The sequence below is a fragment of the Schistocerca cancellata genome, chromosome 10, assembly GCF_023864275.1.
Source record: "Schistocerca cancellata isolate TAMUIC-IGC-003103 chromosome 10, iqSchCanc2.1, whole genome shotgun sequence".
NCBI lineage: Eukaryota > Metazoa > Arthropoda > Insecta > Orthoptera > Acrididae > Schistocerca > Schistocerca cancellata.
Window position 1 is genome coordinate 96,568,008 of NC_064635.1, and position 72,089 is coordinate 96,640,096.

Genomic DNA, 72,089 nt, shown 5'->3' on the forward strand with positions numbered 1-72,089 from the left:
CGTTGTGGCACTTCTGTGTGCTCTCGGGGGCGCTATACGATATTAGGTAGGTGTACCACTTTCTTTCGCTCTTGAGTGTATTATGTAACATAATAATTTAGAAATATAATGGGGATGAGACAGAAAACTACGATGTTACGCTAGGACGCCGGCCGTTGTGGCCGAGCGGTTCTAGGCGCTTCAGTCCGGAACCGCGCTGCTGCTACAATCGCAGGTTCGAATCCTGCCTCGGGCATGGATGTGTGCGATGTCCTTAGGTTAAGTTAGGTTCTAAGTCTAGGGGACTGATGACCTCAGATGTTAAGTCCCATAGTGCGTAGAGCCATTTGAACCATTTGATGTTACGCTAGGTATTAGATCTGCAACTTTGCTACCGCCGTTTTGCAATAGACGGCAGTGGCGGCAAGTTGGGTTCGGGTGGTTGGTCATAGGTGTAATACAATAAGCTTAGGCATCTGTAAACATAATGCCATAAAATATCAGTCGATTTGTGATTGCATCATAAGGTTATTCTCGATTAAGTACGTCAATTTACGTGCCAATTTCTCGCCATTTGCGGGAAGTTTTAATTTTCTGCTTTAACATGAAGAAATATGCGGCTGTGGGTCGTAAAATGCTGGGTAAGACTAATGGTGATGGAACTATCAGTGGAAGAACGTGCAGAGAATGTTTTCAACGCCTTAAGAACAGTGATTTTGATGTCCAAGGCCAGCATGACGGTGGAAGACAGAACGTTTTCGTAGCTACTGAAACAGACGAAGACAGTCACAGGACATCATTATCGAGAGCAATTGATGCGTTCGAGCCCAGAACTGAAACACAAACGGCCACAATACAGCGATAGACACGTAAAGGTAATTTTTCAGTAGGTCGTGCACGACCCCATGTCGCAAAACCCGTCAAAATATACACGGAAACGTTGAAATGATAAGTCCTGTCCCTCCCGCCGTATTCTCCATACATTGCTGTCTTAGACCTTTTTCGGTCAGTGACATACAGTCTGGCTGACCAGCACTTCCGATCATATGAACAAGTGCAAAATTGAATCTATTCATGAATCCCCACAAAACACGCCCAGTTCTTCCGCCACGGGATTCGTATGCTATCCGAAAGATGGGAGAATGTAGTGGCCAGCGATGGGCAATACCATGAATCATAAATTTGTTGCACGGTTTTCACAATAAAGCCCCGAACTTCGAGAAAAAACTGCGGAAGCAAAGTTGTAGATCTAGTAGATACACTGATTTTGAAGGACAGATGGAAGCTGAATCTGGTGGTCGGTGTTCGAGCAGACAAGATGTTCGTCTCCAGAGCAACATGGAGAGTCCAGTCAAAGTGAGTACAAACAGTCTCCTCCCAAACAGTCGAGGCCCAGTGTTTTAGAAGATACTGATGACAGCGTACTAGAGAACATTCATAAAGGCTGTTGAATCGTAGTTCTAAATTCCTATAGCCAACTAATGAGGCACTACAAGTCGTTTAAAAGTAAATCAAATTGCAGATTATTTTTAAATTATGCGTCTAGCAAAAGGCGAGCAGGAGATCGTTTCAAAGGAAACTAACTGTCACTATTACAAACCGTAAAATAGCACGTAATATCCAAATTTGATAGAGCAAGATGGTATGCACCTACAATATTGGCATCTGCAAATGTGGGCACTAGAAGCGTCTAAAATGATTGGCTTGGACAATTTCAAAGCTTCAGTTTGTTTTGTCGTCAGCCTTAAAGCTGAATATGGCAATTGATCAGGCATTTTACTACCTTTGGCACCCGCGAGGACATAGAACACAATAATAGCATACGTCAGAAGTCACAACAGTCTATAGAGGCAGTGATCACGTTTCTGACAGAGCAGGGTGTAGAGAAAGGAAATGTTTGGAATGATGACCCGAGTCGATTCCAGTACGAAAGATCTTCATCATCAGCACTGCCTCATAGAGGAGGGGAAACTGCAGCTAGTTAGTTGCAGTCTGTGCGTAACTCTGCCCACAACTACACAATTGGAGTGATAGAAAAACTGACAGACAAGGCGTACATCTGCTTTCAGGAGGGATAAGCCAATTTGCCCGAATGTTTCAAACAAACTTCAAACAACCTGCCCATGAAACATTCATGTGGCGGCAGGCAAAATTGGGAAAATGAATAAAGAACACAGTAAATGTTTTCTAACTTCATTCCTTAGCGACCATGCCACAAGTGAAAAGAGCCTGTTGTTATGTGATTCCTGGTCGGATACAAGTTTTACGAACAAACGTGTTACGCTGAAGATACTGCCACCGAAAACAATAAAATATTGCCAACCCTGACGTTTACTTCTTTTGCCAATATGAGTTCTATATCAGGAGGACTGCTGATTTTGTAACGCTACAACGCGCCAAACCACAAGTGAAAATACATGATCGTTATTTCATAATCAAACTTTACTCTCTGATTTACAGTCCATTTTTTTGCAGCAAAGAATTCGCAATACGTTTGGCGAAAGGTAGCTAATGACATTGACATACCCGTATCATGATTTGAAAATGTAATTAGTGTGGCTCTTGCTATCGGACTATTTGCTTGCGAAATTGACCTCAAATGTAAAAAAAGTGGCTTTAGTGAGTTGTGGACATTGTTCTCTTCCACTCCATCGAAATTCCACCTATGCACCACGAGGACTAATATAAGCATTATCAGGTGTGTAGGATATGTGTGTTTCGTGCTATTATAATTACTTTAAGCAAAGATCTTAAAGACAGCGACAGTTTGTAATGGTACTTGAATTACGTAACCAATACGGCACCTCAACTCAACCTCTCGATACCAGCAATATTCTACTGTGTTTCTGTAAAATAGTTAACATATTTCTGTGACAACATTCAGATTCGATTTCATTAATGTAGAGGTACTTCGATACATCGATATGTATATATTGCAATGGTATTATTCTTATGTGTATTCTTTCTTTTGTCACCTCGATCACTGACGTACTTGTAACTCTGATTTTTGGGCGCGTAACGGTTATTAGAGAGTCAAGTTTTGGTCGTCATGTTAAAAAGACGCAATTTGTAGTCAGTTTATGAAATGTGAACTTTAACAGTGAGGAAGATATTTTCAAGTATGTTTTATATTGTGAAGTGTTGTTTTGGAACGAGTTACGTGATATTGCAACAAAAGTAATAAAAAGAGAAGTGTAACTTAAATTCGGAGTGCTGATTACTTTGTTACATCACCATTGTCCTAACTTGCAAAAGTTTAATCCTCAAGAATGGTTTATGAAACACATTTATAAAACTTTTGAATATCGCAGAATAACACCTAGGCGTCTATGCATCCGAGCTTGGAATCATCACTACCTAGATTTTCGACGATTGATCCATGAGTTCACAACGAGACCAGCGTGGGAAACACGAAAAGATGGGTGCCTAGTTTATCGATTATTTCAAGAAATGACTTTATTAACTGTGCTCTAATGACACCTGCCACATAATATAACTTTGTTGTTGCCCGAAAATGCAATATTTAGCAGCGTGAGCAACACTACAATCATAATTAATTTTTGACCTTTGTTATGGTAGAGTTGTTAGAAGTTGCAACGTAAAGTTAAAGCAATAAACATCCCTCGGTCACAAAATGAAGCCTTTTTAAACTAGGTTTCGGCCACTTCTAAGAATGCCTTCATCAGAAATAAAACATTGAAACCGGCCTGTAACATAAGTACAAAGTTCTAGGGAAAAAAATGTTTTTTACAAGTGTAAATACTGACTAGCAGTATAAAAAGAAAAGGCATAGTACTTACATGTCACGTATAACTATCAAGCGATAAAGCTTTAGTCACAGAATTTTAAAATAGGAAACATAGAAGGCAACCAACTGTGCGCTGGTCACAGCTGTCGAGCTGCAGTAGCATCAGACTTGGGCGCCCGCCTGGTGAACATTACACCAAAAGTGCCATTAGGAGCCGCAAATACAAACAGGCTACTTAACAGTCACAATATAGACAGGCGAATATTGTGATGAACATTACCTGATAGATGAAGTAAGAGGCAATACTTTATCTGTCAGCAGCAGACATGGTAACAATTTGTCTACATAATAGCTTACAAGTACTGTTCAAAGGCTGAAATCGCCATTACAGAATTACAAAGGGATCTGAGTAACTCAGCGAGTAGAAATAACGGTATAATATGGAATGTAGATAATATCAACCATTTAATGAACAAGAAATTATAAATCGTCTTAGACAAAACATTTCGGTAACTGCACGAAGGAACACGAAATCAAATATCAAGCAACGGCTTCATACCGTTGAAGAAGCTTCTATTACGTAGTTGTAGCTGCTCATGAAGAAGGAGGCCATCATTTCGAGAAAGATGTTTAACAATTTTCATTAACTCTCTGAAAGTAAAGCTCTCCAACCGTTTCTCAGCTACAGCGATAGGCATTCTCTCTTATTTCAGATATGTCGATGATATTTTAGTCATCTACAAAGGAGTTTTTGATGGCATTAACCGTATTTTCAATCTCTTCAAAGAACTTGAACGAGAAAATATCCTTCACCAGCGAATTCGAAAACGAGGCCCTTCAGTTGAATTTTCTTGACTTCACGCTTACGGTAGAAGAAAATAAAATCTCAGTTAATATTTTTCGTAAAGAAACATATACCGATCGGATCGTACCTGCGTCTTCTATGCACCCACAATCTGATAAGAACGCTTTCTTTGACCCGGCTATTCACGGAGCTGCTTCTGTTCTATTGTCGAAGGAAAAATTCGAGGAAGGAATTAATTTAATCAAAACGATAGCAGTTAATAACGAATACGAACCTGCCATAGTGAATAGCATTCTTAAAAAGAAAACTGTTAAAAGAGTTACTACACTCGGCACCTCTATCATTGAGTCCAGTCTAAAGAAGAAGTTTTTCTCTATTCCTTTCTTGGGGTCCATCTTCTGTCAGATACAACGCCTTCTTCGTAATAAATACAACTGTAATGTTGCCTTTTCAACCAATAATAATTTGAAAAAAATGTGTTCATAATTTAAAATCGACCCGTTCCCCTTTGAAAGACTCTGGTGTCTATAAAATTCTTTGCGACACCTGCTCTTCTTACTACGTAGGACAGACAAGACGTGCTTTTACAGTCAGATACAAATATCTTTAAAGAATAAATGGTACTAGCACTCAGAATTAGTCTTTTGCCGACCACCTTCTGATTACAGGTCACTCGCCTAAACATTCTGCACACTGAGAAGAAAGGCGTAGATTAAATGTTCTCGAAGAATTATAAAGTTTTTAAACATTTTTCTCGAAATGGCCTCCTTCTTAATGAGCAGCTACAACTACGTAATAGAAGCTTCTTCAACGGTATAAAGCCGTTGCTTGATATTTGATTTCGTGTTCCTTCGTGCAGTTACCGAAATATTTTTTCTAAGTTGATCTTTAATTTCTTGTTCATTAAATGGTTTATATTATCTACATTCCATATTACATCGTTATTTCTACTCGTTGAGTTATTCAGATCCCTTTGTAATTGTTATGGCTTTTTCAGGCTTTAAACTGTACTTCTAAGCTATTATGTAGACAAATTGTTACCACGTCTGCTGCTGACAGATAAAATATTGCCTCTTACTTCATATATTAAATAATGCTCATCACAATATTCGCCTGTCTATATTTCGAATGTTAAGAAGCCTGTTTGTATTTGCGGCTACTAGATGGCACTTTTGGCGTAATGTTCACCTGCCTGGCGCCTAAGTATGATGCTACTGCAGCTCGATAGGTGTGAGCAGCCTACAGTGGGTTGCCTTCTACGTTTTCTATTTTAGAAATCTGTGACTAAAGCTTTATCGCTTAATATTTACTTTATACGTGACATGTAAATACTGTGCCTTTTCTTTTTATACTGCTAGTCAGTACTTAAACATATAAAAAAAAGATGTTTTCCCTAAAACTTTGCGCTCATGTTATAGGCCAGTTTCAATGTTTTATTTCTGATGAAGGCACTCTTAGAAGTGGCCGAAACCTAGGTCAAATAATTTTGCGACCGAGCGCTGTTTATTGGTTTAATTTTAAGCAGAGGGTTTTTTGCACCGTTGATTGGAATATGTAATGATACACTGACATCATTGAGTAATGCATAATTTTCCTCGTCTAGTACTAATATCTTGTTACTTTGTTTCTCTCTGTTAAGATGTCACCCGTGGCAGAAACACAGACCAGTCTCTTTTTACGATCGAGTGTTATTCTGTGGTTTTTGCGAGCTTCCGTTCTGGCTTGCCTAAAGGACGGTGCGGTCTTTGATCGCGTGAGTCTGCCAGTTATCCGCTCCGCAATGAAATAAGTCTGCTGACCTCTGTAGCGGGGTGTGTTATCGCCTCGCGAGAGATTACAGGTCTTCCTGCTTGACACGGAGTCACCTCGTCGCAGCTGCGAGTCGCGGGTCAGGGTCTGCACCCGCGTTCCTACGCAACACCCGTCGGTGAGGTTTTGTTTACTTTCTGACGCACACCAGCCGGCGGGCAGCGTATAAATGGACAGAGCTGCCGTTCCCTGGACTGTCGCCGCCGCCACACCGCCAAGATGTTTCTGCCACGGGGTGTTCTCTCTGCGTTCGGTCTCGCCATCTTGTTTCACGCACAAGTAAGTACCTCCCAATGTCTTCCTTCGTTCCTTAGCAGGAAATTCGAGGATCACTGTAAAAGTGATGAGCGCTCGTTTCTCCATACAATTTTATCAAGACAATGAAAAAAAAATTTACAAGATACTTGATGCCTAACAAACGGGTCCTCATGGAATCGCATAATCAAATTTACTTCCTATAGAATTAGATTAGTGCCCATACATCTATTTTCTAATGCAGTATGCAGCAGATCTCAAATGAATAAATACACTACTGGCCATTAAAATTGCTACACCAAGAAGAAATGCAGGTGATAAAGGGGTATTCACTGGACAAAAATATTATACTAGAACTGACATGTGATTAGATTTTCACACAATTTGGGTGCGTAGATCCTGAGAAATCAGTACCCAGAACAACCACCTCTGGCCGTAATAACGGCCTTGATACGCCTGGGCATTGAGTCAAACAGAGCTCGGATGGCGCGTACAGGTACAGCTGCCCATGCAGCTTCAACACGATACCACAGTTCATTCAGCACGGCGTTCCGAATTCCGCTCCTGAACCCACCTATTCCATATTCTGCTAACAGTCATTGGATCTCGACCAACGCGAGCAGCAATGTCGCGATACGATAAACTGCAATCACGATAGGCTACAATCCGACCTTTATCAAAGTCTGAAACGTGATGGTACGCATTTCTCCTCCTTACACCAGGCATCACAACAACGTTTCACTAGGCAACGCCGGTCAACTGCTGTTTGTGTATGAGAAATCGGTTGAAAACTGTCCTCATGTCAGCACATTGTAGGTGTCGCCACCGGGTCCAACCTTGTGTGAATGCTCTGAAAAGCTAATCATTTGCACATCACAGCATCTTCTTCCTGTCGGTTAAATTTCGCATGTGTAGCATGTCATCTTCGTGGTGTAGCAATTTTAATGGCCAGTAGTGAAGAAAAAAGGAAGTAAAATGAAAGTACGGAAAAGTCGGAATTGAAGATTAAAAGATTTCCTATCACTGCTAAGTATCCAGCAACCAAAATTGGCGAATGGTTTCTTGATCAGAAATAAAGAAATACGTGTTTTAGCAATTGTGGAAATTTAACTCCTATGGAGATAAATGGAACCGTCGTGTGACTAGGGCCTCCCGTGGGGTAGACCGGTCGCCTGGTGCAAGTCTTTTGAGTTGACACCGGTTCGGCGATTTGCACGTCGATGGGGATTAGATGACGATGATAGAAACAACACAACACCCAGTCCCTGAGCGGACCAAGTCTCCGACACAGGCGGGAATCGAACCCAGGCCCCTTGGTATGACAGTCCGCTGCTCTGACCACCAAGCTAACGGGGCGGATGTCGTATGGAGGTCTAACTGTGAATGAAATCTTTCTTGAAAATAAATCATTATTAAAGAAGTACTAGAGCAATTTAAATCAATGAAAATTGGAGTTTGACTTGCAAGCTAGAACTAAAAAATAAGTGTTTCTGTCTATTTCGAAGTTCAACCCCTAAGCTTTTATGGAAATAAAACGTGTGAATATGAAAACATTTTCAAAGCTAAAGCTGTGAAAATTTGTATTGCGCTTGTCAGTTACAAATAAAAAAAATGTTTTTCAGAGTTTTTTTTTGGAAATACAACCTCTGACACAGTGATGTATGCACTCCGTCTTCCGGTCACAAGTGGCCCATCTGGACCATCTGACCGCCGTGTCATCCTCAGTGGAGGATGTGGATAGGAGAGGCGTGGGTCAGCACACCGCTCTCCCGGTCGTTATGATGGTTTTCTTTGACCGGAGTCGCTACTATTCGGTCGAGTAGCTCCTCAATTGGCATCACGAGGCTGAGTGCATCCCGAAAAATGGCAACAGTGCATGGGGGCTGGATGGTCACCCATCCAAGTGCCAGCCACGCCCGACAGCGCTTAACTTCGGTGATCTCACGGGATTCCGTGTATCCACTGCGGAAAGGCCGTTGCCGACATAGTGATATAGGGAATGAAATTTATATGAAAGTATTTCGTCATATAAAAAATTTTCTTTTAATTTAAATTTATGAAAATCGGTTTGTGACTTGTAAGAAAACGTATGTTAGGGGATGAGACTTTCTATGCAACTGCCACCACGAGAACTCATAAGGCAAGTTTAACAAGGAGCTCCGGCTCCAGCTACCAGAACCGCTTTTTGGTCAGAAGTACATCCGGAAAAGACTCTGCTTCAATGGCCTTAATTAGCGTGGAAAGTTTAGGTGATGTTGCGTTTCGTGAAAAACATAATTCCATTAAATAAAAAAAAAAAAAAAGTGTTGAGACCATACAGTCTACATAAGCAAGGCAGCGAGTGGTAAGCTAGTTTACTATGAAATGGAAATTCCAACCAAAGATATTGTGTCATAATTGTCTAAATGAAGCCGCATGGAGTGGCCGCGTGGTTTGAGGCGCCGTGTCACGGTTTACACAGCCCCTCCCGCCGGAGGTTCGAGACCTCCATCGGGCATGGGTGTGTGTGTGTGTGTGTGTGTGTGTGTGTGTGTGTGTGTGTGTGTGTGTGTTGTTCATAGCATAAGTTAGTTTAAGTAGTGTGTAAGTCTAGGGACTAATGACCTCAGCAGTTTGGTCCCTTAGAAATTCACACACATTTGAACATTTTTGTCTAAATGAAAATAAAATGTTTTTGTTTCCACTCACCAATCGCATGAAAATGAACTACAATTTGCAGAGAGATAAGAAACGATATATCCTGAAAAATGTAGGTACATAGAGAAATAAGAAAAGTATTTTTCTATTTGATCTTACACATTTTGGTAAGGAATTTTAATTTGTTTTAACGACTTTCATTTTCATACAGTTAATAACTGAAATTGACAAAATGTTTTGTTTATTAAAAATGATTCAAGAATATGAAGAAATCGCATTACGTAACAATTTGATCTGCTTTACAGTATGGTGTATTTTGGTCGAAGATCATTCTCCAGCACGAACTCCTACGAACAGTCTAACATTCTGCGTGGTGTCTGTTTGTTCTAAGTCATGTCTCCCTACTACTTTCGCGCAACGACGCTCTGATCGTGTTTTTTAGGGAATTGACTAGTTTGAACCTGGGACCTGTTGCTGGTAAGGAGACGCCAGACCACACATGACATGTAGAGTTCAGAAGAGTTCAGTGAGACTAGCGATGATATAATCAAATACGTAATGATTTCAGCGTCAGCTCCACTGCACTCCCTGTAAAAGAATCTTAATACTAACTAAATTTAATGGAAGGGGTTCAAGGCTTTCCTATTTTTAGTTAGCTGGTAAAACAACGTCGAAAAAGCAGTTAAGTTTACCATTGGAAATTTTATTCTACTCACAAAACATTGTTTATAAATTGCACTACTGATAAAAGGAAATATTTTAATACAGGATGATAAAAAGCAACTGCATTCAACAAAAATTTGATCGAATATTCCCTGAATGGGTTTCCAAGTTCTACAATGGATCGAAGGATGACCTATGCCATATCACATCTATAATCCACACTCCTGGAAATGGAAAAAAGAACACATTGACACCGGTGTGTCAGACCCACCATACTTGCTCCGGACACTGCGAGAGGGCTGTACAAGCAATGATCACACGCACGGCACAGCGGACACACCAGGAACCGCGGTGTTGGCCGTCGAATGGCGCTAGCTGCGCAGCATTTGTGCACCGCCGCCGTCAGTGTCAGCCAGTTTGCCGTGGCATACGGAGCTCCATCGCAGTCTTTAACACTGGTAGCATGCCGCGACAGCGTGGACGTGAACCGTATGTGCAGTTGACGGACTTTGAGCGAGGGCATATAGTGGGCATGCGGGAGGCCGAGTGGACGTACCGCCGAATTGCTCAACACGTGGGGCGTGAGGTCTCCACAGTACATCGACGTTGTCGCCAGTGGTCGGCGGAAGGTGCACGTGCCCGTCGACCTGGGACCGGACCGCAGCGACGCACGGATGCACGCCAAGACCGTAGGATCCTACGCAGTGCCGTAGGGGACCGCACCGCCACTTCCCAGCGAATTAGGGACACTGTTGCTCCTGGGGTATCGGCGAGGACCATTCGCAACCGTCTCCATGAAGCTGGGCTACGGTCCCGCACACCGTTAGGCCGTCTTCCGCTCACGCCCCAACATCGTGCAGCCCGCCTCCAGTGGTGTCGCGACAGGCGTGAATGGAGGGACGAATGGAGACGTGTCGTCTTCAGCGATGAGAGTCGCTTCTGCCTTGGTGCCAATGATGGTCGTATGCGTGTTTGGCGCCGTGCAGGTGAGCGCCACAATCAGGACTGCATACGACCGAGGCACACAGGGCCAACACCCGGCATCATGGTGTGGGGAGCGATCTCCTACACTGGCCGTACACCACTGGTGATCGTCGAGGGGACACTGAATAGTGCACGGTACATCCAAACCGTCATCGAACCCATCGTTCTATCATTCCTAGACCGGCAAGGGAACTTGCTGTTCCAACAGGACAATGCACGTCCGCATGTATCCCGTGCCACCCAACGTGCTCTAGAAGGTGTAAGTCAACGACCCTGGCCAGCAAGATCTCCGGATCTGTGCCCCATTGAGCATGTTTGGGACTGGATGAAGCGTAGTCTCACGCGGTCTGCACGTCCAGCACGAACGCTGGTCCAACTGAGGCGCCAGGTGGAAATGGCATGGCAAGCCGTTCCACAGGACTACATCCAGCATCTCTACGATCGTCTCCATGGGAGAATAGCAGCCTGCATTGCTGCGAAAGGTGGATATACACTGTACTAGTGCCGACATTGTGCATGCTCTGTTGCCTGTGTCTATGTGCCTGTGGTTCTGTCAGTGTGATCATGTGATGTATCTGACCCCAGGAATGTGTCAATAAAGTTTCCCCTTCCTGGGACAATGAATTCACGGTGTTCTTATTTCAATTTCCAGGATTGTATGTTTGAGTTAAGTTTCATAAAAGAGAAAACTATCAAAACGGTCTACAGTGACCCTCACTTATCTTTAATTACTTATTTAACTTGTCGTAAATTACAGTGGCTGATGTGGCTTCTCAATAATTATATAACAGAAAAATCATCGGGTTTCAGATTTTAACTTCTAATAGCAAATGTGAATACCATGAACTTTAATTGACGATCGACACTAGTATTACGCAAAATGGGGATGTAACAGATGAGACTTCTGCAGTTCTGAGTGAAGCCTTATGAATCTTATGCGGCATCGCGTGTGTTCATTACCTTGTCGTTGGTTAGGCAGCGTCAGGGTGCGGCGGGCGGCGCAGCTCCACACACCTCCCCGTCTCGGAAGCAACTCTCTCTAACTTCTCCTTACTACAATTTACTGAAGTTGGTTTAAGAAAAGCTATCTGGCTGTGTTTTCAACTGACCAATCAGGGTCTCAATGTTAACCTTAAGCTCCGCCTACAAAAGTTCTGTCTGTCCAATGAGAAACATACTTTTCGTGATGGGGCAATATTTTTAATGTTTGCAACGTAACAGAGACGCGTATAGTCTCACGCTAAAACTTTCAGCTAGTGTAGCCCTTTTAGTGTTATAGTAAGATCTATACTGTTCTTCTGGAGGGCTCTATCTTTTAACATGGGCTGGGGGGTGGTCCTGGCGGTCAGCCGCGATGTGGATGTCCGTCCCTTATCATAGGGCCTTCTAGCTTAACACGGTTCTGCTCTTGGCTTCTCGTTTCTTCCGTCGGAACTGCGTCTGTTTCACAGTGGGAAGGTATCATATGCATTTAGGCGTTCTTGTGTTTGTGGTATTCCATTTGCTCACTCGTTGATCGTATTGCTTTGGTTAATTTAATGTCAGGATTTATTCGGAGCTATGTGACATACTGCCGGATTTTCTATCATGTCAGGGTTTTCATGGAAGGTGTTGGATTTGCCTGACACCTTACAACAGTTATGTTGGGGTTTTTCGCAATGTCTAGCAGGAGTCAGCCCAAACAAGTACTGCTCATCATGTTTTCCATGCTGCACCAAACTTTGGTCTGTTTCCCAGTATAAACAGAAATCATTTCTTAAAGCAGAATTTTACGTGCTCACTCGATAGGGCGGCCCAAAATTACTCTAATGCGATATTCGGTTTGGTGACATGCATTAACAGTGACAGTAAAACGAGGAGAGTAGCAGTTACTCCACGACCGACTGAGCAGCGCTGCCATCTGCCAGCGACACTGAGTGCGGGCCGGGGTGGCGTGCGAAACGACCAAACTGGCCGAGGACTGGAGTGCTGGAGTTGCAGATGTTCTGCGTACTTTACAGTCAGCGTTAATAAGTATCGATAGAACACGTGTGACAACAGAACAATTTGGAACCGCTCTGTTGCATGACCACATAAAATTCCGCTTTAAATACAATCTTGTTTCTACCGGGAAACAACTGACGTTTTACATTCACATTGGGCATTGCATGGAATATGTGAGGAGTAGTAATTACCTGGGCGCACTCTAGCTCCACATTTCGAAAACGAAACTACAACATATAAATCTTGCTCTTGGCAAAAATCTGCACTGGGTAATGGTTCTTCAAAAATGGTTCAAATGGCTCTGAGCACTATGGGACTTAACATCTAAGGTCATCAGTCCCCTAGAATTTAGAACTACTTAAACGTAACTAACCTAAGGACATCACACACATTTTTGCCCGAGGCAGGACTCGAACCCGCGACCGTAGCGATCGCGCGGTTCCAGACTGTAACGCCTAGAACCGCTCTGCCACTCCGGCCGGCCACCGTCACCAGTTTAATCTGCAGCTGACCAGAAGAAGACCTCTACATTCCACGTTTCGTAAAGGAACACAGCGAATCGAGTACGTAACTGCTGTCCAGTACCCATCCAAGAGCACAAGATTTCTCCAGATGCGCGAAATTGAGGAGATTAGCACGCCTTTTCCGTGTGCAGTATATGTGAAACTGTTGTGATAATATAACAGACGGTTAAGAACAAGAAACGGATATTCTTTATGCATGGTGGAGCTCCAGACGAACGGAGTTTGCAGCCTTTTACGTAAATCGTCTGCGGCATCAATTCTAAAATATTATTCTAGTGTATGGAGTCATTATCGAGAAGGTATTAGTAAGAGAGAACATAAACACATGCACTCCTAAGGCTATAAGGTTCTGCATTTAAAACAAGCTATAACGTCAGATCGTTGCGGTATCCGACCTATTACTCGTATGGAATGCAACGCTATTACTATCTCCTTGTAAGAAACGTATTTCCAGCGCATGACATACGTTCTCCTTGGAGGTTTCTCTACGCTAAACTACGGTGAAAAACTATGAAATGAAAAACTACTTCCTTAAAACTTCGATTCTTTGTGATACAGGTACAATATAGCTTTCCATAGTGTATAGCGTCCACTGTTCTCGTCCGATCACGAATCAGAAACTGCACTACGCTCGCCAAAATGTTCAAATGTGTCTAAATTCCTAAGGGACCAAGCTGCTGAGGTCATCGGTCCCTACACTTACACGTTACTTAAACTAACTTACGCTAAGAGCAACACACACACCCATGCCCCAGGGAGGACTCGAACCTCCGGCGGGAGGTGCCGTGCAATCCGTGACAAAGCGCCTCAAACCACGCGGCCACTCCTCGCGGCTACTGTGCTCGTATAAAATGATCGTTAGTAACGGAAAACACCTCACACAAAGAATGACACGATGCGCGTTCATGTTACGACGAGCCAAACGGTAATTTTTTCATAATGGAGTGGTTGCACCGGCCGGCGTTGCCGAGCGGTTCTACGCGCTTCACTGTGGGACCGCGCGACCGCTACTGTGGTGTGCGTACTGTAAGACCTTCAGTACACACGCCATCAGATTATTTGACTAGTTGCTCTAACGAAGTAGGCGAATGTCAGCAATATGTCTCGTGGCGTGTTTATCTTCCGCCGTTAGGTCAGACGATTGAAATGCCACTTGCAGCTTAGAGTAGCAGATTGACGGTGACCAACTTTAAACAGAACTTGATTAATTTTCACACACATTTATTAAAATAATAAAAAGGCATTGATATTACGTAACTTGATTCTGGATGCTGTTTACAATGGACAATCTGAAGTTCCTTTGGTCTTGGTACGTTAATCTTATTCTCACATATATCTCTTGACAAAGTGTCTACACATTTATCTTCATGGCTATGTGCAGGAATATGGTAATCTTATTAGGCGCACACTGAAACTTGACTATAGACTGGTACAGACAAATGTAGAACTCGTACAGACTGGTACAGACTAATGCAGACTGGTACAGACAAATGCAGACTCACTAATCGGTGGTCTGTACTCTCGTTATAATACCTCGCGCGTTCATGTATCACTGCGCGAGTGTGATCCGCAAGGAGAAAAGGTTCTACGTTAGCAGCAATCTCATTGGCTGCATTACATATTAATACGCAGATCGGCAGAAGCAGAATTCGGTCCGTCTCTATGGCAGTGCCATCTCGTAGTGCAGAGACAGACGAGCGCTGCGCCTGCGCTGCGGTGCTTAGCGGGGCGCGCTCTAGTGGGAAAGTTGTGTACGCACTGACTACGCGGATCTATGTACACAACAGCTACGTTCGCAGGTTCGACTCCTGCTCAGAGCCATTTGAACCATTTTGGAGAGGTTGCTGATACACAATGTTACGGCTCTCTGTTGGTCAGTACCTCGTGTCCTGTGAATTCACATCACTGGAAAGATGAAACCAAGATTTGTCGCTGATGATGTAATGAAATGAAATGAGCGTTTGGCGTCACTGGCCGGGAGGCCCCTTTTGGGGCAGGTCCAGCCGCCTTGGCGCAGGTCTTACTACATTCGACGCCACATTGGGCGACGGGAGAGCAGGATGGGGATGAAATGATGAAGACAGCACAACACCCAGTCCCTGAGCGGAGAAAATCCCCGACCCAGCCGGGAATCGGGCTCGGACCCGTAGGATAGCAATCCGTCACGCTGAGCACTTGGCTATCGGAGCGGACACTGATGATGTAATAGAAAGGGTCTGACAAACCACCGTTGATGTTGTTCAAAAGCCATGTGCAGTAATCTACACGTTTCTGATTCGTCCTCCCATAACTGCTGCACAAGCGTCACAGGAGCTGGCTTCAGATTACGACTTTTCAACATCTGCTGGCAAACGACCCTAGTTACATGCGTCAGTTGGCCCAATTTACGGGTCGACTGCTTTGGACTCTGAACAATTCTTCTGCGAATATCTGCAATAACTTCTGGTGTGCAAACTGAAGGAATTCTTTGTCGTTTTACATTTTGCACAGATCTGTAGGTGCGCCAGTTCTTACACAGACTCTGTATTGCTCTCTTTGCTGGTGGTCCTTCATCCGGATAGCATACCATGAAAATTTCGCGAGTTTCCTTAACCGAATTTGTTTTCGCACATGCTTCCACAGTTCTTCATTCTATCGAGAAAGTCATTTTGCAAACCGCAAAGAGGAATTTCCAGTGTCGCTAATGAAAAAGCTGAAATGCTGACAGAAGAATAGTAACAGTCGATTATTGCATAAAACAGTCCATTGTTGTAACTCTTTGCTCTGTTTCAGAATTCGATATGCTGCATTCGCGTCTCATACGTAATGTCGCTAATGAAAAAGCTGAAACGCTGACAGAAGCATAGTAACAGTCGATTCTAGCATAAAACTGTCCATTGTTGTAGATCTTTGCTCCGTTTCAGAATTCGAAATGCTGCATTCGCGTTTCATATCTAATGTCCCTAATGAAAAAGCTGAAATGCTGACAGAAGAATAGTATCAGTTGATTATTGCATAACACTGCCCATTGTTGTAGCTCTTTGCTCTGTTGCAGAAGTCGAAATGCTGCATTCACATTCAAACGTGAGGAGGACCGCTTTTAACTGCACTGTCCTGTAAATTGGGTGCCGTGTCTTCGGTGACACACCCGGCATGTAATATGACGAAAAATATAAGCCTCTCATCAACACTCCCATAGTGTGTGTGTGTGTGTGTGTGTGCGTGTGTGTGTGTGTACTGTGCCGCGCGGGATTAGCCGAGCGATCTAAGGCGCTGCAGTCATGGACTGTGCGGCTGGTCCCGGCGGAGGTTCGAGTCCTCCCTCAGGCATGAGTGTGTGTGTTTGTCCTTAGGAGAATTTAGGTTAAGTAGTGTGTAAGCTTAGGGACTGATGACCATAGCAATTAAGTCCCATAAAATTTCACACACATTTGAACATTTGTGTGTATTGTGTCTGTTGAACAGGGACCTAGAAACAACGGAGAGGCTCCATCCCACCATAACCCGCAGTGGTCCACAACTCCACAACAGTCCACCCACCCTACTGCCGCCATACACCAAACCATGGGTTATTGTGTGGTTCCACCTTCGGCCCCCATTGGACACCCCATTCGTGGAAACGTTTCATACCAGACGAGTGTAGCCCCCAATGTTTGCTTGGTAGTGTACTTATGGTGTGCGCATACGTGGAAACAGTGTTTGCGCAACAATTGCCTACATAGTTTAACTGCGGCGGAATAACGGGAACCAGCCCGCATTCGCCGCAGATGGAAAACCGCCTAAAAACAATCCACAGGCTGGCCGGCACACCGGACCTCGACACGAATCCGCTGGGCGGATTCGTATCGCGGACCGGCATGCTTTCCCGCTCGGGAAGCAGCGCAACAGACCGCGTGGCTAGCCGGGCGGGCTCCCTTAGGGTACTTCCACATCTAATAATTCTGCTCCGCTTAGAGCGCCGTGCAAAGTTGTATCCGCTAATAAGTCCTGAATCCATCACAAATCTGGCCGACATTCTTATTTTGTTCACTAAGCGACTGCCGTACATGGCTTTTACCTACGCCAGGGAATTCACAACCAGACCCTTGCCTTTGTCCGTCTTCATTGCGTTTTATCGTGTAAGGCAGCTTCATCATCTACAACTACATCTACATCCATACTCCGCAAGCCACCTCACGGTGTGTGACGGAGGGTACCCTGAGTACCTCTATCGGTTCTCCCTTTTATTCCAGTCTCGTATTGTTCGTGGAAAGAAGGATTGTCTGTATGCTTCTGTGTGTGCTCTAATCTCTCTGATTTTATCCTCATGGTCTCTTCGCGAGATATACGTAGGAGGGAGCAATATACTGCTGGACTCTTCGGTGAAGGTATGTTATCGAAACTTCAACTAAAGCCCGTACCGAGCTACTGAGCGTCTCTCCTGCAGAGTCTTCCACTGGAGTTTATCTATCATCTCCGTAACGCTTTCGCGATTACTAAATGATCCTGTAACGAAGCGCGCTGCTCTCCGTTGTCTCTTCTCTATCTCTTCTATCAACCCTATCTGGTACGGATCCCACACCGCTGAGCAGTATTCAAGCAGTGGGCGAACAAGCGTACAGTAACCTACTTCCTTTGTTTTCGGATTGCATTTCCTTAGGATTCTTCCAATGAATCTCAGTCTGGTATCTGCTTTACTGACGATCAACTTTATATGATCATTCCATTTTAAATCACTCCTAATGCGTACTCCCAGATAATTTATGGAATTAACTGCTTCCAGTTGCTGACCTGCTATTTTGTAGCTAAATGATAAAGGATCTATCTTTCTATGTATTCGCAGCACATTACACTTGTCTACATTGAGATTCAATTGCCATTCCCTGCACCATGCGTCAATTTGCTGCAGATCCTCCTGCATTTCAGTACAATTTTCCATTGTTACAACCTCTCGATACACCACAGCATCATCTGCAAAAAGCCTCAGTGAACTTCCGATGTCATCACCCAGGTCATTTATGTATATTGTGAACAGCAACGGTCCCATGACACTCCCCTGTGGCACACCTGAAATCACTCTTACTTCGGAAGACTTCTCTCCATTGAGAATGACATGCTGCGTTCTGTTATCTAGGAACTCCTCAATTCAATCACACAATTGGTCTGATAGTCCATATGCTCTTACTTTGCTCATTAAACGACTGTGGGGAACTGTATCGAACGCCTTGCGGAAGTCAACAAACACGGCATCTACCTGTGAACCCGTGTCTGTGGCCCTCTGAGTCTCGTGGACGAATAGCGCGAGCTGGGTTTCACATGACCGTCTTTTTCGAAACCCATGCTGATTCTTACAGAGTAGATTTCTAGTCTCCAGAAAAGTCATTATACTCGAACATAATACGTGTTCCAAGATTCTACAACTGATCGACGTTAGAGATATAGGTCTATAGTTCTGCACATCTGTTCGACGTCCCTTCTTGAAAACGGGGATGACCTGTGCCCCTTTTCCAATCCTTTGGAACGCTACGCTCTTCTAGAGACCTACGGTACACCGCTGCAAGAAGGGGGGCAAGTTCCTTCGCGTACTCTGTGTAAAATCAAACTGGTATCCCATCAGGTCCAGAGGTCTTTCCTCTTTTGAGCGATTTTGATTGTTTCTCTATCCCACTGTCGTCTATTTCGATATCTATCATTTTGTCATCTGTGCGACAATCTAGAGAAGGAACTACAGTGCAGTCTCCCTCTGTGAAACAGCTTTGGAAAAAGACATTTAGTATTTCGGCCTTTAGTCTGTCATCCTCTGTTTTAGTACCATTTTGGTCACAGAGTGTCTGGACATTTTGTTTTGATCCACCTACCGCTTTGACATAAGACCAGAATTTCTTAGGATTTTCTGCCAAGTCAGTACATAGAGCTTTACTTTCGAATTCATTGAACGGCTCTCTCATAGCCCTCCTCACACTACATTTCGCTTCGCGTAATTTTTGTTTGTCTGCAAGGCTTTGGCTATGTTTATGTTTGCTATGGAGTTCCCTTTGCTTCCGCAGCAGTTTTCAAACTCGGTTGTTGTACAACGGTGGCTCTTTTGCATCATGTATGTGTACTGCCAGTGATTACGGAAGATATTATGTTACAGGTATTTGCTGATAACACAGCGACAGTTGGCGTCTACTATGAAACGCTGAGCCTACCGTGCAAAGGATTCTTCATAGACCAGCTGCTTCCGGCTTATAGACAGGCTCCAGATCGTATCACCGTTACACTGGTGCCATTTGGCAAAACTGTGGTAAGTAACACTTTCTATCTACTTTCTACTGTTTAAGACGATTGAAACACAGTAAACTACACGTAAAGCTTTATTTCACACCACTCATCAGTGTTACATTACACACACACACACACACACACACACACACACACACACACACACACACACACACACCTGCTGCAGAGGACAGCACATTCTACTCTATACATCTACATCTACATTTACATCTACATACATAGCCTGCCAACCACCGTACGGTGCATGGCGGAAGGTATCTTGTACCACTAGTACTCTTTTCCTTTGCTATTCCACCCGCAGACAGAGCGCTAGAAAAACGACTGCCTATATGCATTATAGTATACACAAAATGAAAAAATTCGACACATTTCAGTCTTAGCATCATAGAAAGAGCTCATTCCTTATCAAGATCAAGCTTACGCCAGAAACAGGCATCTTAAATAACACTTGCTAGGAAATCAGCTGGAACGTTTTGTATTTCCTTTTCCTTTTTAAAAAAATGAAGGTAACATATATCTTCATGTCACAGCTTAAAAGGCACTTCCTAAAATACACAGCGAACAGCGCCACAAGTAAAAGCGTAAGGAATTGCAAAGCATGAAATTGGGTATTACCCACATAATCAGCCATCTTCCCAATACCAAAACACCTGACTAGTCAAGAAATAAATTACTGTCCAAGGCAAAAGTGGATCCAAACCATTTTCCACAGCACAGCGACGCTCCATGAGGCTCTACGGTGGGACGACCACTAGCCCAGACACATCTCACTACAGCCCGGCAAATGCCAAATCCAGCTGCCCGGCTGTACAAAGAAGCACTCCCTGTGTGTAACCACTTAGCGTCGAATGGCGTTGCCACAGTCGTGACATCGGTTCCCACCAGATCACCGAAGATTAGCGCTGTCGTACTTGGCTACCGCTTGGGTGGGTGACCATTTGGGGTCTGTCGAACACTGTTGGTAAAACAGTGTGCAATCAGCCTGTGAGGCCAGTGTGGTGTGCGTACTGTAAGACCTCCGGTACACACACCATCAGATTATTTGACTTGTCGCTCTAACGAAGTAGGCGAGTGCCAGCAATATGTCTCGTGGTCTTATCGTGGCGTGTTTATCTTCTGCCGTTAGGTCAGACGACAGAAATGCCACTTGCACGCTTAGAGTACCAGATTGACGGTGACCAACTTTAAACACAACTTGATTAATTTTCACACACATTTATTAAAATAATAAAAAGCATAGACATTACGTAACTTGATTCTGGATGCTGTTTACAATTGACAATCTGAAGTTCCTTTGGTCTTGGTACGTTAATCTTATTCTCACATGTCTCTGATACCTGACAAAAGTGTCTATTCATTTATCTTCATAGCTATGTACAGGAATATGGGTAATCTTATTAGGCACAGACTGAAACTTGACTATAGACTGGTACAGACTGGTGCAGACAAATGGAGACTGGTACATACTGACTAATCGGAGGTCTGTACACTCGTTATAATACCTCGCGCATTCACGTATCACTGCGCAAGTGTGATCCGTGAGGAGAAAAGGTTCCACATTAGCAGTAATCTCATTGGCTGCGTTACATATTAATACACGGATCGGCGAAAGCAGAATTTGGTCCATCTCTAAGGCAGCGCCATCTCGTAGTGCGGAGACGGACGAGCACTGCGCCTGCGCTGTTGTGCTTAGCGGGGCGCGCTCTAGTGGGAAAGTTGTGTACGCGCTGACTACACGGAACTATGTACACAACAGCCAGTTTAAGAGCTGCTTGACTGAGGAGTAGTGGCTCTCGTCACGAAAGCTCACAACAGCCGGGAGAGCGGTTTGCTGACCAAATGCCACTCCACATCCGCTTCCAGTAACGCCTAACGGCTGAGGATGACACGGCGGTCGGTCGGTGCTGCTGTGCCTCGAGAGGCATGTTCATACAAAGTTAGAGGTTATTCGCACCGGCCACCCGTACTCGCCATCTTCCTGTACATCTGCAAACAGCTGTTAATTGCTGCTCACCCTGTTCGTCGGGACGTTTTTGTGTGTGGAGAATAAGCGTGGTCCACCTACTCTTCCATGGGGGACGCCTGACCATACCCTCGTCTCTGACGATTCGAGAAGCTGGACGTTCCTTCTGCGATATTTCAGCCACTGTACATAATTACTGGCAGCGCTGGTCACGAGAATGTACGACCATGCTCTGGACAGCCACGTGGCACTACCGAGAGGGAAGACCATCGTGTTTGGAGTATGGCTATGGCGCATCGTACTGCATCTGCAGCAGAAATCTGAGCAGCAGTTGGCACAACAGTGGAACAACTGTTACAGATCGGTTACTTGAAGGACATCTCCGACCCGCACGGCCTGTATCGTGCTTTCCAATGACCCCGAACAACCACCATTTTCGACTTCAGTGGTGCCAAGTGAGTACTCATTCGAGGGCAGGGTGGAGGTCTGTTGTGTTTTTAGATGAAAGCTGGTTCTCTCTCTCGGTGCCAGCGATGGCCACTCGTTCGTTAGGAGCAGGCCAATGGAGGACTTTCAACCAGACTGTCAGCGAGCTAGGCACACTTTACATACACCTGGAGTTACGGTCTGGGGTTCGATTATGAAATGACAGCAGGAGCACTCTCGGGGTCATCCCACGCACCCTGACTGCGAATTTGTACGCAGCCTGGTGATTCGGCCTGTCATGTTGTCATTAATGAACAGCATTCCAGCGAGCGTTTTCCAACAGGACAACGCTCGCCCGCACACCGCTGTTGTAAACGAACATGCTGTACAAAATGTCGACATGTGCCTTGACCTGCTCGAACACCAGATCTGTCTCCAGTCCAGCACAAACGAGACATGATGGAGCAGCAACTCCAGTGTTACCCACAAATAGTATTAAGCGTTCCTATATGGAACGACCAAGTGTAAAACTGGCGTGGAACTCCATCCTACAAACTGACAACCGCACCTATACAACACAGTGCATGCATGTTTGCTTGCTTGCGTTGAACATTCTTGCAGTTACACCTGTTGTTCATGCACCTGTTTTCACAGTTATAATGGCTTATCTCGCGCTTATATTACCTGTGATCTAGCAATGTTAATCACTTAAATTGTTACCTATACAAATGTGTTCCCGAAATTTCATTACTCTATTTTCATCATCATCATCATCATCATCATCATTTAAGACTGATTATGCCTTTCAGCTTTCAGTCTGGAGCATAGCCCCCCTTATAAAATTCCTCCATGATCCCCTATTCAGTGCTAACATTGATGCCTCTTCTGATGTTAAACCTATTACTTCAAAATCATTCTTAACCGAATCCAGGTACCTTCTCCTTGGTCTGCCCCGACTCCTCCTACCCTCTACTGCTGAACCCATGAGTCTCTTGGGTAACCTTGCTTCTCCCATGCATGTAACATGACCCCACCATCTAAGCCTGTTCGCCCTGACTGCTACATCTGTAGAGTTCATTCCCAGTTTTTCTTTGATTTCCTCTTTGTGGAAACCCTCCTGCCATTGTTCCCATCTACTAGTACCTGCAATCATCCTAGCTACTTTCATATCCGTAACCTCAACCTTGTTGATAAGGTAACCTGAGTCCACCCAGCTTTCGCTCCCATACAACAAAGTTGGTCGAAAGATTGAACGGTGCACAGGTAACTTAGTCTTGGTACTGACTTCCTTCTTGCAGAAGAGAGTAGATCGTAACTGAGCGCTCACTGCATTAGCTTTGCTACACCTCGCTTCCAGTTCTTTCACTATGTTGCCATCCTGTGAGAATATGCATCCTAAGTACTTGAAACCGTCCACCTGTTCTAACTTTGTTCCTCCTATTTGGCACTCAATCCGTTTATATTTCTTTCCCACTGACATTACTTTCGTTTTGGAGATGCTAATCTTCATACCATATTCCTTACATTTCTGATCTAGCTCTGAAATATTACTCTGCAAACTTTCAATCGAATCTGCCATCACAACTAAGTCATCCGCATATGCAAGACTGCTTATTTTGTGTTCACATATCTTAATCTCACCCAGCCAGTTTATTGTTTTCAACATATGATCCTCAAATAATATGAACAACAGTGGAGACAGGTTGCAGCCTTGTCTTACCCCTGAAACTGCTCTGAACCATGAACTCAATTTACCGTCAACTCTAACTGCTGCCTGACTAGCCGTCTAAAGACCTTTAATTGCTTGCAAATACTCTATTTTTTGAGTTCTAATTTTTTTCCGCCAATGTATCGTCGTGGACAGTGATAGATAAAACTTCACGATCGGTGGAGGCTTCTTCTGTCTTTAAAGTCAACTTCACCAAAGATATCCGTGCATGTTGATATCCGCTCAGACATCAAATCACTTACTTGTGACCTGGTGTCTGGTGTTAACCAAATGACATATAGGAAAGTTAGAACAGTTACGTAACGGCCTTGCCGCAGTGGATACACCGGTTCACGTGAGATCACCGAAGTTAAGCGCTGCCGGGCGTGGCCAGCACTTGGATGGGTGACCATCCCGGCCGCCATACGCTGTTGCCATTTTTGGGATGCACTCAGCCTCGTGATGCCAATTGAGGAGCTACTCGACCGAATAGTAGCGGCTCCGGTCGGAGAAAACAATCATAACGGCCGGGAGAACGGTGTGCTGACCACACGCCCCTTCTATCCGCATCCTCACCTGATGACACGGCGGTCAGATGGTCCCGATGGGCCACTTGTGACCTGAAGATGGAGTGCTATGCTATAACAGTTACGATAGGCGAAAACTGTTTTCCGACCATAAATTTACCAATTAATCTTATTAACTTTTTAATTAATTAAGCCGTAGGCCTGTAACTACATAACTGAAATCGTGAGTATGTATGTAGTAAGAATCCGCGATTGGGAACAAGGTGTTTATTTTCTTAAACTCTCTTTCTTTGTTAAGTGTCCCGAGTGGAGAGAAGCTAAGGCCTTTCCACGCGGTTTATGCGCCTGAGGTATGTCTGCGTATCACACGCCGACTTCGTTTACTGCATGTAATTCATTACCACATGAGTGGACAAACGCTCTTCCTCTTTTAAAGACAGGAAAGTGGGAAATCAGCTGTCTCAATCCTCATCCCATCTTCCTGCCCAAAATTTTTGACAGATGAATGCATTCTCACTCTTTTAACAAGAACATTGTAAATCATTTAACCCAATCTCTCTTTGTAGTTAAGCGTTCGTACAAAGCATCTCCCTCTAACTGCCACTATCCACATATGCCCCTTTCCCACTGTTTCCTTCCCATTGATTTACAGTATATCCCACTATCACTCCTATCTCTCTTTCTCTCTCTCCCTCTTACAATGTCTCCTTCTGTCTTTCTTTCCCACTACTATTGTCTCCACCATAAGTTGGTAGCTTAATAATTCTGAGTAGTCCAGCTCCTGCTCACGCATCTTTAAATTTTCGGTCCAAAATGCGTCCTCCCCTATTTTACTCTCCAATTTGCCGGTCTGGGAGTGTCCAGACCCCCAAGACTATGTATGAACTCGACCCATCCGTATTTTTAAGTTCCACTGTCTGTTGTCTCTTTCGGTCCCAGTGCACCTATCTCCATCTATTTCTCGTTCTCTTTCACTGACGTCTTTTTCTCCTCCTTTCCCTTCCTCTCACACTGCTACTGCCTCCTTTCTCTGCCGCCGCCACCGTCTCTTTGCTACTGTGTTCCAGCACAAAAAGTTTTGGGAGGAAGACGGAATGGGTACTGACTTCCCTGTCAGTCTTTCCGAGAGAAACATATCCGCCATATTTGCGCTCTGACAGGAGTGTTTTTCTGCTACTCCACCTCTTTTCCTTGCTATAGTAGTGTGTGCTGCTTATATAAAACGAATTTTGTACGTCACCAAAGTTTTGACCGTTTTTTTATGTGCTTGGAAATACTGAATGCTTTGATACATACAAATAACAAATAAGTTCGCATCGTAAGAGATTAAGACAAAATAGTTTGCTTTGTATTTCTTCTGAATACTTTGCTCGCCGATCGCATTTCATCGAAAATTCGCAGTTAATGATTTGTAAAAATGTTATTAGAAATATTTCACTGAATTTTCAGTCATGCCAATTTTATAAAATCTCTGACATTGATTTTAAGTTCAGTTTGGTATGTTAAGACCTTTTTCAGCACATTTTTTGCAGCACTACGCTCGGCATATTTGTGAAGGCATGAAGTGTCCACCTCAGAGAAAGCAAGTCACAAGGTTTTATTCGTGAGAAGATGCCGACTAAAAACATAGTTTGGTGACGTCCGAACTATTTCGATGAGCCTATAGTCCTTGCCATGTGTTCACTGCGTCAGTTAAAATTACATTTACGCCTAAGACCGAATATCAGGCGCATTTTTTATGTGTGTAAGGTCTGTAACATAGACCTCGGTAACGGATAATGATTTCGAAAAAAGTTTAAAGGTCCTCAAAAAATTGTCTTAAGGATTTATGGTACAAATTTCGACGATCTACTATGAATATAAATCATAAAAGTTGCCATTCCCACAATTGGTACTTTTCGTACTCAAAAATCATGGTTTTTTAGTGGTTTTCTCACGGACCACTGATGAACGAATAGAGCCTAAGGTCGGTGTTAGACCGCTCCTAACGCAGAAGAATCAACTGATCTGCCCAATTTGGCTAGACCGGAGGACTTATGTAATGTTTAAATTTTGACCCTGTAATGCAGGACACCTACAGCATGCCCGTTCTTCCGATATATATACAAACGGTCGTTAGGCAAAGGGTTCTCCAAAACATATGACCGCTTACCTCTGTTATGAATAGGAGCCAAGATATGAGACCCTGAAAAGTCGCATCTTCCCGCACAGACGGATAAGTACACTAGCAGAAAAAAAATTAGTACACCCTTTCAGGGATTTCCAATTCACTCAAGATTTATTGTTGCAACACTGTGTATGGAGTACACGAAATGATTACATTTACACATCAATAGCACAGGCGGTTCTGAGGTGTGAGGTATCGAGCCATGCTGGAACACCCATATTAGTACGTGGTGCAGTCTACACAGGCGGCAATGCAGGCGCTGAATCTGGCATCCAGTCGATCGTACAAAGGGAAACGTTATGCCACGACTGCTCGGCGTGTTCACGTAGTTCTGTAATAGTTGTTGGTTGATGAGCCGCACCAGTCACTCCTCGTCCCATCGTAGCCCACACGTGCTCGTTTGGAGACAAGTCCGCAGATCGTAGTGGCCAGGGAAGCTGCGGCGCGTCTTGCACAACACGGGCAGCGTGTGGGCGGGCATTATCTTGTTGGAGCAATACATTACCTTTCTTTTTCAAAGAAGGCAGAAGAATGGGTATAACAACATACTGCAAGTACCGAGCGCTGATTAACGTCCCCTCCAAAAACAGCACATGTGAGCGACAGTTGTAGCTTAGTGCACGCCACACCATAAGGCCTGGGTTTGGGTCATTATATCTTGGACGAATGCACTCTAAGAGACAGCACTGACCAGGTCTACGTCGTACGCGCAAGCGACCACCACTTGCGTCCAGGTAGAACCTCAACATCTACGTATATACTCCGCTAGCCACCAAGCGGTGTGTGGCAGAGGGCACAATTCGCGCCAAATTCATATTCCGCCCTCTCTGTTCCACTCGCGGATCGCGCGAGGGAAAAACGACTGTCTGAACGCCTCAGTACGAGCTCTAGTTTTCCTTATCTTTGAATGGTGATCATTGTGCGATTTGAAAGTTGGTGGCAATAACATATACTCGGTTAAGATCGGATTTCGGAATTTAGTGGGCAGCCCCTTCCGTTTAGCGAGCCTTCTATCTGCAAGTGTGTTCTACTTCAAACATTCTATGAGATTTGTAACGTTCTCGTGATGGATAAATGTACCAGTCACGAATCTTGCCGCTCTTCTTTGGACCTTCTCAATCTCTTGAATCAGATCCCATTGGTAAGGGTCCGATACAGACAAATAATACCCTAAGACTGGACGAACTAACGCATTGTCCTTGTTGAAGGACTTCGTCGCTTCAAGATTTTACCAATACAACGCAATCTAGAGTTCGCCTTACCCGTTACTTGTGTAATCTGATCATTTCATTTGAGATCATTTCGAATAGTCACACCCAGATACTTGACGGATGTTACCGCTTCCAAAGACTGGTCATTTATTTTGCACCCGTACATTAATGGGGATTTTCGCCTTGTTATACGCAGTAGGTTACACGTACTAATATTGAGAGATAACTGCCAGTCATTACACCACGCATTTATTTTCTGCAAATCCTCATTGATATGTTCACAACTTTCATTTGATACTACTTTCCTGTAGACTAGAGCATCATCGGCAAACAGTCAATTCCACCAACCAGATCGTTTATGTAAATCGCAAACAGCAGCGAACCTATTACGCTGCCCTGGGGCACAGTTGAAGTTACCCTTGTTTCTGTTGAAGTCTCCCCGATCAGGACGATATACTGCTCCCTGTATGTTAGAAAACGTTCTATCCAATCTCATATCTCATCGGATAGACCGTAAGCGCGCACTTTTTGGAGCAAGCGACAGTGCGGAACTGAGTCGAACGCCTTTCGAAAGTCGAGAGATATGGCATCAACCTAGGAGTTGTTATCTAGAGCATGTTGTATATCATGCACAAAGAGGTCCAGCTGTGTCTCGCATGACCGCTTTTTCCTAAAACCGTGCTGGTTTCTGCAGATCAGCTTCTCAGAGTCTATAAGGTCACTATGCCTGAACACAACAAATAGATGTCAGTGAAATGGGCCAGTAATTATGTGCATCCGATTTTCTACCCTTTCTTATAGATTGCTATGACTGGGCCTTCTTCCAGTCCCATGGAACCTTCATTGCTCAAGACCACGGCGCACAATTTCCTCTCCCGAGCGATCTTCTAACGACACACGCGAATCGTGTACCTGTCCCCACTGCTAATAAACAGTTCGCAACAGTTCTTGTTGACACGTCTCGGCTCACAACCTTTCTCATGAGCCACTTGGTAGCTGTACCATTTGCCTCTGCTGCCCTTGCAATACCACGATCCTGGTGGGCGTCTGTGCTGCGTCAACGTCCAGAACGTCACCTACGGTTTATGAGAACGTTCACGTGACTGCTGAACTCAGCATCGTTACACAAGTGACGCAGCACGTCCAACGTGTGTGGTAATTCTCCAAAAGAACCATCCCGCCACAATCTGATCCCTGTCACTCATGCTCATTTGGCTGTAGGTGGCCCGAGTGCCTGTCCGTGGCATGGTTGCCTGCCTGCTTCACACTTTTGCACCATACTGAGCCTTCTGTGTGGGAGCATTCCCGATTAAAGTGTAGACACAGACGGCGCTCTCGTAGCTACGCCACTTGCTGTGGGATAACATTCAGTGTCAGTACATCTACACTCACGCTCATAAATTAAGGATAACTAAAGAATGTGGTGCCACACAATGTGGCACTACGCAAAACTGGCGCTGATAGCATAGGCACATAGGGAATACACACGACACAGATCTGTTAGTCCACGGTATGATAAGTTGAGAAAACTGTCCAGAAACACACGTGCTACAAAACGCCACTGTTTCCTGCGCATGTACCCCGACATCACTATGGGATATGACCACCATGCACACTACACAGGCCGCACAACCGATTGGCGTACTCTGGAGTGGGTGGTCGAGCAGCTGCTGAGGTGTAGCCGCCCATTATTGCACCAGTGCCTGTCGGGACTCCTGAAGTGTCGTAGGGGTTTGAAGACGTGCAGCGATACGTCGACCGAGAGCATCCCAGACGTGCTCGATGGGGTTTAGAACAGGCAGGCCACTCCATTCGCCTGATATCTTCTGTTTCAAGGTATTCCTCCACGATGGCAGCTCCGTGGGGCCGTGCGTTATCATCCATCAGGAGGGACACACTGCACTCCTGAAAAGGCGGACATACTGGTGCAAAATGACGTCCCTATACACCTGACCTGTCACAGCTTCTCTGTCAAAGACATGCAGGGGTGTACGTGCACCGATCATAATCCCACCCCACATCATCAAACCACGACCTCCATAAAGGTCCCTTTCAAGGACATTAAGGGGTTGGTATTTAGTTCCTGGTTCACGCCAGAGGAAAAGCCAGCGAGAATCACTGTTCAGACTATACCTCATCTCGTCTGTGAACATAACCTGGGACCACTGTTCCAGTGACCTTGTACGGTGTTCTTGACACCAGTGGCCAGTGGAATGCACCTTGTAGGTCTCTGGGCGAATAAATTATGTCTGTTCAGTCTTCTGTAGACTGTGTGTCTGGAGACAAATGTTCCAGTGGCTGCGGTAAGGTTCCGAGCAAGGCTACCTGCAGTTCTCCGTGGCCGTCTGCGTGCACTGATGGTGAGATATTGGTCTTCTTGTACACTGTGGACGTCCCGTACTGTAGCGCCTGGACATGTTTCCTGCCTGCTGGAATCGTTGTCATAATCTTGACATCATAATTTGTGGCACACGGACGGCCTGTGCTACGACCTGCTGTGTCTGACCCCTCCTAACGCCATCAATATGTGCTCTTTGAGCCATTTTCAGCACACAGTCACCATTAGCACGTCTGAAAACGTCTGCACACTTATTCGCTGCACCGTACTCTGACATGCACCAAGACACCTCTGCGTATGTGGACTTCTGCCAGCGCCATCGTGCGACGACCGCAGGTGAAATGCACCGCATGGTCTTATCCGGAGGTGATTTAAACCCGCAAAGCGCCCACCAGTGCGTTGTTTCATCATGTATCAGCATTATCTTCAATTTATGAGCATGAGTGTATCCCAGGTCTCATATGCCGTCGTGGATGGAAATCGACGTCGTCTTTCCAGGTGTGTGAATTTTTTTCTTTTTTGTTTTTCTAGCAGTGTACAGAAACTCAGCTACAGATTCGATGACTTGATACTAATTAATGAAAAGCACCAAGAACTGACGGAAGATTCTCTTAACTTAGTTACTAACTTATGCAGTTTTTACTTGCTTGTGTTTATTACAGACTGTGTGTGTCAATTGCTTTTGCTTTCACAGGTTAATAGCACGGATCCTCTCACTTTCATATGCGAGCACGGTGAAAAGGAGTGTGAAGGACTCAAAATCCACTCGTGTGCCGTAGCCCTCGTCCACGACCAGACCTCGCTGCTAAACCTGACGGAGTGCACGATCCGCAACCAGACAGACCCAGAAGCAATTCTGACTGATGTAAGCCAGCCTTGAATTCGCATCGATTATCGTTCAGTCGACTCAGATTAGCTGAGCTCGGGCGGTGAGAACGACTTAACCAAGCGCTCCCTGCCTTTGTAGCCTTGCAGATATTGCTTTTTATTTTTATAGTTTTTTTATCTTCTTATTAACCAGCTGTGGACACGTAATAAATTCAGACCCTCTCCTTTCCTTGTATTCTGTTATTGCAGTAGTCCTTCACCTTCTCCCTATGTTGCCTTCTCCTTTCTTCTTTCCATGTTGTTCCGAATTTCTTATTTTATCTCCACTAAAAGCCTTCTGAATGTAGTATTTTATTGTTAAAAAGATTTCGTTCTGCTATTTCCGATTTTTTATTCTAATTTTTTTCTACTCCTTTCCTTATTTCTACAATTCATGCTGTTATGATTTCTCCTTCCAGAAATACAGGAACATTTATTTCGCGAGCCTGTTCTCATTTATTCGGTAGAGGTGTCCAAAAAAGATTAATCTTCTTGTAACCATTGCTTCTGATATTTCCTTTGTATTTTTGTCGATCTCCTCACTACTTCTCATTTTCCAGGTATCTGTAGTTTGTATTGCGTCCATCATTTTTTTCAACAATGCATCTTCCAGGGACCTCTATCCTATCCAGCTTATAGATCATTGTTAGGCATTCAGATCCATATAATATTCTGGTAGTATTATTGTGGTAATGTATTTTAGTTCTGTTTTTCTAGATATGTATTTCTTGTTGTAAGTATTCTTTGTCAGATCATATGCTCCTTCCTTATCGTTACGTCTTACATATACTTAAAAATTTTCTAGTCCCTTCTGTTGTATAGCTTCTCCAAGATATTTAAATTTACTAACTCGCTCTATTTTACCTACCTGTTTTTCTATGAATTTTGGTGCATTTTTTTATATTTGTCATGAATTTGGTTTTTTTTTCAGCTAAAATTTGGAGACCAGATTTTTCACTATTTCTTCCAGAAGATTTATTTGAATAACTGCGTCTCTTGTGTTCCAAATTGGGCTCCAAAAGCCAGTCAGTTTACTTTAATACCATTTGTCTTCCTTCGTGGAATTATTCATTCAATTTTGTGAGCTTTCTAGCTCCAAATTCCAGATCCTTACTACACTACTGGCCATTAAAATGGCTACACCAAGAAGAAATGCAGATGATGAACGGGTATTCGTTGGACAAATATGTTATACTAGAACTGACATGTGATTATATTTTCACGCAATTTGGGTTCATAGATCCTGAGAAATCAGTACCCAGAACAACCACCTCTGGCCGTAATAACGGCCTTGATAAACATAGCTTGGATGGCGTGTACAGGTACAGCTGCCCATTCAGCTGCAACACGATACCACAGTTCATCAAGAGTAGTGACTGGCGTATTGTGACAAGCCACTTGCTCGGCCACCATTGACCGGACGTTTTCAATTGGTGAGAGATCTGAAGAATGTACTGGCTAGGGCAGCAGTCGAACATTTTCTGTATCCAGAAAGGCGCTTACAGGACCTGCAACATGCGGTCGTGCATTATCCTGCTGAAATATAGCGTTTCGTAGGGATCGAATTAAGGGTAGAGTCACGGGGTCGTAACACATCTGAAATGCAACGTCCACTGTTCAAAGTGCCGTCAACACGAACAAGAGGTGACCGAGACGTGTAACCAATGGCACCCCATACCATCATGCCGGCTGATACGCCAGTATGGCGATGACGAATACACGCTTCCAATGTGCGTTCACCGCGATGTCGCCAAACGCGGATGCGACCATCATGATACTGTAAACAGAACCTGGATTCATCCGAAAAAATTACGTTCAGCCATTTGTGCACCCAGGTTCGTCATTGAGTACACCATCGCAGGCGCTCCTGTTTGTGATGCAGCGTCAAGGGTAGCCGCAGCCATGGTCTCCGAGGTAATGGTCCACGCTGCTGCAAACGTCGTCGAACTGTTCGTGCAGATGGTTGTTGTCTTGCAAAAGTCCCCATCTGTTGACTCAGGGATCGAGACGTGGCTGCACGATCCGTTACAGCCATGCAGATAAGATGCCTGTCATCTCGAGTGCTAGTGATACGAGGCCGTTGGGATCCAGCACGGCGTTCCGAATTACTCTCCTGATCCCACCGATTCCATATTCTGCTAACAGTCATTTGATCTCGACCAACGCGAGCAGCAATGTCGCGATACGATAAACCGCAATCGCGATAGGCTACAATCCGACCTTTATCAAAGTTGGAAACGTGATGGTACGCGTTTCTCCTCCTTACACGAGGCATCATGACAACGTTTCACCAGGCAACGCCGGTCAATTGCTGTTTGTGTATGAGAAATCGGATGGACACTTTCTTCATGTCAGCACGATGTAGGTGTCGCCACCGGCGCCAACCTTGTGTGAATGCTCTGAAAAGTTAATCATTTGCTAATCACAGCATCTCCTTCCTGTCGGTTAAATTTCGCGTCTGTAGCACGTCATCTTAATGGTGTAGCAATATTAATCGCCAGTAGTGTATTTTTCCTAGAACGCAGTGAAACAGTAAACGGGACGAACCGTCCCCTTGTCTAATAGCAACTTTTATTTCAAATGGCCGAGGTAGTGCTCCTAGAAATTTATCTTTAGATATCGTCAGTGTTAGTGTTTCAAGAATTGTGTTTGCTGATTTTGCCTTATAGTTTGTTCACTTAATTTTTTGAAAACTCAATTTCTTGATTAATGTAATCATTTGAAGGATAGTTTGATAGTGAAAAGTTTGTATCAACAGTTGTATAACATCGTAGTTCATTGTATTTTAGTGCACCCCAGATGGGCGGCACTCCGCTCGGAAGTAAGCCGATTCAAATCCTAGAGGTGGATGAAATTTTAACTGCCAGTATCTGGTGGGCAGTAAAGGGGAGGACAGGTCGTCGCGTAAATTTTCTGATCATCAGAGTTTGCGCCAATATCCGATATTAAATTCCAAAACCGTGTGTAGTGTCTTATCAAGTGAGGGCATGCCACACTGTTGATGGTACAAAGACTTCTTTTCGTTGTGTAACCACAACTGTATATGTCCATTTTCTCAAAATGGAGTAAAATCGCAACAGTTGGTGACTCAGTAATATTTTGTTGTTTATTGTGAACAATAAAATAATACTGGGTTAGATAGAGCAGCAATCAGTCGTAGAATTAAGTTGCTTTAATGTGACATTTATAGTCACAACGCAGATCAGATTTCGACCTGTGTCAGGTCATTATCAATGCTAAAAACAAACACAAGAGTATATATTACAATGTGATTTACAAAAGTTACAAGTCCATCACATCGTTGTCTTTTAATGTTCACATTATATACCAGTGCGGAATTGTAGCAGTTGTTCGAGCTCAAGTGAATGCTTACACAGTTCAACCATTACTGTCGTAAAATTATATGTTGGTTTCACAGTACAGATCGTTTTTGCGTATGGCGCCCTCTATGAGCTGCGCCTGAAGTTTACAGTTTTGACGACGTTTTTTGTAATATTTATATTGTATACTAACTAAGTAGTAACATGAAATTATTATGAGTAAAACTATGTAAAATTACAATTCTTACTTTTTCTCATGTCTGTAATGTGCTAGATGTTTAAAATTACTATAGCACGTAACAGTGACATTTTACGCCTCATGGGCTACAATTAATTATAAAATTGCTATGGCTATGTAAAGTACGTTATAGGAAGTATTGCATATTTTGTCGTGTTGGGAACTGTCTTACCTTAATTAGTTGTTACTTAACGAAAGATATAACGTGAACTTATTTACAAAATGCACTTTGTTGGCGTTAGAAGCGCTTGTAAGCTTCATTTCAATACGTCGCACTTAGTGGCCGAGAAATAAAACACAAACTCATGAGGGTAACTATTAGCAACAATTAATACGTAAAACTGTCACTTTTCAAAATAAGTGTTCAAAAGATTACGCTTTATCATATTGTTTTTAGCCATAGCAGCAAAGGCACTCGTGTGTGTGTGTGTGTGTGTGTGCGTGTGTGTGTGGTTTGAGGTTTTCGGGCGCTAAACAGCATGGTCATCAGCGCCCAAACGCATAGAAACAGGAACACAAGCGGGGAAGGGACGAAGACGGACATCGGACAAGGAGAACGGCTAAAAGACACAGACCTGACGCAGTTCCAAATCCTCACATACAGAGGCAAAACAAGAGGAGAAGAAACGCACTAAAAAAGGAAAGGAAACACAAGGAAAAGAGAACAGAAATCGAAGTGAAACAAGTAGGTAATCGTGACTGGCGGACCTCTTACCTAAAAACTGGGTGAGCCAGTCACCCAGCAGCGCATTAAAATCCTCTCCCTAAAATCCGAGGCAACAAATTGGACAGGACACAAAACCGTAAGACCTTAATCACAGTCGTTGCGTCGTCTTGCAAAATAGAGGGCAAATCCGGTGGAAAGGAAACCACCACCCTCTGGTCAGAGAATAAAGGACAGTCAAGTAAAATGTGGCGGACAGTAATCTGGACGCCACAAGCACTGCAGATTGGGGGGTCTCCCGCCGGAGTAAAAAAACCATGCGTTAAGGGACTGTGCCCGATGCGGAGGCGAGTGAGGAGAACCTCATCCCGCAAGCATGACTGGTAGGACGTACGCCATGGCCGCGTGGTAGCCTTGACCAGACGCAGCTTATTTTCACCGACTGCCAGCCACTTCTCTTCCCATTGACGCATAACACGAAAACGCAAAAGGGAGGTAACAGCATGGAGGGGGACGACACATTCGACAACGTGACGGAGGGAACATGCATCTTTGGCAGCCACATCCGCCAGTTCTTTTCCCCTAATACCCACGTGCCCCGGCACCCAGCAGAAGGAAACCTCCTTCCCCTGCCGTTGCAGGTGGAGTAGGGCATCATGGATGTTCTGGGCGACCGTATCCGCTGGGTACAAGTGTTGCATGGTCTGAAGGGCACTCAGGGAGTCAGAACACATCTCATCTGCTCCAATGCCCGCAAGATCGCAAACAATTTGGCATCAAAGATGGTAAACGCCGCAGGAAGCCGTAACTTGACGACTCGATCAGGGAAAACAACAGCACAACCAACAGAGTCCCCCTGTTTAGAGTCATCCGTAAATACTGGTACATGGTCGGGATGCTGGTGTAAAATATCGTAAAATAAGGAGGTAAAAACAAACGCAAGAGTGCAGCTCCTCCGGTACTCTGACAAGTCTAAAAGGACGCTGGGCCTCTGGAGCAACCAGGAAGGCAGGCGGGTAAAACCCTGGAGTTGGGGTGCCACACGCTCCACAACAAGGGAGTCAAGCAAATGTTTGGCACGAATCCCAAATGGTCTCGTTGCCCTGGGGCGACTGGAAAAGAGACGTTCCATAGGCGGTCGTGCAACGGTAGGGTACGCAGGGGAGGTAGGACAGGCAAGGAATTGGCACACCCGTCGCACCATGAGGAGGCTTACTCAGGCAAGGCACTCACGTTCGTCATCTGCTGCCGTAGCCCATTAACGTCAAATTTCACTAGAGACGGGATTCGTGACTCCCTGTCCGACAAGAATGATGATGGCGTAGTGGTCTGCCTAGTGAGCAGCAGACCTGGATTCGAATCCAAGTCTTGGTATAAAATTTTCATTCGTCGCTTCAGTCTGCATATCTGAGATGGATATCAAGAAGGGACCTCTTATCGGAGAAGCAAAACTCTCGGCGCGAGCGAAAACGTTCTACAATGTCTAAAAAATCCGCTTCTGTAGTTTTGTGTTTTACAGTAATTCACTTCATTCTGTACATGCTCGTGTCGACTTGAATGTTGTTCGTATCCGACAGGAGTGAACAACAGCATTGAATGCAATAGATATGAATCTTCTGAAAACAGATCTTCCGTCGTTATGTGGAAATAACACTGACCGGAAAAAGACACTTTCCTTTATCTCGTAGCTGGGTATGTAATGCCTCACAAAGTTCCATATCCGAAATTTTTAAAGCATTTTAAGGAACTCGGAGTAGCTTTGTATAAAAAAGAACATTTTGTGATTACACTGGCGCCAAAGAAGACAAATATTTCCTTGTTATATGAGAGTTATCAATACCTACAGATGTTGCCAGTTTATAGTTGGTCATAACACAGAATAATAACATGAAAATGTTGTCAAAAAAGGCAGCACAGCATTAACTAATTTCTCGCAATCTGGAACCAGTTTACTTGGTTTTAAATTTATGTATAGTGTAATTTGCTATAGGTCTGAATGGGCTGACCACATAATGTGTAACGTTATCTTAAAAACTCCGTACCATTTGCCAAAGGACGTTTTAAGGGTAATATATGTGCAGAAGTTGTTTCATAAGTATGTCAAACAATGATAATAAAGTAATACTTTAACACTCGTTATCTCAAAACACCTATTGCCGCAACAAACATCCAACCTGTCACAACTCACTCCATATTTCTTACAAACTGTTCATGGTTGGGATTCACAGTCATATAATATTCCTTAAAATACATCATAGTCGCCATTGACTGTATAAAATATTAATTGTTACTATTGCAAACTCGGCCTTATGGCCATTTTCAAGTAACACTGCAAAGTCACCTAAACGTAAAAATACAAAAGTGAAGCACAGGGTGTATATACATAATTAAGCAAACATTTCATCAATAAAGTAGCTCAATTACAAAAATTGGAGAGAGATATACATTACTTACATTCTGTCAGAATGTCGTCGTTTTTTCCTTTCTTTATCGTGATTTCATTACCCTGCCCCATATGGGCAGGGGAGGGCTGTCATCAGCACAATCTGCCACTCCTCAGCCGAGTAACATGACAACTTAAAATAAGAATAAAATGTTATATACATAAGGCGATAAAGGGGAACTTAAAACAGAATAATGGGAGAAAATGGAGGTAAAAAATAGACTAACACGGAGACGTTCATGGAGGACAGTTAAAAAAAAAGGTCACCAGAAAGTTAAAAAAACACAGTTGGCGATTGTTCAAAATTCAGAGAAGACACTGAATGGACATGCACACGTTAAAAATCGGCAACAGTAGTAAAAACACTCCGGAATAACACACTTAAAACCCATTTGGAGCACACACGATGAAGAATAAAACTGCCAGGTGGGACCTGCCGAGGGAAAGGGCAGAGAGGATGGAAAAGGAGGGGAGAGCAAGGGGCAGCAGGGGAAGCTGCAGGATGAAGAGAGGAGGGGCATCAGTGGGTACACGAAGAGGCAGGAGACACGTGGGGCAGGAGATGAAAAGGAAAGACAGGGCAGGAGAGAGTGCAGAGACACTGAAAGGAGGCAGAAGAGATGGAGGAGAAGTAGGAGGGGCAAGCCGCTCAGGAGGAGGGAGAGGGAGGAGAGGGAGCACTAAGGAGGAGGCAGGAAGATGGGGTTAGTTGATAGGAAGGGTAGATGTCAGGGCGATGCTTATCATCCGGGAGGGGTAGATGGTGGAAGTTGCGTTGGGAAAGGAGATGAAGGGTATGGAGATGGAGAGAGGGTGGGACACAATGGGAAAGGTGCGGCAACTGGATGGGGGTGGAGAGGAAGGGAGACACCGGGAGGCGAGGGGGATCAAGGTGGTGGACAATATATAGTGTGCGGATTTGTTCAAGGAAAAGGAGAAGGTGGGGGAAGGGGATGAGGTCGTAGAGGATGCACGTGGGGGACGGAAGGCTGATGCGAAAGGCGAGGTGGAGCGCATGGCATTCGAGGATTTGGAGGGCTTTATAGAATCGGGGAGGGACGGAAATCCAAGCTAAGCTGGCATAACAGAGGATGGGGCGGATCAAGGATTTGTAGGTGTGAAGGATGGTGGAAGGATGCAGACCCCACATCTGGCTGGAGTTTCAGGAGGTGGAGGCGGTTGTCAGCTTTGTTTTGGATAGTAAGGAGATGGGGAGTCCTGGTGAGGTGGCGGTCGAGTGTGAGGCCAAGGTATTTGAGGGTAGGAGTGAGGTGGATAGGACGGCCATAAGTGGTGAGGTAGAAATCACAGAGGCGGAAGGAGTGGGTGGTGCGACCTATGATGATCGCCTGGGTCTTGGAGGGATTAACACGGTGGAACCACTGGTTGCACCAAGCGGTGAATTGGTCAAAGTGGGTGTGGAGGGTACGTTGGGACCGTTGAAGGGTAGGATAAAGGGCTAGGAATGCGGTGTCATCAGCGAACTGGAGAAGATGAACAGGAGGGGGAGGTTTGGGCATATCAGCAGTGGACAGGAGATAGAGGAGAGGGGAAAGGACAGAACCTTGGGGCACGCCGGCAGAGGGAAAGAAAGTACAGGAGTTGGAATTGTGGATAGTCACATCGGAGGGACGATGGGAGAGGAAGGAAGCAACGAGATGGACGAAGTTGATGGGGAGAGCATAGGTCTGGAGTTTGAAGAGAAGCCCGGGATGCCAGACACGGTCATAGGCGTTCTGGAGATCAAGGGAAACAAAGACAGCAGAGCGACGGGAGTTAAGTTGGAGGGAAAGACATGTCGTCAAAATGCTGCCTTTTGATTGAGAGTCCCACAAGGTCCGATGAGTACGACACTTATTACATCTTAATATGTTGTTAAATATATACTGAACTGTCGATGTTACCATCGTTCTAATAATCTATCACACATACAAGTTCAGGTGCACTGACAACATGTGGAGCTAAGTCAGTTGGCGCGAAAATACATTTACTAAAGATACTGCCTGTGCACGTAGCAAAGATAGTGCACACCAAGGATAAAACTTATAAGCTTTATATCCTAAAGTCTTTTCATCTGTCGACATCATACAGCTTACTAAATAGTGCTATGATTGTAATGGGCAGTAGGATAGGATGGGAATATTTATTTATAACATAATAGAGGATAATACATGTGTTATCTGTTAATACGCCCCCACATTGACTTAAGTGCCCGTAAATGAGATGAAGACAAAGCTCTGATATACAGGGTGTTACAAAAAGGTACGGCCAAACTTACAGGAAACATTCCTCACACACAAATAAAGAAAAGATGTTACGTGGACATGTGTCCGGAAACGCTTAATTTCCATGTTAGAGCTCATTCTAGTTTCGTCAGTATGTACTGTACTTCCTAGATTCACCACCAGTTGGCCCAATTCAAGGAAGGTAATGTTCACTTCGGTGCTTGTATTGACATGCGACTCATTGCTCTACAATACTAGCATCAAGCACATCAGTACGTATCATCAACAGGTTAGTGTTCATCACGAACATGGTTTTGCAGTCAGTGCAGTGTTTACAAATAGAGAGTTGGCAGATGCCCATTTGATGTATGGATTAGCACGGGGCAATAGCCGTGGCGCGGTACGTTTGTATCGAGACAGATTTCCAGAACGAAGGTGTCCCGACAGGAAGACGTTCGAAGCAATTGATCGGCGTCTTAGGGAGCACGGAACATTCCAGCCTATGACTCGCGACTGGGGAAGACCTAGAACGACGAGGACACCTGCAATGGACGAGGCAATTCTTCGTGCAGTTGACGATAACCCTAATATCAGCGTCAGAGAAGTTGCTGCTGTACAAGGTAACGTTGACCACGTCACTGTATGGAGAGTGCTACGGGAGAACCGGTTGTTTCCGTACCATGTACAGCGTGTGCAGGCACTATCAGCAGCTGATTGGCCTCCACGGGTACACTTCTGCGAATGGTTCAGCCAACAACGTGTCAATCCTCTTTTCAGTGCAAATGTTCTCTTTACGGATGAGGCTTCATTCCAACGTGATCAAATTGTAAATTTTCACAATCAATATCTGTGGGCTGACGAGAATCCGCACGCAATTGTGCAATCACGTCATCAACACAGATTTTCTGTGAACGTTTGGCAGGCATTGTTGGTGATGTCTTGATTGGACCCCATGTTCTTCCACCTACGCTCAATGGAGCACGTTATCATGATTTCATACGGGATACTTTACCTGTGCTGCTAGAACATGTGCCTTTACAAGTACGATACAACATGTGGTTCATTGACGATGGAGCTCCTGCACATTTCAGTCGAAGTGTTCGTACGCTTCTTAACAACAGATTCGGTGACCGATGGATTGGTAGAGGCGAACCAATTCCATGGCCTCCACGCTCTCCTGACCTCAACCCTCTTGTGTTTCATTTATGGGGGCATTTGAAAGCTCTTGTCTACGCAACCCTGGTACCAAATGTAGAGACTCTTCGTGCTCGTATTGTGGACGGCTGTTGATACAATACCCCATTCTGCAGGGCTGCATCAGCGCATCAGGGATTCCATGTGACGGAGGGTGGATGCATGTATTCTCGCTAACGGAGGGCATTTCCTGTAACAAAGTGTTTGAAGTCACGCTGGTATGTCCTGTTGCTGTGTGTTTCCATTCCATGATTAATTTGATTTGAAGAGAAGTAATAAAATGAGCTCTAACATGGAAAGTAAGCGTTTCCGGACACATGTCCACATAACATATTTTCTTTCTTTGTGTGTGAGGAATGTTTGCTGAAAGTTTGGCCGTACCTTTTTGTAACGCCCTGTATAATACTTTGTATGCGTATAAATTCAGCACGAGTTATACTTTGTAAATCGATGTGGATTTGTACATAAACGCTTTTATCCTGTTAAGAAAATTTATTGTTGTTTATTGTTGGGTTTGTTTTCAGTGTGCCACGAACCTGGGGATCGAATTGAGTCCGATAGCGGACTGCGCCAAGTCGACGAATGGCAGCCAACTGCTGAAAGTCAACGGAGACAAAACGGAAGGGCTGAATCCGGGAGTCAAGAACTTACCCACCATCACGTTGAACGGGGTGAGTGGGTGACCGACCACGACGGAAATTATCCTTTTTAGTCGCCTATTTGAATGAGGTTTTATTTTCGGTGAAATTGCTTGGTTACCATGATTACAACGATCTTGTGTTCTGCTAATTAGCCAGGTCTATCACCGCACAACACAGCATTCTTTAAGGTTGAAACACCTGTTTGTGGAGATAATGATGCGGAAAGAGACTTCCGCCGGGAATGGGGCTCTTGTCCCATAAGCGGCTTTTCGCAGATGGCAGGTTATTGTCAGGATCTTCAGTCCCAAGAATGATTTGATGCAGCTTTCCAAGCTTCTCCATCCCATGCAAGCATCTTCATTTCCAAATAACTGCTGCAACCTACATCCTTCTGAATCTGCTTACTGTATTCACCTATTGTCTCCCTCTACGATATTTACGCCCCCTCCCCAATTCCCCCCCCCCCCCCGCCCACACACACAAACACATTCCTCTCCAGTACAAAATTCGTAATCGATTAATGTCTCACAATGTTCCCTATCAATTCATCCCTTCTTCCAGTCAAGCTGTGCCAAAAATTTCTGGTCTCCCCAATTCTATTCAATACCTCCACATCAGTTACATGATGTCCGCCCCGCTAGCTGATTGGTCAGCGTGACGGATTGCCGTCCTACGGGCCAGGGCTCGATTCCCGGCTGGGTAGGAGATTTTCTCCGCTCAGGGACTGGGTGTTGTGTTGTCTCATCATCATTTCATCCCCATGTGAACATGTTCACTGATTCTGCTGTAACACCAAATTCGATTGTGATTTTATCTGTTGTTTCTCTATCTTTGAAATGAAATGCACTCTAGTAGTTTTTTGTTATAAAGTCATTTCTCTTGCAGTGGCCTAGCCAATTTCTTTTGGTCCTCTAAACTGTTTCCAATATTTGTCTTTTTTCGTTCAGCTTTTGTAACACAATAACACTCTTTGCTACATCTGCCCATTGCACGCCGCCCATTCATCTCCACTTCTACATCTCAAAAGCTTCTACGTATTTCTACTCTCTTCACCGTATTGTTCATTTTTCGTCACAATAGACGATAGCACTCCATCTAAAACACATATCTTTTTTTTAACTGTTTATTTAAAGAACCATGGAAAATACACCTCCTTGTGTAAGACACAATTCTGCAATAGCAATCCTTAATTTTATTTCTTGATTAAACATCATGTTTCTAGTAATTTTGCAACCTATGTACGGAAGTTATCAACTTGTTCCTCTACCTCATCACTAATTCTTACTTTTAATTTTCGTTGATTGCCTTGTAAAAATCATTGCCTTAGTCTTCTTCACATTAATCTTCATCCATATTCCACAAAGCTGGTGCCTAGCCTTTTTACTGCTCCAGAGCTGGCGCTGAATGTTGTGGACACCCTGCACATTAAAAACCGGTCATATTACTGATTTTCATAGCTGTCTTAAACTCCTGTTATCTTTCTATCCACCAGCTGTGTAAATAATTAAATTGGAATGCATTAAATTTCATATATCATCCAGTGGAGCGGTGCCTTCATTGGAAATACGGAAGCGTCCGATCCCGCCCGTCTGCTTTGACCCATGACGTCACAAATATGGCGGAAACGACCATAAACCATGAGTCCAATATGGCGCATATAAAGTCGTTACGTACACATTATGAGGACGAAAATACATCGAAAAACAAACACACACACGTTCCACAAAACGCCTAATGACACTAACGGTACAAGCGCGGGAAATAGGGGGTTTTAGGGTGGGGATGTACTAAATATAAACAAATTTAAACACCCACCCCCACGCAAAACGACGAAAAAAACAGACATCACAAAACTCCCCAAATACCACTAAACACATCATCATCTGGAATCGGACACTTCCCTTGACCTATATAGCTCAACAGCAGCTCCCGATCCCATAAATTAGGACCTAACACATCCCTTGACCTATATAGCTCAAAAACGTCTCGCGATACCAATACCAACATTCGCAGCCACAAATTGGGATCGAACACTTCCCTTGACCTGTTATCCTTACGACATCTCCACATACCGCCGCCCCTTGTCCGAGACGCCGGAACTTTAAGTAAGCCCCATTTCTTCACGACATACTGAACACGATTTCATCAAAAAATTCGAATAGTTGAAGAAATTTTATTAGAGACAACGCACTGTCCCCCATCATAGCCGACAATCGAAAACTGTTGGCCCTGTCAGCCATATCCATACCTACCAAAACATAAAAAAAATCAATTTACCAAAATTCACACACGACACCACACTCGCAAACTAAACCAAAAACATCACCTAACGCACCACCAGAGAGCACCACCGATCGTATCAAAACGACACCTACAAACACGCCACTCTCACAAACTAAATTCCACGCCGTCGTGACGTCACACACCACAACAGCCTTACGTTACTGCTCAAAGCCGACAGGTGGGATCGGACGCTTCGGTCGACCCCCTTCATTTTACAGCGTCTTTAAAGCTCGATGTAACATACCTTCTTACATGCATGCATTTCTGGAGGAGCAGCCATATTAAACTATGAAATGCATTCGCCAATGGAGAACACGATTGTACAATGGCTATACGATTTTCTAGTAACATATGAAATTTTGTACCAGACAGAAACATTAACCCCGATCTCCCACTACACGCAAGCGGTCACCTTAACCACCTACGCTGTCTGAGGACATCTACAGGACCGAACTAACTTCCATGTGTCTTGGTGTCTAAGTCCCTTGGTGCTCGCACACAAATCGTGTGATTCCAACACAGGGAGAGAATCTGTTTTTCGTCAGGCTGCTTGCTTTTCCATGAAATACAGTAGGTCAGTGTCTGTATTTTACATTGTCTGTACATTTTGACGCAATTTTACCAGTTCCATAGTGATATTACGAAATACAAAAATAACTCTGTCTTTTGTTTTCACGACTAAACTGCTGATCCAGTTCGATGAAATTTGATATCGTGATAGCATACAGCAGTCTAATCCTAAGAGGGTGAAGTAGGCAATGGAGTATCTTATTTATATTAGTGAAGGTAGACCATGTTAAAAAATTATTAAATTTGTTGAATAGTCTAAGCGCTGTGTACTCCGTAGCTACTTCAATAGCACAATGCATAGACGTGCATTCCTGCCCCTAACCCCCTGCATACACTGGTCGGCAGCGACGACGTACGTGCTACCACGCCACGTGTTAGATCAGTTGACTGGGTGGGGGTGGGGGTGGGGGGATGCACAGGACAAGCCATGCTTACCTGAGCAGGGAGACACTTGAGGACAGCTGACGTCACTGCACGTACAACTGCTCACTTACTCACCATCACTCGCCATAACGAAACTACTAATGTGGGAGTGCAGCTATAGGTGACAGCAGGTTCCAAATCTGTTTCATTGCAGACAGCTGATGGTGTTTTACATGAATAAAACTAAATGCAAATTTTGTTTTAATTACACACACAGAATTTAAACAACTTTAGTAAGGTTGTTCCCCCCCCCCCCCTCACCCGCCACCAACGAACCACAGACCTTGCCGTTGGTGGGGAGGCTTGCGTGCCTCCTCGATACAGATACAGATAGCCGTACCGTAGGTGCAACCACAACGGAGGGGTATCTGTTGAGAGGCCAGACAAACGTGTGCTTCCTGAAGAAGGCAGTAGTTGCCGGGGCAACAGTCTGGATGGTTGACTGATCTGGCCTTGTAACACTAACCAAAACGGCCTTGCTGTGCTGGTACTGCGAACGGCTGAAAGCAAGGGGAAATTACAGCCGTAATTTTTCCCGAGGGCATGCAGCTTTACTGTATGGTTAAATAATAATGGCGCCTTTTGGGTAAAATATTCCGGAGGTAAAATAGTCCCACGTTGGGATCTCCGGGCGGGGACTACTCAAGAGGACGTCGTTATCAGGAGAAAGAAAACTGGCGTTCTACGGATCGGAGCGTGGAATGACAGATCACTTAACCGGGCAAGTAGGTTAGAAAATTTAAAAAGGGAAATGGATAGGTTCAAGTTAGATATAGTGGGAATTAGCGAAGTTCAGTGGCAAAAGGAACAAGACTTTTGATCAGGTGAATACAGGGTTATTAATACAAAATCAAAGTGGGGTAATGCAGGAGTAAGTTTACTAATGAATAAAAAAACAGGAGTGCGGGTAAGCTACTACAAACAGCATAGTGAACGCATTATTGTGGCCAAGATAGACACGAAGCCCACGCCTACTACAGTAGTACAAGTTTATATGCCAACTAGGTCTGCAAATGACGAAGAAGTTGAAGAAATATACGATGAGATAAAAGAAATTATTCGGGCGGTGAAGGGAGACGAAAATTTAATAGACATGGGTGACTGGAATTCGATAGTAGGAAAAGGAAGAGAAGTAAATGTAGTGAGTGTATATGGATTGGGGGTAAGAAACGAAGCCGCCTGGTAGAACTTTGCACAGAGCATAACTTAATCATAGCCAACACTTGGTTCAAGAATCATAAAAGAAGGTTGTATACATGGAAGAAGCCTGGAGATACTAACAGGTTTCAGATAGATTACATAATGGTAAGACAGAGATTTAGGAAACAGGTTTTAAACTGTAAGACATTCCCAGGGCAGATGTCGACTCTCACCACAATCTATTGGTTATGAACTGTGGATTAAAACTCAAGAAACTGCAAAAAGGTGGGAATTTGAGGAGATTGGACCTGGATAAACTGAAAGAACCAGATGTAGAGAGCTTCAGGGAGAGCATTAAGGAACGATTGACACGAATGTGGGAAAGAAATACAGTAGAAGAAGAATGACTAGCTTTAAGAGATGACATAGGTAAGGTAGCACAGGATCAAGTAGGTAAAAAGACGAGGGCTAATAGCAATCCTTGGATAACAGAAGAGATATTGAATTTAACTGAGGAAAGGAAAAATATAAAAATGCAGTAAATGGAGCAGGCAAAAAGGAATACAAACGTCTCAAATATGAGATCGACAGGAAGTGCAAAATGGCTAAGCAGGGATGGCTAGAGGACAAATGTAAGGATGTAGAGGCGCAAATCGCTAGGGGTAAGATAGATACTGCCTACAGGAAAATTAAAGAGACCTTTGGAGAAAAGAGAACAACTTGTATGAATATCAAGAGCTCAGATGGAAATCCAGTTCTAAGCAAAGAAGGGAAAGCAGAAAGGTGGAAGGGGTATATAGAGGGTCTATACAGGGGCAATGTTCTTGAGCACAATATTATAGAAGTGGAAGAGAATGTAGATGAAGATGAAATAGGAGATATGATACAGCGTGAAGAATTCGGTAGATCACTGAAAGACCTAAGTCAAAACAAGGCCCCGGGAGTAGACAACATTCCATTAGAACTATTGACAGCCTTGGGAAAGCCAGGCCTAACAGAACTCTGCCATCTAGAGAGCAAGATATACGAGACAGGCGAAATACCCTCAGACTTCAAGAAGAATATAATAATTCCAATCCCAAAGAAAGCAGGTGTTGACAGATGTGAAAATTACCGAACTATCAGTCTAATCAGTCACAGCTGCAAAATTTGGATTCCGTAGAAATATTGGAACACGTGAGGCTATACTGACCCTACGACTTATCTTAGAAGCTAGATTAAGAAAAGGCAAACCTATGTTTCTAGCATTTGTAGACTTAGAGAAAGCTTTCTACAATGTTGACTGGAATACTCTCAAATTCTGAAGGTGGCAGGGGTAAAATACAGGTAGCGAAGGGCTATTTACAATTTGTACAGAAACCAGATGGCAGTTATAAGAGTCGAGGGACATGAATGGGAAGCAGTGGTTGGGAATGGAGTGAGAGAGGGTTGTAGCCTCTCCCAGATGTTCTTCAATCTGTATATTGAGCAAGCAATAAAGGAAACAAAAGAAAAGTTCGGAGTAGGTATTAAAATCCATGGAGAAGAAATAAAAACTTTGAGGTTCGCCGATGATATTGCAATTCTGTCAGAGACAGCAAAGGACTTGGAAGAGCAGTTGAACGGAATGGACAGTGTCTTGAAAGGAGGATATAAGATGAACATCAACAAAAGCAAAACGAAAATAATGGAATGTAGTCAAGTTAACTCGGGTGATGCTGAGGGAATTAGGTTAGGGAATGAGATATTTAAAGTAGTAACGTAGATTTCCTATTTGGGGAGCAAAATAACTGATGATGGTCGAAGTAGAGAGGATATAAAATGTAGACTGGCAATTGCAAGGAAAGCGTTTCTGAAGAAGAGAAATCTGTTAACATCGAGTATAGATTTAAGTGTCAGGAAGTCGGTACTGAGAGTATTTGTATGGAGTGTAGCCGTGTATGGAAGTGAAACATGGACGATAAATAGTTCGTACAAGAAGAGAATAGAAGATTTCGAAATGTGGTGCTACAGACGAATGCTGAAGATTACATGGGTAGATCACATAACTAATGAGGAGGTATTGAATAGAATTGGGGAGAAGAGGAGTTTGTGGCACAACTTGACTAGGAGAAGGGATCGGTTGGTAGGACATGTTCTGAGGCATCAAGGGATCACCAATTTAGTATTGGAGGGCAGCGTGGAAGGTAAAATCGAAGAGGGAGACCAAGAGATTAGTACACTGAGCAGATTCAGAAGGATGTAGGTTGCAGTACGTACTGGGAGATGAAGTAGCTTGCACAGGATAGAGTAGCATGGAGAGCTGCATCAAACCAGTCTCAGGACTGAAGACCACAACAACAACAATAAGGTTGTTCCACACAGCTCATTCTACTGGTGTGTGAAATGTCATTTCTAATATTGTGGCCGGCCGTTGTGGACGAGCGGTTCTAGGCGCTTCAGCCCGGACGCGCGCTGCTGCTACGGTCGCAGGTTCGAATCCTGCCTCGGGATGTCCTTAGGTTAGTTAGCTTTAAGTAGTTCTTAGTTGCAGGGGACTGGTGACCTCAGATGTTAAGTCCCACAGTGCTTGGAGCCATTTGTACCATCTAATATCGTATTTGAAGTTTCCCCTACTTCAGTATTGGTCATTCTTTCGATTTTAGCCCGACACTATGCTTTCGTAGCCAAAACCCTGTTTCAATTCTGTGAAGCATATACAGCAGATATTTTCACATTATGAAAATTATTCATTCCTTTTCTTTCAATTTATTCTTTTTTAAATTAGAAATTGCTTATTTTTGACGGTCGTATATATTTAAATGTAGATTATTAGCTCGACACTAGCGGTGTTTGTAATCATCTTCAACTGACTTCCTGTTTATCTTCTTTCAGAGACAGAACGATGAATCACAATTACGCACAAACCTCTGGAATGAGATTTGTAAAGTGTTGGTAAGTACTATATATGAAATAATATTAGTGAACACTTGTTTCATAACCAAGGTAGATTTCATTTGCTTAAGTTTATATTAGACTTACGTTATGTTGCTGAGAATATTTAACTGAAATAGACAAATAACTCTAATAAGTCGATTTTATTGATATTCCCATTATCAAGTGGACTTATTTCGATCAAAATACCAGTACACACACACACACACACACACACACACACACACACACACACACATCCTCTTCTTATCTGCATTAGGGACCAGAAGGTTGTCCTCCAGCGTCAGTGTCAACAAACAGGGAGGATATTCGGATCTGCCTGGTGCAATTGGTGTCATGTAAAGTTGGGTAGGTGGGGGCTGCCACAGAGCTCTGTTCTCGGTAGCGTTTAATGTGAGCACGTGGCTTTCGAAGAAAGGATCAAGTCTTAACAGCCACAAAATGCAGTGCACGCATTTTCTGGCACATAGCTCTTGTAAAAGAAAGAAAATTATTGTTCCAAGGTGACCAAAGAGCCAGTGAAATCTACCATTTTAAATCTCTTAGGACTGTGAATAGATCAAAAATTTACTTGGGGGCTTAGGTTCAAGACCTTACGCAGGTGCCGAATGCTGCAATCTCCACTATGTCTCACACTGAAGGATTCGAGCTCCTTTGCTTAATTTTATTATCATACTATTATTTTCTGCGGTATCAAATGTTCGAACAACTCTGTGCACCCATCAAGACTATTCCTGGGGCAAAAAAATGGTATTCAGATTGGTCTAGTGCGTCAGCTCACGAACTTCATCTAAGACATCGTTCGGGTGCCTCTGAATTATAACTCTGCCATCTCTGTACACATATTCCATCACGGGGTTTGTTGTTCACAGTACTGACTTAACTGGGTGAAACCGCAACATGCATTCAGTGAACTCTAGGCACTCAGACAACACTTGCATTTAGATACTTCTTTAAGTACTATACAGAATGCTATCAGTTTCAATAGCCTTCCAACACAACTGAAAAAATTTAATAATACAACCTAAGCCTTCAGATGTAAGCTGTAAAACTTCCTTGTGAATAACTTCTTCTATTCTGTACAGGAGTTCCTTCTGGTAGATATGAACTTTCCTTTGTAATGTCTTGTTTATTTCTCTACTCTCATAATTTTTCTCTGTTTTAATAATTCTTTAATATTATGAGTATTGATATTTGTAAATTTTCAAATCAGTATTCTGTCGTATACATACGGTTTCATTCCATAACAGTGTGTCATGGCTCACATTGTCCAAGCCACTTTTAAAAAAAAAGGTCACAAAATAAGTACAAAATGTAATATAACTAACAGACCCAGTAACGCAGTTGCTAAAGATGTAGGAGAATTCGATACACACCCTATTCTCCTTCTTCTCCTCTTTCTGTTCACCTCCCGCTCCCCCTCTCTCTTTACATTTCCGACTTCCTCCTACTTATGTCCATTTCCTCCCCCTACCCTCTCTGTCCACCTCCTATTAACACCTGTCCTAGACTCTGAGTCTTGTTTATTGTTATTGAAAGTTCAGATTCCGTAGTAGTATTCTAATCATATGCCGATAAGACATCAATACAAGTTTCCTGTTCTTTGTGAAAACCGAATGTGAGGAGGAAAACAAAACAACAAGTTGTTGTGGGCACAATTTTTGCTTAAAATATGTATAGCGAGAAAATATATGTACGGGAGAAACATTTTGTTTGATGGTTGAAGCGCCTGCTTTTGTAGTTAAAAATAAAACAAAACCACACGTTTTCACAGCAGAGCAGAACACTGCACAACATTCTCTTTCTTGCAGTCGCTTTTAATAGAGTGCCTGTACACTGTTGTTTCAAAAAATGTAGTCTATGTTCGACTGAATGATTATTACAGTACCGTGTCAAAATTTTCAGTAAATCGGTCAAGAACTTATCGAGAATTTCGGTAGCAACGCATCTGTATAGTTGTATATATTTCATATATATATTTGTATGCCATATACGTTTAAAAATATTTAGCTTATGTCTACCTGAACACTTATTAGACTATTGCGTTAAAATTTGAAGTAAATCGGTCAAGAACTTTTCGAAATTTTTCATAAAAACGTTTCCCCTTTGTGTAGTGCATTTAACTTTATACACCACATATACTTAAAAATGTGTGAGCTATGTCTGTCCGAATATTTATTAAAATATGTAAAAATTTGATGTATATCACTCAAGAACTTTTCCAGATATTTGCTAACACCTTTAAACAACAACTTGTCTTTACATGGTATTATATATAACAATATTAAGCAACGATTAAAAGTGTTTCATATATTTATCAGATTTCTGCCATTGTTACGGAATCGAAGGGTAGATTAGACTGTTAACTCATTAGACTGAATGAATATGTTAACTCCATCAGAATCAGGCAAAGAATCTTGATGTATACACCAAATTTCATTACGTATTGTTATTGTTTGAGAGAACTCTAATGTGTGAAGTACGACTAATTGACAATGTACAAATTGTTCCAGCAACCGAAGCCTTTAACTTGTCCATGACTTGAATCACGCTCCAGTGGCTAACACTAAGGAATAGAAGACGATGGCAGAGCACGGATTCTGATTGTCAGCCCACATTATATTACTGTATAAAATAAAATGTTATTATGAACATATATAGTCACTGTTTCATTCGTTGCTAAATACAGAATTATTCATAAGACCCATAAACATTTTGTGACCATTCAAATTTTAAATATGATACAAGTAACTGCTTACAGTGATCTTAACCAGGACTGCGGAAAGATACCAAACTAAAAAAGAACACACAGAGTATGACAAGTGAGCAGTACACCTTATAATCCTTTGAAAATGTTACACTGAAATCATTATTAATAGACTAGTTCAAGTCACTGGCTAAGCCTTAAGTCTCCCTTCACAATTATTACCCTCCCCACTTGCCCAGTGGCACCCACTACCAAACTGTCACATTTTAAAACGCTCCTTCACACCTCAGTATGTGCCCTATCTCTTTGTTTCCCCTTACATTTTAATTTAAGGCCACCCATTCATTATTTTCGAGAAGCACGTGTGAAAACTGCATGCACGCTTAATATACTGAAACTTGTTGAAAAACCTTGAGCATAATACCATGTAACATCACATCCATAACGTCTTGGGAAGTAGCGTCATAAAACTCTTTCTCATTATTTAGATCAGTAGATCTTCTATTGTTTCTCAATCTACATGTATAATCTTCAGTAGTCATGTGTAGCATCATATTTAAAACGCTTATTTTGTCATTTTGTTCGTCCTATTTGCTGTCCACATCTTACTTAACACATTAGACTATATTTGGTATTAAAATTACACCTTTAACAAAACATTTTTCATTTATTATTTATGTATACATGTTTCGACACCTATGTGTCATCTTCAGTGGGTCTAGCTTTATTCCTCTAAAATACTTCACAAAAGATTTGACTGGTTTACTGTTTTAGACCTTAAAATATGACTTGTGCATTCCTATCCGAGCAAGATGACATAAGTCTACACACCTGTTACATACATTCAAAACAGACTTCGTAACACATAAACCACACTGCAGTTGTAAGAGTCAAAATACCTTAATGGAAAGCATTGGCTGAGATGGGAGTGAGACACGGTTGTGACCTACCCCTTATGTTATTCACTTTGAACACTGAGCAAGCAGTTCAGGAAACAAAGGAGAAAACTTGGAAACCGAATTAATTTTCTGACAGAAGTAACAGTGACTTGCAGATTTGCTGATGACATTGCAATTCTGCCAGAGACGCAAAAAGAATTGGAGGAGCTGTTTCACGGAATGGATAGTGTGTAGCAACAGAATGGATAGTGTGTAACACAGAAAGTTTCCCGCTGCCACGTTTCGCGTCCGCTTGAGCCATGGGCTGTTCTCACCGATACACCTGTTGGTAGATTCGGCCTTATGTCACTGCAACACGGGGGAGGACATCGACTGTGTTACTGCGACACCACGGGCGGCAGACATCATCTTCGTATCAGTGTGACGTCACTAATCGCACTGCATCGACATAAATTTCACTTTTTGGCAGATGAACGCATCATCGTTTAATTGTTCTGATAAACAATTGTAAACATTTTGTATGAGCCTTGCTACTGCCCATTAAAATTGCTACACCACGAAGATGACGTGCTACAGACGCGAAATTTAACTGACAGGAAGGAGATGCTGTGATATGCAAAAGATTAGATTTTCAGAGCATTCACACAAGGTTGGCGCCGGTGGCGACACCTAAAACTTGCTGACATGAGGAAAGTTTCCAACCAGTTTCTCATACACAAACAGCAGTTGACCGGCGTTGCCTGGTGAAACGTTGTGATGCCTCGTGTAAGGAGGAGAAATTCGTACCATCACGTTTCCGACTTTGATACAGGTCGGATTGTAGCCTATCGCGATTGCGGTTTATCGTACAGCGACATTGCTGCTCGCATTGGTCGAGATCCGATGACTGTTAGCAGAATATGGAATCGGTGGGTTCAGGAGGGTAAAGCGGAACGCCGTAATGGATCCCAACGGCCTCGTATCACTAGCACTCGAGATGACAGGCATCTTATCCGCATGGCTGTAACGGATTGTGCAGCCACGTCTCGATCCCTGAGTCTACAGATGGGGACGTTTGCAAGACAACAACCATCTGCACAAACAGTTCGACGACGTTTGCAGCAGCATGGACTATCAGCTCGGAGACCGTGGCTGCGGTTACCCTTGACGCTGCATCACAGACAGGAGCGCCTGCGATGGTGTACTCAGCGACGAAACTGAGTGCACAAATGGCAAAAGGTAATTTTTTCGGATGAATCCAGGTTCTGTTTACAGCATCACGATGGTCGCATCCGTGTTTGGCAACAACGCGGTGAACGCACATTGGAAGCGTGTATTCGTCAGCGCCATACTGGCGTGTCAGCCGGTGTGATGGTATGGGGTGCCGTTGGTTACACGTCTCGGTCACCTCTTATTCGCATTGACGGCACTTTCAACAGTGGACGTTACATTTCAGATGTGTTACGATCCATGGCTCTATCCCTCATTCGATCCCTGCGAAACCCTACATTTCAGCAGGATAATGCACGACCGCATGTTGCAGGTCCTGTACGGGCCTTTCGGGCTGGTCTCTCACCAACTGAAAACGTCTGGTCAATGGTGGTCGACCAACTGGCTTGTCACATTACGTCAGTCACTACTCTTGATGAACTGTGGTATCGTGTTGAAGCAGCATGGGCAGCTGTACCTTTACATGCCATCCAAGTTCTGTCTGACTCAATGCCCAGGCGTATCAAGGCCGTTATTACGGCCGGAGGTGGTTGTTCTGGGTACTAATTTCTCAAGATCTATGCACCCAAATTGCGTGAAAATGTAATCATATGTCAGTCCTCAGTTCTAGTATAATATATTTGTCCAATGAATACCCGTTTATCATCTGCATTTCTTCTTATATATATATATATATATATATATATATATATATATATATATATATATATATATATATATATATATATACACTCCTGGAAATTGAAATAAGAACACCGTGAATTCATTGTCCCAGGAAGGGGAAACTTTATTGACACATTCCTGGGGTCAGATACATCACATGATCACACTGACAGAACCACAGGCACATAGACACAGGCAACAGAGCATGCACAATGTCGGCACTAGTACAGTGTATATCCACCTTTCGCAGCAATGCAGGCTGCTATTCTCCCATGGAGACGATCGTAGAGATGCTGGATGTAGTCCTGTGGAACGGCTTGCCATGCCATTTCCACCTGGCGCCTCAGTTGGACCAGCGTTCGTGCTGGACGTGCAGACCGCGTGAGACGACGCTTCATCCAGTCCCAAACATGCTCAATGGGGGACAGATCCGGAGATCTTGCTGGCCAGGGTAGTTGACTTACACCTTCTAGAGCAAGTTGGGTGGCACGGGATACATGCGGACGTGCATTGTCCTTTTGGAACAGCAAGTTCCCTTGCCGGTCTAGGAATGGTAGAACGATAGGTTCGATGACGGTTTGGATGTACCGTGCACTATTCAGTGTCCCCTCGACGATCACCAGTGGTGTACGGCCAGTGTAGGAGATCGCTCCCCACACCATGATGCCGGGTGTTGGCCCTGTGTGCGTCGGTCGTATGCAGTCCTGATTGTGGCGCTCACCTGCACGGCGCCAAACGCGCATACGACCATCATTGGCACCAAGGCAGAAGCGACTCTCATCGCTGAAGACGACACGTCTCCATTCGTCCCTCCATTCACGCCTGTCGCGACACCACTGGAGGCGGGCTGCACGATGTTGGGGCGTGAGCGGAAGACGGCCTAACGGTGTGCGGGACCGTAGCCCAGCTTCATGGAGACGGTTGCGAATGGTCCTCGCCGATACCCCAGGAGCAACAGTGTCCCTAATTTGTTGAGAAGTGGCGGTGCGGTCCCCTACGGCACTGCGTAGGATCCTACGGTCTTGGCGTGCATCCGTGCGTCGCTGCGGTCCGGTCCCAGGTCGACGGGCACGTGCACCTTCCGCCGACCACTGGCGACAACATCGATGTACTGTGGAGACCTCACGCCCCACGTGTTGAGCAATTCGGCGGTACGTCCACCCGGCCTCCCGCATGCCCGCTATACGCCCTCGCTCAAAGTCCGTCAACTGCACATACGGTTCACGTCCACGCTGTCGCGGCATGCTACCAGTGTTAAAGACTTGATGGAGCTCCGTATGCCACGGCAAACTGGCTGACACTGACGGCGGCGGTGCACAAATGCTGCGCAGCTAGCGCCATTCGACGGCCAACACCGCGGTTCCTGGTGTGTCCGCTGTGCCGTGCGTGTGATCATTGCTTGTACAGCCCTCTCGCAGTGTCCGGAGCAAGTATGGTGGGTCCGACACACCGGTGTCAATGTGTTCTTTTTTCCATTTCCGGGAGTGTATATACAGGGTGCTTCAAAAATGACGGGTGTATTTGAAACGCCAATAAAAACTAAACGAGCAGCGATAGAAATACACCGTTTGTTGCAATATGCTTGGGACAACAGTACATTTTCAGGCGGACAAACTTTCGAAATTACAGTAGTTACAATTTTCAACAACAGATGGCGCTGCAAGTGATGTGAAAGATATAGAAGACAACGCAGTCTGTGGGTGCGCCATTCTGTACGTCGTCTTTGTGCTGTAAGCGTGTGCTGTTCACAACGTGCAAGTGTGCTGTAGACAACATGGTTTATTCCTTAGAACAGAGGATTTTTCTGGTGTTGGAATTCCACCGCCTAGAACACAGAGTTGTTGCAACAAGACGAAGTTTTCAACGGAGGTTTAATGTAACCAAAGGACCGAAAAGCGATACAATAAAGGATCTGTTTGAAAAATTTCAACGGACAGGGAACGTGACGGATAAACGTGCTGGAAAGGTAGGGCGACCACGTACGGCAACCACAGAGGGCAACGCGCAGCTAGTGCAGCAGGTGATCCAACAGCGGCCTCGGGTTTCCGTTCGCCGTGTTGCAGCTGCGGTCCAAATGACGCCAACGTCGACGTATCGTCTCATGCGCCAGAGTTTACACCTCTATCCATACAAAATCCAAACGCGGCAACCCCTCAGCGCCGCTACCATTGCTGCACGAGAGACATTCGCTAACGATATAGTGCACAGGATTGATGACGGCGATATGCATGTTGGCAGCATTTGGTTTACTGACGAAGCTTATTTTTACCTGGACGGCTTCGTCAATAAACAGAACTGGCGCATATGGGGAACCGAAAAGCCCCATGTTGCAGTCCCATCGTCCCTGCATCCTCAAAAAGTACTGGTCTGGGCCGCCATTTCTTCCAAAGGAATAATTGGCCCATTTTTCAGATCCGAAACGATTACTGCATCACGCTATCTGGACATTCTTAGTGAATTTGTGGCGGTACAAACTGCCTTAGACGACACTGCGAACACCTCGTGGTTTATGCAAGATGGTGCCCCGCCACATCGCACGGCCGACGTCTTTAATTTCCTGAATGAATATTTCGATGATCGTGTGATTGCTTTGGGCTATCCGAAACATACAGGAGGCGGCGTGGATTGGCCTCCCTATTCGCCAGACATGAACCCCTGTGACTTCTTTCTGTGGGGACACTTGAAAGACCAGGTGTACCGCCAGAATCCAGAAACAATTGAACAGCTGAAGCAGTACATCTCATCTGCATGTGAAGCCATTCCGCCAGACACGTTGTCAAAGGTTTCGGGTAATTTCATTCAGAGACTACGCCATATTGTTGCTACGCATGGTGGATATGTGGAAAATATCGTACTATAGAGTTTCCCAGACCGCAGCGCCATCTGTTGTTGAAAATTGTAACTACTGTAATTTCCAAAGTTTGTCGGCCTGAAAATGTACTGTTGTCCCAAGCATATTGCAACAAACGGTGTATTTCTATCGCTGCTCGTTTAGTTTTTATTGCCGTTTCAAATATACCGGTCATTTTTGAAACACCCTGTATATATACAGGATGAGTCACCTAACATTACCGCTGGATATATTTCGTAAACCACATCAAATACTGAGGAATCGATTCCACAGGCCCATCGTGAGGAGTGGGGCTAGTGTAATTGGTTAATACAAACCATAAAAAAATGCACGGAAGTATGTTTTTTAACACAAACCTCCGTTTTTTTAAATGGAACCCCGTTAGTTTTGTTAGCACATCTGAACATATAAACAAATACGTAATCAGTGCCGTTTGTTGCATTGTAAAATGTTAATTACATCCGGAGATATTGTAACCTAAAGCCGACGCTTGAGTACCACTCCTCCGCTGTTCGATCGTGTGTATCGGAGAGCACCGAATTACGTAAGGATCCAAAGGGAACGGTGATGGACCTTAGGTACAGAAGAGACTGGAACAGCACATTACGTCCGCATGCTAACACCTTTTTATTGGTCTTTTTCACTGACGCACATGTACATTACCATGAGGGGTGAGCTACACGTACACACGTGGTTTCCGTTTTGAATTACGGAGTGGAATAGAGTGTGTCCCGACATGTCAGGCCAATAGATGTTCAATGTGGTGGCCATCATTTGCTGCACACAATTGCAAGCTCTGGCGTAATGAATGTTGTACACGCCGCAGTACATCTGGTGTAATGTCGCCGCAGGCTGCCACAATACGTTGTTTCATATCCTCTGGGGTTGTAGGCACATCACGGTACACATTCTCCTTTAACGTACCCCACAGAAAGAAGTCCAGAGATGTAAGATCAGGAGAACGGGCTGGCCAATTTATGCGTCCTCCACGTCCTATGAAACGTCCGTCGAACATCCTGTCAAGGGTCAGCCTAGTGTTAATTGCGGAATGTGCAGGTGCACCATCATGCTAATACCACATACGTTGACGCGTTTCCAGTGGGACATTTTCGAGCAAAGTTGGCAGATCGTTCTGTAGAAACGCGATGTACACTCCTGGAAATGGAAAAAAGAACACATTGACACCGGTGTGTCAGACCCACCATACTTGCTCCGGACACTGCGAGAGGGCTGTACAAGCAATGATCACACGCACGGCACAGCGGACACACCAGGAACCGCGATGTTGGCCGTCGAATGGCGCTAGCTGCGAAGCATTTGTGCACCACCGCCGTCAGTGTCAGCCAGTTTGCCGTGGCATACGGAGCTCCATCGCAGTCTTTAACACTGGTAGCATGCCGCGACAGCGTGGACGTGAACCGTATGTGCAGTTGACGAACTTTGAGCGAGGGCGTATAGTGGGCATGCGGGAGGCAGGGTGGACGTACCGCCGAATTGCTCAACACGTGGGGCGTGAGGTCTCCACAGTACATCGATGTTGTCGCCAGTGGTCGGCGGAAGGTGCACGTGCCCGTCGACCTGCGACCGGACCGCAGCGACGCACGGATGCACGCCAAGACCGTAGGATCCTACGCAGTGCCGTAGGGGACCGCACCGCCACTTCCCAGCAAATTAGGGACACTGTTGCTCCTGGGGTATCGGCGAGGACCATTCGCAACCGTCTCCATGAAGCTGGGCTACGGTCCCGCACACCGTTAGGCCGTCTTCCGCTCACGCCCCAACATCGTGCAGCCCGCCTCCAGTGGTGTCGCGACAGGCGTGAATGGAGGGACGAATGGAGACGTGTCGTCTTCAGCGATGAGAGTCGCTTCTGCCTTGGTGCCAATGATGGTCGTATGCGTGTTTGGCGCCGTGCAGGTGAGCGCCACAATCAGGACTGCATACGACCGACGCACACAGGGCCAACACCCGGCATCATGGTGTGGGGAGCGATCTCCTACACTGGCCGTACACCACTGGTGATCGTTGAGGAGACACTGAATAGTGCACGGTACATCCAAACCGTCATCGAAGCCATCGTTCTACCATTCCTAGACCGGCAAGGGAACTTGCTGTTCCAACAGGACAATGCACGTCCGCATGTATCCCGTGCCACCCAACGTGCTCTAGAAGGTGTAAGTCAACTACCCTGGCCAGCAAGATCTCCGGATCTGTCCCCCATTGAGCATGTTTGGGACTGGATGAAGCGTCGTCTCACGCGGTCTGCACGTCTAGCACGAACGCTGGTCCAACTGAGGCGCCAGGTGGAAATGGCATGGCAAGCCGTTCCACAGGACTACATCCAGCATCTCTACGATCGTCTCCTTGGGAGAATAGCAGGCTGCATTGCTGCGAAAGGTGGATATACACTGTACTAGTGCCGAAATTGTGCATGCTCTGTTGCCTGTGTCTATGTGCCTGTGGTTCTGTCAGTGTGATCATGTGATGTATCTGACCCCAGGAATGTGTCAATAAAGTTTCCCCTTCCTGGGACAATGAATTCACGGTGTTCTTATTTCAATTTCCAGGAGTGTATGTTGCAGCTGTTTGGGCCCCTGCAATGAAGTGAGGACCAATGAGGTGGTCGCCAATGATTCCGCACCATACATTTACAGTCCACGGTCGCTGTCGCTCTACCTGTCTGAGCAAGCGAGGATTGTCCACGGAGCAGTAATGCATGTTCCGTAGATTCACTGCCCCGTGGTTTGTTAAACCCGCTTCATCGGTAAACAGGTAGAACTGCAACACATTCTCTGTTAATGCCCATTGACAGAATTGCAGTCGATGATTAAAGTCATCACCATGTAATTGCTGATGTAGCGACACATGAAACTGGTGAAAGCGGTGACGATGCAGTATGCGCATGACACTACTTTGACTCAGTCCACCGGCTCTCGCAATGTCCCGTGTACTCATGTGTGGGTTCATGGCAACAGCAGCTAACACACCAACTGCACCCGCTTCTCCTGTGACGGGCCTGTTACGGATCCGTTTGCGTGCTACGACCATACCTGTTGCATACAGTTGGCAGTGGATGTTTTGCAATGTGCGGCACGTTGGATGCTCTCTGTCCGGGTACCGTTCTGCATACACCCTGCAGGCTTCAGCTGCATTTAGTCGACACTCGCCATAGACAAGTATCATCTCCGCCTTTTCAGAGTTCGAATACACCATGGACACAGTTCCTACAACACTAAACTATCACAGACGTCTGGTAACACGGTGTACTACAGTTGGTCTGCGTGCGGAGACGAATGCAGAATAACAATAGCAGCAAGCGCTACATGCGGACACTGCGACAGCTAGACCAAACCACAACAGTGCACTACAGCCACACTCGTAAACACGGTCGTCATCGTAAACATGATGCTGCTCGCCGAGCGTGGCCCGTGTTTGTTACAACACGCAAGTGAACGTCGGAGGTTTCAAGCGTCTACTTTAGGTTACAATATCTCCGGATGTAATTAACATTTTACAATGCAACAAACGGCACTGATTACGTATTTCTTTATATGTTCAGATGTGCTAACAAAACTAACGTGGTTTCATTTAAAATAAACGTAGGTTTGTGTTAAAAAACATACTTCGATGCATTTTTGTATGGTTTGTATTAAACAATTACACTAGCCCCTCTCCTCAAGTTCGTTCTGTGGAATCGGTTCGTCAGTATTTGATGTGGTTTACGAAATATATCCAGCGGTAACGTCAGGTGACTCACCCTGTATATGTGTGTGTGTGTGTGTGTGTGTGTGTGTGTGTGTGTGTGTGTGTGTGTGTGTGTTCTCTGTGTGATGAATATGATTGGATGTACCTTTTAAAGTCTAACATACTTAAATTATAACATATCAAATATTTGAGACTGGCTAAATGAATAATGTCTGAAAACAACAATAAACAAAAAATGGGGATCAGTAAAAGTATAACAAGGATGATGTAATGTCGGTGAATGAAATCAGACGGTGAGAATTACACACACATCAAAAAAAGTTTTGCTTCACCTCGGTTCCGAGGGTACCGGATCTTCCACAGAAAATTAGAATAGAGATCAACATAAACATCACTTCTGCCCTCTTTATTGGTCATGAAAACCACACATTGCATGTTGTGCCACCATACAGCGAGACGCTCAGAGGTGGAGGTCCAGAATGCCGTACACACTGGTACCTCTAATACCCAGTGAGACGTTCTATTTCACTGATGTATGCCTGTACTCGTCGTGACGTACTATCCACAAGGCACTGTTGGTCCAGATTGTCCCACTCCTCAACGGCGAATCGACGTAGATCGCTCAGAGTCGTTGGTGGGTCACGTCGTCCATAAACAGCTCTTTTCAATGTATCCCAGGCATGTCGATAGGGTTCATGTCTGGAGAACATGATGGTCACCCTACTTGAGCGATGTCGTTATCCTGAGGGAAGTCATTCACAAGATGTGCACGATGGGGACGCGAATTGTCGTCCATGAAGACGAATGCTTCGCCAGTATGCTGCCGATATGGTTGCATCATCGGTCGGAGGATGGAATTCGCGTACCGTACAGACGTTACGGCGACTTCCAAGACCACCAACGGCGTCCATTGGCTCCTCATAATACCACCCCGAAACAGCAGGGGACCTCCAACTTGCTGCACTCGCTGGACAGTGTCTAAGGCTTTAAACCTGACCGGGTTGCCTCCAAACACGTCTCCGACGATTGTCTGGTTAAGGGATATGCGACACTCATCGGTGAAGAGAGCGTGGAGCCAGTGCTGAGCGGTCCATTCGCCATGTTGTTGATTGATCTTGTAATTTTCAATTGGAGGCGCAGCGAAATCTCTATTATTACCAGTTACCACAGATGATTAATTCTTCATGTCAGAATGTGTGTCTGTTTTGCTATTTTTATTTTCCAATTTATAAATCGCTTTTGTTGTTCTGGTTTCTTTGAAACCAGTAATAAAGGTTACGCTGTCTCAGATATTACACGGTGTGTCTGTTCTATGTACGTCGCTCGGATAAATTTTAGACCATTCCAGAAAGCATTTGTTCTTTCCGAACCGCTATGGACTAACGTGAATATTGATGAGCTTTGAATGTCATGCAAGTATCCTTGGGGCTGTTCTAATGGTTTGCTGCCAATAATTTTTTTTTATATTACCTTCTTATTGCTGCAACAACTTTTTTAAATATTTGTAGTTGGTTTGTTAAATCTTTTGGTTAACTTATTAAAAAGCAGTTAACTTTTATGGTGTTGGGTTAGAGTTCAGAGTAATTAATTCTACCCTGAGACTTACGAGGGTTGTCCAGAAAGTAAGTTCCGATCTGTCGCGAAATGGAAACCACTGGAAAAATCCGGTAAAGCTTTGCACAGGTGTGTTGGGCAGTGTCTCTAGCACGCCCGTCGATCGTGTCGCGTCGCTCTTTTCAGTTTCGAATGAACAGTGAGCACGTAAAGACGCGTATTGAATAGCGCCTCCCGCCAAGTATAAGGGCCTGGTTAGAGATTTCGCCTGTGTCATGCAGCCCACATAACACAACTGTCGAGCAGTTCCTTCGTCATGCAAATTCTCGGCCGCACACTGCAGGGGCAATGAAGACGCTCCTGCAACGTTTCCGACCAGAAGTGTTTGATCACCCACAATACAGTCCGCAATTGGCTCCCCCTGAGTCTCATCTCTGCTCACAAGAACCGCTGGCTATGAAGACAAAATTTTTCCGCAGACAACGAGCTGCAGACCAGTGCAGAAAACACAGGCGGCTGCTTTCTATGACGATGATATTGGAAAGTTGATACAACACTAAGACAAAACTCAAAGTTGGAAAGGCGAATATATAGAGAAGTAGGAGGAAGGAGTACCTAACTGCTCCAAATAAAACGTTTCTGGTTTTCACTATGGTTTCCATTTCGCGACCGATCTGAACTTACTTTCTGGACAACCCTCGTATCTATTTGATGCACAGCTGTGTGTTGAAATTCCGCCTAATTAAAATTATCTGTGCTGCGTGGAGATGTCGTCAGTAAGTCTCTTGTCCCCAATTGCTCGAGCGTGCTACGCAGGGTCGGGCCCCGCTTACTTACGCCCCGTCGGCTTGCTTAGCCGGGCTCTTCCCGTCATCTGGCGTGCGTATGCTCAGCAGCCCTCGCCGGTGACTGCCTTTCGCGCTGTTTCCTCCAACTGCTTACTGTCGCTGTTCAAGTGAAGTTTATACTTGGAATAATTCTCGATTTGTATCCGTTAGCTTGTGACCTTCACCTTAAGCAAATATTGACCTGTGTTGGGATGCCAACATATACCTTAATCTGTTGTAACTTAATTATTCTTGTGTTATAGAAAAAAAAGTGTTTAATCTTCAAATGATGTGTGTTCCTCAGCTTAAAACTGTCATGCCTAGATACTGGAGCTAAATTGTTTTTCATTGTTTCATGTGTGGTTCCAGCGTTTTTTTTTTTTTAATCAGTCATGTATAAATCATGTTTTATTTTCACCATTCGGTAATTAAGGCCCTTCTAATCTGTTCTCGTACGGTTGTATAAATTTACTTCTGCCTTTATTACGGCATTACACTTATTAAATTCTATATCTTATACAGGGTGTTACAAAACGGTACGGCCAAACTTCCAGGAAACATTCCTCACATACAAATAAAGAAAAGATGTTATGTGGACATGTGTCCGGAAACGCTTATTTTCCATGTTAGAGCTCATTTTAGTTTCGTCAGTGTGTAGTGTACTTCCTCGATTCACCGCCAGTTGGCCCAATTGAAGGAAGGTAATGTTCACTTCGGTGCTTGTGTTGACATGCGACTCTTTTCTCTACAATACTAGCATCAAGCACATCAATACGTAGCATCAACAGGTTAGTGTTCATCACGAACATGGTTTTGCAGTCAGTGCAATGTTTACAAATGCGGAGTTGGCAGATGCTCATTTGATGCATGGATTAGCACGGGGCAATAGCCGTGGCGCGGTACGTATGTATCGAGACAGATGTCCAGAACGAAGGTGTCCCGACAGGAAGACGTTCGAAGCAATTGATCGGTGTCTTAGGATGCACGGAACATTCCAGCCTATGACTCGCAACTGGGGAAGACCTAGAACGACGAGGACACCTGCAATGGACGAGGCAATTCTTCGTGCAGTTGACGATAACCCTAATGTCAGCGTCAGAGAAGTTGCTGCTGTACAAGGTAACGTTGACCACGTCACTGTATGGAGAGTGCTACGGGAGAACCGGTTGTTTCCGTACCATGTACAGCGTGTGCAGGCACTATCAGCAGCTGATTGGCCTCCACGGGTACACTTCTGCGAATGGTTCAGCCAACAACGTGTCAATCCTCTTTTCAGTGCAAATGTTCTCTTTACGGATGAGGCTTCATTCCCACGTGATCAAATTGTAAATTTTCACAATCAATATCTGTGGGCTGACGAGAATCCGCACGCAATTGTGCAATCACGTCATCAACACAGATTTTCTGTGAACGTTTGGCAGGCATTGTTGGTGATGTCTTGATTGGGCCCCATGTTCTTCCACCTACGCTCAATGGAGCACGTTATCATGATTTCATACGGGATACTGTGCTGCTAGAACATGTGACTTTACAAGTACGACACAACATGTGGTTCATGCACGATGGAGCTCCTGCACATTTCAGTCGAAGTGTTCGTACGCTTCTCAACAACAGATTCGGTGACCGATGGATTAGTAAAGGCGGACCAATTCCATGGCCTCCATGCTCTCCTGACCTCAACACTCCTGCCTTTCATTTATGGGGGCATTTGACAGCTCTTGTCTACGCAATCCCGGTACCAAACGTAGAGACTCTTCGTGCTCGTATTGTGGAATGCTGTGATACAATACGCCATTCTGCAGGGCTGCATCAGCGCATCAGGGTTTCCATGCGACGGAGGGTGGATGCATGTATCCTCGCTAACGGAGGGCATTTTGAACATGTCCTGTAACAAAGTGTTTGAAGTCACGCTGGTACGATCTGTTGCTGTGTGTTTCCATTCCATGATTAATGTGATTTGAAGAGAAGTAATAAAATGAACTCTAACATGGAAAGTAAGCGTTTCCGGATACATGTCCACATAACATATTTTCTTTCTTTGTGTGTGAGGAATGTTTGCTGAAAGTTTGGCCGTACCTTTTTGTAACACCCTGTATGGAGTATGTTCTGTCGTAAAGAATATTAAGCCATCTTGGGTTAAAATTTTCTGTAAATTATTTAAACTTGCATTGGATTTTAAATGACACTCTCAGTGCTTGGCCTTTCAATTAACTAACAAAATAACTAAAAGCTTAATTTGCTGCTATGTGATTGAAACTGTGAAATAAATTGGTGTTCTACCAGTGAATGAAGTATGTAAAATCCCTACTGGTCCAGCCGTTACCGGTTTTCCTTCCTGACTGAATTAAGAGGCCGTATTTATCACCACTCCAACCCGTTCCTCATCGCAAGTGTCAACTGTCCAAATTATCTCTTCAAAAAATGGTTAAAGAAAACTATGTATTATGCCCGATACATTTTGTATTTACGGACAGCTATGAAATTGTTGACCAAATTAAAGGCCTTCATATACCTCCCGACACGACCTTGTATCCGTTACGTCTTCAGAATTTATATGTACCGGAGAGGCAAACTATCGTGATAAAAATACCTTATTACAGTATAAAAAAGACAGTATAGGTGAAATTACAGAAGTTGTAGAATTTCTCGACTTGGCACTTTATTTCATCCTTTTCATGTGTCACGACAACACATATCTATGGGTCGGGGTTTTTGCTATACGTAACGTTTGTGTGGCACCACTGCAGGCATCTCTGCGAATTACTTTGAAGCCGGCCGGAGTGGCCAAGCGCTTCTAGGCGCTACAGTCTGGAACCGCGCAACCGCTACGGTCGCAGGTTCGAATCCTGCCTCGGGCATGGATGTGTGTGATAGGTTAGTTAGGTTTAAGTACGTCTAAGTTCTAGGGGACTGATGACCAAAGAAGTTTAGTCCCATCGTGCTCAGAGCCATTTGAACCATTTGAATAACTTTGAAATTAACTTTTTCCAAAATAATCCGTTAGTTAAAAACATGGCTCTTTACTATAAAAGACACACCGATGACGCAATAATGTTCCACGGGGATGAAGATGACCTCATGTTACACGATGCAGAAATGTGTACAGTGTACCACACACCAAAAATGCAGAATACCTCAAAAAAGCATCCTCAGTTATCTTGGTTAAACCATCTCAAAATCGAGTGGTATAAACAAATTCAGTGTATTCAGGCTACCGACATGCACCTGTAGTACAAAACTAAACTCCTCCCGAACGTGCAATGAAGGCCCAAAGCTACGGACCGGCCGCCGTGTCATCCTCAGACCATAGGCGTCACTGGATGTGGATATGGAGGGGCATGTGGTCAGCACACCACTCTCCCGGCCGTATATCAGGTTCCGAGACCGGAACCGTTACCTAAGTAGCTCCTCAGTTTGCCTCACAAGGGCTGAGCGCACCCCGCTTGCCAACACCGCTCGGCAGATTGGATGGTCACCCATCCAGGTGCTAGCCCAGCCCGACAGAGCTTAACTTCGATGATCTGACGGGAACCGCTGTTACAACTGCGGCAAGGCAGTTGGCCACCGATAACGTAATCCACACGAAATCATACTATTGAAAACGGTACAATGAAACAAGTTTCATTCCTAGTCGTGTAGGGTGTTACGTATGCGTTCATCACAGGACGGGACTGGTAACGACATTGAGATCTGGAAGTACAGGATGACCTAAGTGCTCGTTAACTTTTGGAAATGCACTACTTCGCGCGGAATAGCCACGCGGTCTTAGGCGTCTTGTAACGGTCCGCGCGGTTCCCTCCGTCGGAGGTTCGAGTCCAGCCTCGGGCGTAGGTGTGTGTGTGTCATCCTTAGCGTAAGTTAGTTTAGGTAGTGTGTAAGCTTAGGGACCGATGATCTCAGCAGTTTCGTCCCATCAGACCTTACCACAAATTTCCAAATTTTGCACTACTTCAAGGAATAATGTAGATAGAGGTAACACCTGCAGTGACACGGGGTTCTATTGAAACCGAAGGCGAGGGCAAAAGAGCTAGCAGATAAAGCCCAGCTGCTTCGTGACGTGCTCGCGCCCCCCCCCCCCCCCATGCATACGGGCCCGGGTTCGATTCCCACCAGGGTAGGAGGTTTTTCTCCGCTCCGGAACGGGGTGTTCAAAAATTTCCGAAATTTTGGCCACACAATTTTTCTGCCCTTACCTATTACTTATCGTGCATGATCTCTTTCGAAATACTCTCCTCCACAATTGATACACTGCTGCCAACACCGTTTCCACTCCCGGAAGCAGTCTTGGTACGCCTCTTTCTGGATCGCGCGAAACTCCGTCTGCGAATCTTCTTTTATCTCGTCTGTCGTTGCAAATCTTCGTCCTCTCGGCGGGGTTTTCAACTTTGGAAATTAAAATAGAAGTCCGCAGGGACCACGTCTCGAGAGTAGGGAGGATGAGGCAGCATGGTGATTTCGTTTTTTGTGCCACAGTCACTCACCAACAGGTATGAATGTGCGCGTGCGTTGTCGTGATGCAAGAGCCATGAACTTTCTTGCCATAGCCTGCCTGCTTAGCTGGGTCGTGAAGTGCTCGCCCCCTCCCCCCCCCCCCCTGCAAACGGGCCACGGTTCGATTCCCACCAGGGTAGGAGGTTTTTCTCCGCTCCGGAACGGGGTGTTGTGTTGTCCTCCTCATCATTTCATCCTCATCACCGTCGAGGACAACATACTGTGTTCTGTTATTTAAGAATTCTTCGATCCACTCACATATCTACGAACTTACTTCACATGCTCGTTTCCATGCCCATTTCCACGAGTGCATCCAGAACTCTTCATCCCTTGATTGTAGGTAGTGTTTGAAGGGCTTCGCTGGCTTCAAAAATAGTGTAGGCCTCTGAGGTCATCAGTCCCCTAGAACGTAGAACTACTTAAACCTAACATCCATGGGGATTAGTCGAGCGGTCTAAGGCGCTGCAGTCATGGACTGTGCGTCTGGTCCCGGCGGAGGTTCGAGTCCTCCCTCGAGCATGGGTGTGTGTGTTTTTCCTGAGGATAGTGTAGGTTAAGTAGTGTGTAAGCTTAGGGACTGATGACCTTAGCAGTTAAGTCCCATACGATTTCACACACGTTTGAACATTTCAACACATCTATGCCCGAGGCAGGGTTCGAACCTGCGACCGTAGCGGTCGCGCACTTCCAGACTGTAGCGCCTAGAACCGCTCGGCCACTCCGGCCGGCCTCTCTGAAACGTGTTGCCACCATGAAATTACTGCTCTCCGTCAACCTAGGGTGCTCTTCATATCCTGTGCTGAAATTACGTTCCGTCTGATGTATATAAAACCTCTTGCATTAGCTACAGTTAATTTTGTAGATCCCAGACCTCGAGAAGGCATTCCCTTCTTTGTTTGTGTGGCGCGTCAACTTACCCAGTGTGTGCTCAGTATGGAAGCAACTGTTTGAATCTACTAATAATAAATGGAATTAACACAGATAAATTAAAGAAAAGTAGAGCGAGAGCTCATACTGACATTACCTTGGCTGTAAGAGATGCAGTAGTGAAGAAAACTAAACATGCCTCGGTACCGTGTACTTGTTAACATCTCGGATAGAACCACTCGGGTTTTTAAAAGAAGATCAACAGTAAATATCAGCTACCGTGCCTCTCATCCAAACTCAGTTCCACTTGAGTTCCAGCCCGATCAGCGCCAGTGCTGTTGTCACAGGTACCGGCCTGTCTACTGAATTTAGCAAGCTGTACACCCGCAACTCAAATGGAAATTTATTAATGTGTTAATGCGTTTTTCGGGTATGTATTGATTGCAATTTTCCTCCCACCGCTCTTTGTCCATTTCCTTCCCCTCCTCTGTCTGTTCATGTCCTCCTCCTCCTCTCCCGCTCATCTCTACCTCCCGCCTCTCTCTGTTCATATCCTCCTCTTTCCTCTCCCCCTCTCTCTGTCCTCCTTCCCCCACTATGTGCCCATCTTCTCCCCCCTCCCACTCTGTCTGTCTAACTCCTCCCCCTTCTCTCGCCACGCTACCACTCTCACCCCAATAGGAGAATGGTGGTTCTTACCCCCACAATATTTCCTCCCACATGGGAAGTAACTTTTGTACCACATTTGGTTGAAATCGTTTTGAGAAAGGGTGACCTTCTCACCAATGGCATTGCCCACATACACAAGATCAAAGACAAACATCAAAAAAAGTTTTGCGTCACCTCGCTTCTGAGAGTTCCGGAACCTGTACAGAAAATTGGAATAGAGATCAACATAAACATCATTTCCGCCCTTTCTATTGCTCATGAAAACCACACATTCCATTTATACCACCATACAGGGGAACCTTCAGAGGTGGTGGTCGTGGTTGCTGTACACACCAGTAGCTCCAATACCCAGTACTAAGTTCTCTTGCACTGATGCGCGCCTCTATTCGTCGTGGCATACTATCCACAAGTTCATCAAGGCACTGTTGTCCATAGTGTCCCACTCCTCAACGGCGATTCGGCGTAGATGCCTCGGAGTGATTGGTGGCTCACGTGGTCGATAAACAGCCATCTATCCCAGGCATGTTGGATAGGATTCATGTATTGAGAATATGCTGGCCACTCTGGTGGAGCGATGTTGTTATCCCGAAGGAAGTAATTCACAAGATGTGCACAATGGGGCCGCAAATTGTCGTCCATGAAGACGAATGACTAGCCAATATGCTGCCGATATGGTTGCGCTATCTGTCGTAGGATGGCATTCACGTATCGTATTGCCGTTATGGCGCCTTCCACGCCCACCAGCGGCGTACGTCAGCCCCACATAATGCCACCCCAAAGCAGCAGGGAACCTCCACCTTGCTGCACTTTCTGGACAGTGTGTCTAAGGCGTTCAACCTGACCAGGTTGCCTCCGAACGCGTCTGCGACGATTGTCTGTTTGAAGGCATATGCGACAGTCATCGGTGATGAGAACGTGACGCCAATCCTGAGCGGTCCATTCGGCATATTGTTGGGTCCATCTGTACCGCGCTGCATGGTGTCGTGGTTGCAAAGATGGACCTCGCCATGGCCGTCGGGAGTGAAGTTGCACATCATGCAGCCTATTGCACACAGTTTGAGTCGTAACACGACGTCCTGTGTCTACACGAAAAACATTATTCAACACGGTGGTGTTGCTCTCAGGTTTCCTCCGAGTCTTAATCTGTAGGTAGCGGTCATCCACTGCAGTAGTAGCTCTTGGGTGGTCTGAGCGAGTCACGTCATCGACAGTTCCTGTATCTCTGTATCTCCTCCACGACCGAAAAATATTGCTTTGGTTCACTCGAAGACACCTGGAGACCTCCACGAAAAGCATTATTTAACATGTTGGGATCCTCTGAGCCATAATCCGTAGGTAGCGGTCATCCACTGCAGTAGTAAGTAGCCCTTGGGCAGCTTGAGCGAGGCGTGTCATCGACAGTTCCTGTCTCTCTGTATCTCCTCCATGTTCGAACGACATCGCTTTCCTTCACTCCGAGACCCCTGGACACTTCCCTTGTTGAGAGCCCTTCCTGGCACAAGGGAACAATGCGGACGCGATCGAACCGCGGTATTGACCGTCTAGTCATGGTTGAACTACAGACAACAGGAGCCGTGTACCTCCTTCCTGGTGGAATGACTGGAACTGATCGGCTGTTGGACCCCCCTGTGCTCATGCATGGTTGTTTATATCTTTGGGCGGGTTTAGTGATATATCGGAACTGTCAAAGGGACAGTCATCGTCTATCTTCAGGAGTTCTGGAAACCAGGGTGACGCAAAACGTTTCCTAATGCGAGTATATGTCACACATATTAACATATGTTACATTTTTTAGTACACACATATGGAGGGAAAAAATCTAAGTACCAAAAACTAATTAATGTAGGGAGATGAAATTTCGAGAACACATTTGTCTAGGTAACAAATTTAAGTGGTTCCTATTGCAAGATCACAGGTTAATGTAAGAGCTAGGTAGGCCATGCTGGTACATTAATAAACAGTGTAACCTCCAGAATGTTAAATTAAAGCATGCAAACGTGCATACATTGTGCTGAACAGATGCCGGATGTCAGTGTGTGGGGTAGAGTTCCGTGCCTGTTTCACTTGGTCGGTCAACACAGGGACGGTTAATGCTGTTAGTGGAGGAGGCTGAAGTTGTCATCCGATGATGACCCATATGTGCTGGATTGGAGACAGATCTGGTGATCGAGCAGGCCAAGGCAACATGTTGTCACTCTGTATAGCATGCTGGGTTATAACAGCGGTATGTGGGCGAGCATTATCCTGTTAGAAAGCACCGCTTGTCACGCTGTTCACGAATGACAACTGGTCGAATCACCAGACTGACGTACAATTTTGCTGTCAGGGAGCTTAGGATAACCACGAGAGTGCTCCCGCTGTCATACGAAGTCGAACCGCAGATCTTAACTCCAGGTGTAGGTCCAATACGCCTAGCATGCGTACAGGTTGGTTGCAGGCCTTCAACTGACCTTCTTGTAATAAACTCACGGCGATCACTGGCACCGAGGCAGAGTCAGCTTTCATCGGAAAACACAACAGACCTCCACCCTGCCCTCCAGTGAGCTCTCGCTTGACAACTCTGAAGTCCCAAACGGCGGTGGTTTCAGATCAGTGGAATGCACGCTGCAGGGCGTCTGGCTCCGAGCTGTCCTTGAAGTAACCGCTTCGTAACAGTTCGTTGTGTCACTGTGGTGCCAACTGCTGCTCACATTGCTGCTGCTGATGAGCCATACCCCAAACACGATGGTCTTCCATCTAACAAGGGAACTTCCCCA

The 72,089-nt window shown here is 44.8% G+C and overlaps 1 protein-coding gene across 1 annotated transcript; it reads left to right on the forward strand.

Moving 5' to 3' along the window:
• The first annotated feature begins 6,465 nt into the window (after nt 1-6,465).
• LOC126106615 (gamma-interferon-inducible lysosomal thiol reductase-like) lies at nt 6,466-51,547 on the forward strand. Its single transcript, XM_049912965.1, has 6 exons — nt 6,466-6,620; nt 19,482-19,631; nt 30,665-30,835; nt 41,446-41,592; nt 48,832-48,891; nt 51,405-51,547. Exons 1-6 carry the CDS (start codon nt 6,561-6,563, stop codon nt 51,429-51,431), a joined length of 615 nt encoding a protein of 204 aa, XP_049768922.1. The 5' UTR covers nt 6,466-6,560; the 3' UTR covers nt 51,432-51,547.
• Nucleotides 51,548-72,089: the final 20,542 nt, after the last annotated feature.

Coding starts and splice junctions, on each gene's coding strand:
- LOC126106615 (XM_049912965.1), top strand. CDS start 6,561: ATGTTTCTGCCACGGGGTGTTCTCTCTGCGTTCGGTCTCGCCATCTTG. Junction 6,621..19,481: donor CCATCTTGTTTCACGCACAA/GTAAGTACCTCC, acceptor ATTATGTTACAG/GTATTTGCTGATAACACAGC. Junction 48,892..51,404: donor ATGAGATTTGTAAAGTGTTG/GTAAGTACTATA, acceptor AAATTGTTCCAG/CAACCGAAGCCTTTAACTTG.